Below are 72,089 nucleotides of genomic sequence, written 5' to 3'. Positions count from 1 at the left end.
TCAATGTTCACCATTCTTGTTCAATGAAACAAAAGAAATGTTTTTGTAAACACACTGTAAAATTGGTATCTGGTGTGATATAAGTTCCGGGAAAACAAAAATGAGACTACTCATAATAACTGTAATAAATGCATCAACCCATATGTGACAAAGACTTTAATAAAATTAAATTAAATTAAACACAGGATAAAACTATGGAGTTAAAAGTGATAAAAATAATAATAGATAAAATTAAAATTTATATAAATATTACAAAGTTAAAAGTGATAAAAAAATACAACACCGAAACTTTCAAAGGTAACCGACTCCTTTGTCAATAGCGAAACTTTACAGCCATGGCGTATCCTCCACCATGCATGGAGATGACTGGAAATGGCCCAGGAGCAGGCCAGGTGGAGCTGTTCATCCCGTCCAAGGATCATGGTCTTGAAGAGGGATGGATATGTATTACCCTATCTCTATTAATGCCATTATGTCCCAAACAACAAATTCATAAGCTCTCGAGACATTTCTGGTGCCAATACCTACGCGAATGATTGACAATAATTGCACTATCTGGAGAAATTTGATAATCTTCCTCCTAGAAGCATTTAGCCACAGCAGAACACATCTGGGAGGAAGATTATCAGATTTTCTATAATCAGGACACACTATTGCTTTTATATGGTCCCCTGTGTAATCTTTAAACCTACATTTGGGTACAAATATCATAGCACATAGCGAGTAGTGCAGAGGAATAGTAGTGTTTTAATTGTGACAAATAAGTAGCTCGAAGGTTCTAATCACTTGTGTTTAACTAAGGAATTTTTACTTTTAGCAAGGATATATAACTAATTTAATGTTGCAATTGTTACAGCATAGCATAACATATATCTTGAACTTGACAGCATAAGGGATAACATAAAACTAAATAGCATAATACGTATCACTGCATTTAGGAATCTATTAGCTTAGTGTGATCACCTGCATAACCAAGTGGTCAGGAGCTGGAGTGCAGTAGCACACACTCTTTGAGTAGACCAGGGTTCAAGCCCCCGACTACTAAATACGGCCGATCTGCCAACCCACACTGGACCAGCACAGCAGATTATGGTCCATTTCCCTCAACATGAATCATTGAGGTTTCAATTCTGCATTAGATTGATAATGGCTGCAGTTTATTTATTTATTTATTTTTTATTATTATTATTATTTTTTTATAGCTTAGTGCAGTATTGTAAATTAATCAATTAGACTGTATTTAAATGGAAATCATACCCTAGATTAGAGCAGAAAAGTAGCGGGAGTGCTGTGGCTCAGGGGAGAACCAAAGGGGGTGATTCTCCAGTGCATCACAGCCTAAAAAAATGCACAACTTGTGAGTTGTTTGCAGACCATTCTGAAACAGGACATGATCCAGCCAAGAAGAATGTCTTTGTGTGATAGGTGCAGAGAGTAATCAGCATTCTGATGGGCATTTATGAGAGTCTGAAGAGTAGAACAGATGCCCGCAAAGAAAAGCAACAGGCACAAAGTAGTGGGAGTGGTGTGGCTCAGGGGAGAACCGAAGGGGTGATTCTCCAATGCATCACAGCCTAAAAAAATGTGCAACTTGTAAATTGTTTGCAGACCCTTCTGAAACAGAACATGATCCAGCCAAGAAGGGTTGGATCATGTCCTGCTTCACACACTCTGCACCTATCACACACAAAGACCATGGGTCTTTGTGTGTGATAGGTGCAGAGAGTGTGTGAAGAAATCAGGTGGCAAATCAGCATTCTGATGGGAGAGTCTTAAGAGTAGAGCAGATGCCTGTGAAGCAAAGCAATGGGTACAAAGTAGCGGGACTGCTGTGGCTCAGGGGAGTACTGAAGATGCGATTCTCCAACGCATCACAGCCTAAAAAAATATGCAGCTTGTGAATTGTTTGCAGACCCTTCTGAAACAGAACATGATCCAGCCATGAAATCAGGTGCCAACTCAGCATTTTAATGGGCATTCCTTTGAAGGTATTAAAATGGGGAGGCTCATCAAACTCTCAGCTGCCCAACACAATGCCAGAGCTCACTCTTGTGCATCACACAACACAGCAGCAATCTTCAAGGTGGAATACACTATTCCCAGGAGTTAGCTATTGTCAAGGAAATGGGAAATACGTCGTGCAACAAGGATAGGACAAGGGTATGACGGCCAATGGCAAAAGTAGATGATATTGTAGAGCAGATATAATCTTTTAAGGGCACAAAGGTCATACTGTTGTACACTTTTGCACTAATGATATTAAGAGTAAGAAAACTGCTAATGATATTAAGATCTGGGGACTTAACAAGTACAGGGCAATGTTGGCAAAAACACAGAATTGAATTTGAAAGTGTCTGCAATTGTGCCTACACAATAGGAGGGGGTACATGTTGAGAGCCTTGTCAATCAATTCAGCTCTGGAGACAATGTAAAGGCTTGTGAGGTAGAATATTTTCAGCATGGTCTGTGCTTATTAACAGAGAGATTGTTTTTACAGGGATGGGATAACTGGAATGGAAGGGGTGCAAGAATATTTGCTGTGCTATTGAGGCAGTGATATATGGGTTGGAAAACTGCCAGCTTTGGTGGGGGGGGATATGCAGAATAATAGTTTAACTATAGTCACAGGCAGAGGTGAAAGTGATTCTTGCATTGCTACTATTGGTACATGCCTGGAAAGCAAATGTCTGAGATTTCAGGCCCTACTGTCGGTCATCATAGAACAAATGAATACACAGGCTGTGTTAGGGTAACTAAGAGTAAGAACATGTGCTTGTATGCTTGCACGTACACTAATGCCAGGAGCATTGTAAATAAATTTGATGAATTTGAAGTACTGATTACGTTTTTGAATGCAGACACTGTAGGAACAGCAGGGACATGGTGTCACTCAGACATAAGTGAAGTTGAATTTGAATATGATGAGTACAATTTGTACAGGAACGACAAACAGGAGAGCTGGAGGGGTTATGCTCTTAGTTAAGAAACATTAAACCTAAGGCAATGCATCCAGTTGAATTGGGTGACGAGTGCAATGCGAGTCATTCTAGTGTGATTTAAGCACTGGAAAACAAAACTGAGAGTAGGAGTGTGTTATAGGCCTAATGATTATGATGAGTAAACCAAAGAGCCATACAGGGAAATACAATAGGCCAGCAAATCAGAATGTCTCATAATGGGGGATTTTAACTTTCCAGATGTTGACAGGAATTTGTCGGTTGGTCACTCACACACTAGCAAGACTTTTGTAGATTTTTTGGATGAGTGTTTTCTGCAGCAGCATGTTAGAGGGGGCAACAAGGGGAAGCAACACTTTTGATCTGGTTATCAGCAGTGATTCTTCACGCATTAAGAATCTGCAGGTAAAAGATCCACTGGGTGTCACAATCACAGTATACTAATATGGAATTTAATTAAATACATAACTACTGTAGAGGGTAAAGGAAATGGCACACAATTTAAAAACGGGTCTCAGATAGTTTTTAAATTGTGTGCAGTGGTACCAACTGATGTTACGAACAGCAAATTCTAAATGGGAAGGATTCAGGGAAGTAATCAAAGAAGCGGTGGGCAGGAGCAGCAGTGTGCAGCACACGCTTCTTGATTAGACCGGGGTTCGAGCCCGTGACCACCACATATCCCAGGAGCAATATAGCCTTAGTTGCTAATGCTCCTAAAAACCAAATAACAATAACAATCAAAGAAGCTACTATGCTTTTCATACCAACAAAGAAATACTGTTCAAGCCGTGGACCTAAATAAACGTCAGATGAAGCATTAAGACGTGTGGCAGAGAAGAAAAGTGCATGGGATGCATATAAATTATCACATGGTACAGAAGTCTATGGTAGATATAAATTAGTCTGTAATCAAGTCACACAGTAGGTTAGGCAAGCTAAGGCAGATTATGGGAATTCCCTGGCAAAGAAAAACAAAGACTTATATTAATAGTAGAAGAAAGGGGTTGACTCAAATTGGGCCATGATGTCTATGGCTTAACTGTTGATGACCCTGCTCAGGTTGCAGACAAATTGAATAGGTATTTTGCATCTACTTTCACACACACAAGGAATTCTTTAGGAAAGGAGTTAACAGAAGTTTATCAAACTCTAAGGAGCTAAATGGCTTAGTATTAGTATTAGCAATGACCACACGGTGCAAGGAAGCCTACGGCTTATGCTGCACCAGGCAAAAAAAAATAAAATAAATAAAATAATAAGAATAAAACACTAATAAGAAGAAAATTAAAAAACAATCATAGAAGAAAAGGAAATAGACAACCTATGCGTTTTCCTCCTCCCATAGGTAATTATCCAACTGACCTTTGAATTTCCCCAAACTGTCTCCATACTTGAACATAGTATTCCAAATGTGGTCTAACAATAGTCTCATATAATGGGATTATGACTTCCTTATCTCTACTAGCAATTGTTCAATAAATCACTGATAGGACACCACGGGCCTTCCTTGCAACCAGTCTACAATGCTAAGAGAACTTCATGTCTGACCATATCATAACACTCAAGTCCCTTTCCTCCACTACCAGCTTTAGTTCAACTCCATCAAGTGTATAAATTATTTTGGAGTTACTGGTCCCTAGTGCAATACCTTACACTTTGATGGATTAAAGCATAGCTGCCATTTTTCTGACCATCCCTGAAGTCTATCTAGGTCACTCTGAAGAAGCTTTGCTTGGCAGTCATTAACTACTCTACCAATCTTTACATCTGCGAATTTAGACATCACGCCCTCTATCCCTTCATCAATATCATTTATGAAAATCAAAAACAACAGTGGTCCTAATACTGATCCTTGGAGAATCCCACTTTTTACATCAATACAATCTGAGGAATAATCATTTATCCCAACCCTCTGCCTCCTGCCCTGAAGCCATCCATCTAAGGATTTTCCCTGTAATTCCAACCTGTTCCATCTTATAAAGTAACCGCTCATGTAGGACTGAGTGAAATGCTTTGCTGAAATCCAAATACACAATGTCGAAATCATTCCCTAAGTCCAGCTCTTGAATGACCCTGTCAAAATAGTTAAACATGATTTTCCCTTTACAAAACCATGCTGAGTATCCTTCAAAATTTCATTTCTATCTAAATGATCCTGTATTCCATCCTTGATCACTGTCTCCAAAATTTCCCCTACTACTGAAGTTAGACTAATTGGCCAGTAATTTCTCACTTCACTCTTAGAACCGCCCTTACGTATTGGAGACACATTGGGACTTTTCCAATCCAACGGAATAACTCCCAAGTCTAGTGAAAACTGAAAGGAAAGTGGAGGAGAAATCCAACGGGGTGGATGGAATCTATCCAATTATATTAAGGGAGGCAGAAAAGGAAGTAAGCAAACCCTTGGCCATAACTATGAGAGCATCCTTAAATTGAGGGGAGATCCCTATGGACTGGAGAAGTGCAAATATATCCCCAATTCATATGCATGTTAGCTTAACTTTGGTTCCAGGGAAAATAATGAAATCACTGGTTAGAAAAGTAATGCAGGACTATCTAGAAAGGAATGCAATTATCCTGCAGTCACAGCATGGACTATGATAGACACAAAGGAAGTGGATGCAAAAAAATAATTTTGACTCCATATAATTAGATTTTGGTAAATCTTTTGATACTGTTCCACAAGAAAGACTGCTATACAGACTGGAACAATGGCATTAAGAACAAGTTATGCTGTTGATAAAGGGATGGTTGAGCAGGAGAAGACAAAAACTGATTTTCAATGGGCACTGCTTTTCATGGATTAATGTCATTAGTTAAGTCTCCCAGGATTCAGTGTTGGGCCTATTGTAGTTTTCAATATTTATTAACGATACTGATGAAGGCATATAAGTTTTATGTCTAAGTTTTCTGAGGATACAAAGGTAAGCACAGTAGTTAACAACAAGAATCACCAGCAAGACTTGAATTAGGAAGGTCAGATAAAAAGTGGTAATTAAGGTTTCACATAGATAAAGGAAAAATACTGATACTGGGTAGCAGTAAGCCCGACATCTGTTGAGAGAGGTTTATTTGTAATAAACCTCTCTCATTTCTAGGCTCCATTCAGAAGAGAGAGATTAATGACCCATCTGTTAGTTTTTCCACTCTGTCTCACAGATGTTCAGCTTCTGCTGCATGCTTCTTCTAAAGATATTTCCATAACAAATGCCAATGCAGAACCAATTTTTCCTCTTCCTCATTTATTCTCTGTACTTTTGTTTTTTGGAACAATCTTCCTCCACATATATTTCTTGAAAATTACGATCTACAGAAATTCAAGTCAAAAAATATCAGTCAACAATAACAAAATTCAGTCAACAAGTATCTTCTATCTTCTTAGCCTTTGAGTCATGTGGTATGAAAACTACAGGTTCTAATATCATATTTGGGGATTTTCATAAAAAAAAAATCCCAGAAAAATACCAATTTGGTCATACGACACTCCAAGTAGTGGAGATTGAAAAATAACTGGGGTAACTATACAGTCCGACATGGTCTCCATGCAGTGCAGACATGTATGCTACGACAGCTCATTGGGGGAGTGGGATGTCACTGATACACAGGAATTTTTCCAAAAGGAACAAGAAAGTGATTATACCAGTCTGCAGTATACATTTTAAAAGATGGGAATTTGCTGGAACTACTACAAAGGAGAGCAAACAAGATTGGTCAGAGCCACAAAACTACTCTTACCAAGAGACTTATTTCTATAAACTGTGGCATGTGGAAACCTAAGCACCCTCAGTGAAGTATTTAAATGGATTTTAGTTTTTTGCAATCCATTTAGGCTTTAAATGGATTGAGTTAACTAAAGGCTAATGGCATCCTTACTCTTTTTTGGGCAATGCACATACTGGTACATAAATTTTAATAAAAGGGAATAATTCAGAACAGATGGGTGAAAATTTGCTTTCAACCAGAGAATAACTGATTGTTGGAACAGGTGTTCCAAGAATCCAACTGCCCTCCTCCACTACCAGGTGTAGTGGAGGTTGGCAACTAATTTTTTTTTTTTGGCTGACACTATATAAGCTTGCTTTCTCATCATTTTTCCCTAATATTAACTTAATACTAACTAGTTTAAAACCCTAGTGCAGTCATTCACACATACATACACTTATAAGTTCCATGATCCTCTTAAACTGATGCAACTTCAAGCTCCTTGCTAATAGTGTAATATCTTTAAATAATTTGTTACCAATTCCATGAAACTACTGATATTAATACAGCCACCCCTGGCTTACGTAATAATCGACTTACGGAAATTTGACTTTATGTAAGTTTTTGCCGGCTGGTGAAAACTTAAAAAAATTGTAGAAATGTATTTTGTATTCCACAGGAATAAATAGAGGTATCATGAAAATATCGTAATGTGAACCCAATAACACATTGTTTTTTTTTTTTTTTTTTTTTTTTTAGTAATTCACTCCAAGACCTCAGAAGATGAAATTTTTGCTATATAACTAACCTATTTATCTCCCTAAAAGGTCATTTTTATAATGGAAATTGCACTACACTTTCATTGTTATCATATGTTCCATTATAAGAATCAATTTTGAACGACTTTGTGATATTTTTCTAAAACACATTTTTGAAGGTCACTACCATTAAAACAATAAAAACAATCTGCACTTTCCCATTTATTGGGCTTTTCTGTTAGGGCAATCTATTATAAATGGGTAGTTAACTCAATCTTATTGAATTTGCGATAATCCCGATAACTGGAATTCTGTGGGTTTTTACGTTACAGTATTATGGTGAAATGAGTTACCCTTCACTAAAATCTTCAATCATATAAAAAAATAAATACATTTCCAGAATCTTCTATTCATTCCTATTTACTTATTACAATGATATTACAATCCTGTTCATTATTACAATGAATGAAGGGAAAGGGACCAACAGGAAGTGCAAGTGCTGGCAGTGCTAGGAAACGAAACAAAATTTATTTAGAAATGAAGATGATTAATTAAGAAGTACAAAGCAGGACAAAGTGTGTCATCTACTGCATGGAATTAGGTCTCGCTGCTTCAACAGTGAATATTATTTTAAGGGACACTGTGCATATAAAAGAACATGTTAAAGGATCAATGCATTTAAGATCAACAGTGATCACAAAAAAACATTCAACTGCTATATCGAAGATGGAAAAGCTATTAATAATATAGAAGGAAAATCAGATTCAGAAGCACTTGTCCCTGAGCCCAATGGCCATTCAAGCAAAAGCAAGAAGTATTTATGAAGATATTAAGGATAAGTACAATGAACCCAAAGGCAAGTTCATGGCAAGCAACAGGTAGTTTAATAGGTTCAAGCATTGTGCTGGTTTCCAAAACATTAAAGTATGTGGTGAAGTCGCCAGTGCCGGTTCTGCAGCTGCAGAGAAATTTTGTGATGTGTTGGAAAAAACCCCTTCTAAATCTCCACAACCCTCAACTTCTACAATGGCGTGCTTATCAGCTGGAGAGTTAATTCTGGCAATGATTCTTGAAAGGTAAAACTTGCTGATGTTATGCCTGTCTCCTCTCTTTTTGTAATTTTATAATTTTTCCTGCACATGAGATAAAAAAAATTGAATAAATAATTCTATTTACAAGTTTGTGGAACATTTGTTTTTTGCTTCAACCAAATTCAATCAAATTTGCGAGTTCTGCATAAGCATTTAGGGAAATTCCAACTTATATAGAGTTCTGCGGAACAACCTTTACGTAAGTGGGGGAGTGGCTGTACTTCTAATTTCTTTGAAGTTAATGTATAGATCTTTTTTTACTTCTTGAAAATGGTTGCTGAAATAAGCTGACTTCAATGAATAAAATAAAAAGCAAGCATGAATACATGGCAAATTAGAGGGCAAACACTGACAGATCCCATCCACCCAGGGTGGATATCTATCCAGTTTATTAAAGGAAGCAGCAAAGGAAGTAAGCAAACCCTTGCAATGATTATGAGAGCTTCTTTGGACCCAGGAGAGGTATCCATGAACTGGAGATGTGCAAATGTGACCCCATTTCACAAAGGAGGATCAAAGGCTGACACAAGTAATTACAGACCTGTTAGTTTAACTTCTGTTCCAGGAAAATTAATGGAGGAACTGGTTAAAGAAGCACAGCAGCATCATCTAGACAAGACTTCAGTTATAGCTCGGACACAGCATGGTTTTGTTATGGGAAAGTCTTGCCTGACCAATTTGATTGGATACTATGATGTGGTCATAAAGGAACTGGATGCAGGGAATAACTTTGATATTATATATTTGGATCTTAGAAAGGCTTTTGATACTGTTGCACATGGAAGGCTGCTGAACAAATTGGAGCAGTGTGGCATTGGACGCAAATGGCAAATGGATAAAGGGATGGTTGAGTGGGAGAAGACAGAGTGGTAATCAATGAACACTGCTCATCGTGGACTAATGTTATTAGTGGAGTCCATTAGGTTCAGTGTTGGGTCCATTATTGTTTTCTGTATTTATAAATGATACTGATGATGGTATATCAAGCTTAATGTCCAAGTTTGCAGACGATACGAAGGTTGGCAGGGTTTTTAATGACAGTAATGACAGTACGCTGCTGCAACAGGATCTAGAAAAATTGAGCAGATGGGCTGAGAGGTGGCAAATGAAGTTTAACATTGACAAATGTAAGGTACTACATATGGGAAGCAGTAACCCCAGAGAAACGTACCAACTGTGTGGTACTACACTTAAGGTAGTAGAAAATGAAAAAGACCTGGGAGTAAATTGTGCAGTCAGATATGAAGTTTTCTGAGCAATGCAGACAGGCTGCCGGGGAAAGTCATGGGGTTTTGTCAATGATATATAGGAATTTTGCTAACAGGGAAAAGGAGGTGATTGTCCCTCTGTATAAGGCAATGGTCAGGCCACGCCTTGAGTACTGCATACAGGTCTGGAGGCCACTTTTAGGAAGGATGTAGATTTGCTTGAGCGTGTACAGAGAAGGGCAACAAGATTGGTGAGGGGAATGAAGGGATTCTCTTACCAAGAGAGGCTTAAGTTCTGCAAATTGCAGTGGCTGGAGACTAGGCACCTGCGCGGTGATCTGATTGAGTTTTATAAGGCCTTGAATGTGTTCAGCACGCTGAATTCTGATGGGATCCTTCCATTTGTTCAGATTACGAACCTAAGGGGGCATAAATTCAAATTAAGAAAAGACAGATGTAGAATAGATGTGTGGAAATTTGCCTTTAGCCAGCGGGTGATTAATTGCTGGACCAAACTTCCATCTGTCATTGTGGAAGTTGATATTTTAAATAAATTTAAGGAGGAACTGGACAGGCATTTGGAGGGAATGGTGTGATATATTTTTTTTTATTTTATTTTGGCTGATGCTGCATAAGCTCATACACTTGCTTTCTTGCATCACATGCCACTACTACTACTATTCCCACACATTGATTACCTTCTAGCCTTGAAGCATTTTATTTGTTTTAAGTCTTCCTCCATCATGTCAGCCAAAATTAAGTTGCATTTTGACTAGCACATGCTATTGACACAAACTTGCATTTCTGCTGCCATATGCTTCCCAACTACATGGGTTGTGGATATATCAGGAAGCAATATGGCAGATGTGCAAGTCTGTTTCAAACCAACCCATAAATTCATATTATTTTGTGTATTTTACTTCTGATTTCTTTTAAACTTGTAAGCGAATAGCAGTTAACCTTTATGTTTAATAAATTTGTTTGCCCATACAGAGTAGTGTTTGTACCCTGATATCAGGGTACAAACAGCCTATAAAATATACACATACAGCCACTCCCCAACTTACGTAAGGGTTGCGTTCCACAGAAATCGACGTAAGTCGGAATTTTCCTAAATGCTTATGCATCACTTGCAAATTTGATTGAAGCAAAAAATAAATGTTAAATGAACATGTAAATAGAATTATTTATTCAATTTTTTTTTATCTCCTGTGCAGGAAAAATTACAAAAGTGCACAAAATTACAAAAAATTCAAAATTATAAAATTACAAAAAGAGAGAGGAGATAGGCATAAAGTCAGCAAGGTTTACCTTTCGAGCATCGTTTCCAGAATTAACTCTCCAGCTGATAAACATGCCACTGTGGAATTGAGGGCTGTGGAGATTTAGAAGGGTTTTTTTTCCAAAACATCACAAAATTTCTCTGCAGCTGCAGAATCGGCACTGGCGACTTCACTGCATACTTTAATGTTTTGGAAACCAGTGTGATGCTTGAACCTATTAAACCACCCATTGCTTGCTATGAACTTGCCTTGGAGTTTGCCATACTTATCCTTAATATCTTCATAAATACTTCTTGCTTTTGCTTGAATGGTCAATGGACTCAGGGAAACTTGCTTTTGAATCTGATTTTCCATCCATATTATTAATAACTTTTCCATCTTCGATATAGCACCTGAATGCTGTTTTGTGATCACTTCTGATCTTAAATGCATTGATCCTTTAAATGTTCTTTTATACATGCACTGTCCCTTAAAATAGTATTCACTGTTGAAGCAGCACGACCTAATTCCGTGCAACAGATTACAAACTCTGTCCTGCTTTACTTCTTAATTAATCATCTTCATTTCTAAATCAATTTTGTTTGTTTCCTAGCACTGCCAGCACACTTTCCGTTGATGCCTTTCCCTTCACTATTGTAATAAGTAAATAGGAATGAAGAGAAGATTTGTTTTTTATATGATTGAAGATTTCAGTGAAGTGGAACACATTTCACCATAATACCATAGCATAAAATCCCACAGAATTCAAGTTATCGGCATCATCACAAATGCAATAAGATTGAGTTTACTACCCGTTAGATTGCACTAACAGAAAAGCCCAATAAACCGGAAAGTGCAAATTGTTTTTATGGTAGTGACCTACAGAAATGTGTTTTAGAAAAATATCACAAAGGTGTTCAAAATTGATTCTTATAATGGAACATATGATAACAATGAGAGTGTTGTGCAATTTACATTATAAAAATGACCTTTTAGAGAGTAAATAGCTTAGTTATATAGAGAAAATTTCAACTTCCAAGGTCTTGGAGTGAATTACCAAAAAAAAAAAAAAAAAAAAAAGTGTTATTGGGTTCACATTTCGATATTTTTTTTAATATCTCCATTTATTCCTACGGGATGCAAAATATATTTCCACGATTTTTTTAAAGTTTGCACTTGCTGGCAAAAACTTACGCAAATTCGAATTTCCATATGTCGAGTATTATGTAAGCTGGGGAGTGGCTGTAATATATATGTTATATGACAAGAACAGATTTCTTGATGTATATTTACTGAATTTAAAGAGGGTATATAAAGTTTCTGCAGGAAACTGGAGTAATTGTATTAAAAACAATATTAGCTGACTGTTCTGATTTGGTAGCATATCAACTTCAATAATTGACTAAAACTAAAAAAGGCAATGACATTAATACTTTTAATAACTGTCACAAAACTGATGTTATTACAGTATAATACAGTAATGAAAGTAAAAAATACTGATAATAGCCAACACCTTAGCTATTAACTGTAAAATAAACATAATTTTTATTTTATTTTTTTATTTTTTGAGAATGATATGTGCATTTTTGTAAACAACACACTAAGTAGTCAAATTATACAAGGCACTGAATATGTAAGGTCTTAACTGAAGGTCTGATTAATCAGAGCATAAATTTTATAAATAAACTGCACTTCTGAACTTTTTTTCTTGAAAAAATATATGCATTATACACATATGCAATATGTATATAATATAGCAATACACTACATCTTAGGCATAGCCTGAGAATAGGAAAAACTGAAAATAAATCATACAACACTAATCTGTATATAGTACCTTGGAAAACTTTCAAGAATAGTCCATTTAAAGCCTAACAATTGCTCTTGATTTGTGTTTATACATTTATGTATTCCTAACAGAAAACAATTGGCACCTGATTCGTTATCTACACTAGTGTGCAAATAACAAAATTATAATTTCTACCACTAACAAAAAGCAGATATATTTTTTATGGTCCACAATAGTTTTAAAATAATGGTTGAAATATTTTAAAAATGGAGAAAGATGAATTCAACCAAAAGGACAGTTTATCCGGTTGAAAAGATTATCTGTTATTAGTGCATAAATGCACATTAAAAGCAGCACTGTATCAACTATTTATTTTATTGACTGCTATTAGCACAGAATGTACTTTGGATCACTGTATTCTGGTCAGATAAACAAAGAAAAACACAAGAAAAGAAATTTTCAAATTTTCTTTCATTATTTTAGCACTTATAATCTCTGGTATGCTCATAAGAACTTGAACTCATTTAACATAAAAGTAAATTACTATTAGCACCACTCAGCAAGTTAACAGATATCAAAATGTCACTTTTAACATGAATACCAGGTATAAAATTCAATCTCATTATAACAACATCACTGGAAAAATCATTCAAAGTATTTTCTGACAATTTCAAAATTTTCTGGATATTTTAAATGTTATTATATATTAATTAATTCAGCAAGCTAAGATGTTTGAGTAAATCAACTTTCAAACACAAACTTTATCACTATTAGATATTACCATTATTTATATTGAATAAAAACAAATTTCCATATAGCCAAAACAAAGCATTTGACAAACTTCAGCATATGGCTTAGAGAATATCATAAATGAGTTTTTAAGAACATGTACAACATATTTACCAAATGTTTGATTTCTGCAAGTCAGAGAACCAGACTGTGATAAGAAAATAACTTAAAATTTGCAAAGTACCTTTAGCAAAGGATTATTTTTTTTTTTTATTAAAATCAAATTGTCTTCTACTTTTTTATACACATTAAGAGAAGACAAATCTAGGATAAGTCTTTTGAAAAGGAAGAGCCATGTCAAATTTGCAGACTTTTAAGATTTTAAATTTTCTTCTCAAACTACTAATACAGTAGTATTAAAAAATTAGTATATTTAGACTAAGTCTTTAAGTCTTAGAATGAACTCCAGAAAAAAATCTAAGAATTAAAACTTGCTCCTGTGTAATTTTTTTTAATATTTGTATTGTATTCTTAAAGCTGCCATTAATTAATACCTGACCACTCCACTTCAAATTCACTATTTCATTTCCTACTTTGCTCTTGATACAACTCAGTGCAATAATTCACTCAGTTGGCAGTACAGAATTTTAGCCACAAGAAATCTCACCAAAAAAGTGTCACTGATCTCGACTTTAAAAACTCTATTTGGTGGTAATTGATGTTGTTACAATGAACATTCAATTAAGCTGCTTTTAGGATAACAACATATTTGTAAGGTGTATGATGGCTTTAAAATGTATAAAAATTTAGAATAAATTTGTAGTATATATTTTTAAACAAGAAATGAACTATAAAATATAGATTTAAAACTGAACCTTTCAAATGTAAAATACAAGTTTCTATGACTATTACAAAGTATTCTGTAAATCACTGCTTTGAGAGTTCAGGTTTGATTATCTAATTTCATTTTTTTCGTTTTAAGAATACCTGGAATGTTAAAGGAGATTTATATAAACAAAGTGACCTGACCTTTATCTTGTAATCTTTGCATCAACACTCTACATATGACAAGGACATAACTTTAAGAATCTATATGTAGTTCTTCAAATGATTCTGTACTACCATCAGATCCATTGCTGCCATTTTTTTCTTTCTCAGAAGGCTGATCAGCTGATTGTTCTGGAACCAATTCTTCAACTTTAGATCCACCAGTAGCCACCAGTCCATCTTTGTTGTCCACTGTTTCAGGTTCTTGACAAACCTCTTTAGCCATAGTGCTACTTTGTGTGGATGCATCTCCCTGGCCACTATGATCTGATGCAACTTCCTCCTCACTTTCTTCCAGTGCCTCGCCAACATAAAATTCCTCTTGTTTATCCAAAGGTGCAATAAATAGGATTTCTTGTCCATCATAGATTTCCATAACCGGATGAGCACAAATTTTATGTTCCTGGGGAAAAGGAAAAGAAATTTTATATATAACACACACACACATACCACTGTATACTATGTGCATGTATATATACAGTGCATCTCTAAAGGTGGGAAAAACAGGAATAACTCATGCTAAAGTTAACCAATTTTATAATAAACTTATACAGTACTATATGAAAAGCCTGCTAAAATTAATGATCCTTATCCCCATTTTAGATTTGATAAATACAATAGTTATGAAAAGCTGTAAATATGTATATTCATATTATTTAATAATATTATACATTACTGTTTCATTTTACAGGCTGAGCTAGAAATACAAAATATAAACATGAAACTATTAATCTCTTACATTTTTGAGTTCATAAAACCATTAAGTGTATGAAACTTCAAAATTATGCATATGCACATACTTCTTATATATTATGTATATAAATATAAAAAACCACACACACACACACACACACACACACACACACACACACACACACACACACACACACACACACACACACACACACACACACACACACACACACACTTCTGTCTATTGCAGCAATAATTTAGGATTTTAGGGGAATATTTACCATGCTTCAGCACTAAGCTAAAGCTGAGAGAGAGGGAGAGGGAGATATGTATACAAATATATCTGTAACAAATCATGCTGTAATGAAGAATAAGTGAACTGAAATATAAATTTCTACAAACATTTTAACAGTAATAATAATAGTAATATTAAAAATAATATAAACATAAACCACTGCATATTCTATCTTGTCAAGAGGCCAGAGAATGGAAATGTGGCTTCTATTCACTTGTCTTTTATTACAGCATGATTTGTTATAGGTATACTATTAACTCCCATTATAACACTCCTACTTGTAGTACTCTCTCACTTTTAACACTTTTTCATCTGGCCACATGGTCAGTCCTATCATACATTTTTTAATGTCTATAGCACTCCAGTTTAATTTTGCTGATCGTTTTATTCAGAAGAAATAAATTCAAATATAATTCTCTTTCCTTTTGATTTTAGCTTTGAAAACAGGATGATAAAAACTAATTCTAGGAATTCTTTATGGTGTAGGTTTTTTACTTCACAGGAATTGTTTCTGGTGTAGGTGATATTTATTTCATACAGTATTTAACTCAAAATCCTGAAGGTTGAAATCCTGTACTTTGCAACTCAGTGTTCAGTCATTTTAATAAAACTAAGGAGAGCATGGAAATACCTTCTCTCCTCAGCTTTTAAATTTTTAGCATTATTCATCAGTTTTCCTTGTTGTGGATAGACATCAATTCTCTTTTGCATGTGTGTTGAACATAGCATAAAAAAAAAGGTACAGCGGTCATTTTTAGTGGCAGAAAATTTACTAATTAGCTTCATGATGATAGCATTATTATTATGCTGACACCACATTTATCATGTTTATAATACTCAAGGCATGCTTAGTTCAATTTAATAAAATATTGCTAAAAATTAAATTCTTTTTAATAGCATGCAAAATAGTTTGAGAGTACTAAAAAAGAAAACATATGTAGGTTTCAACTTATAAATAATCTTTATGGCACAAAGATATGATGCAATATGATGCATCACAGTGTATTGCCAGGGGGTTTCACAATTTTTCATTTTTAACAGCAATGGGTAAAAAAAAGATCTTGTTCAAGTAACCTAAATATATCTTGACCATTATAAACATGTAATTTAATAATGATAAGGCAGTCAATTAATGAAAAGTATATACTCCATGACAAGTATAGTGCTTAGGGCTCTTCCAGATCACTAGCATAAATAAATAAAAAAAAAAAAAAAAAGAAAAGAAAACAGATGCTTGTTTTTTTTAATGCAAATATGTGAACCTGTACAATTTTTGAGTTGATTCCAAATCTGCAATTTGTTTTATTATGTCAATATTTTTGCACAAAATGATAAAAAAATATATCCATAAGCAGTTTTAATTATGTAATTCAGTTTATAAATTTGTATACAAGTTCTTGATTATCTTGCTAAATTGATACTGTACTTCATTTAGAGGTTTCACAGTTTTTTTTGCACATGAATGAATTTGCACTTTTTTGAAACTACCTTTCATCGTATGGATCCCTTTTCACAGATCAACAGTAGTCCGTTATCAATACCTCATTCAATTTAATCCTGGTATCATTTTTCCATAGTCTTGTTGTCTTGGTGAACCATTTCTTCCTATTCTTCACTCATTGCACCAGGGTTTTCAAAAGTATTCCAGGTGGCTGTACAAAAAATAAAACTTTACACACCTTGATTTTTGAAACCATAAACATGCTGCCATTCAAAATCTAATCATTTGATTTATATAGGGTGTTTCAAAAGTGATGGTCAATAATTTAAAGGTGAACCGTACAGACTACAATATGCAAATAGCCTAGTAAACATGGGTCCTTAAGTGAATTGTTTTTGAGATATTGCACATTTCTAGTTGGGATCCACCACTGACTTGTTTATTTAGGTTAGGTTAGGTTAGGTTATGTTCATTCTCTCCGTTTCCCCTCTCTCAATGCTCTGAGAGCATATATTCAGGTTCCACTTATGAGTTGGGTACAATTTCTGCAAAGTCCAGCTAATCTGTCACAACCAAATCTTCTATTTGCACCTTCATAATAGTGGGACTCTTAGTACCATGGGTTATCTCCATTTGCATGATACAGAAACACTCTAATATCAGGGCCAAATATACCAGAGTGACTATGATATGAATCAACATGAGAGCAAGAACTGAGGAATAGTATTCACATGATAAAGAGGAATGGCTGATGCCATCTGTGTCACTATTATGAGAGTAATCTATCGCTTAGGCAATACTAGGTGGCAAATTACTCTCATCACTTAATACAATATCATAGTTTTGCTTGCTAGAGGCTTAAAGAAGAAAAATCATGTTTGGTCTCCAAAGCAATGCTCCATCTCACTGTCTTCCATAATGCAGCATTCCTTATGTTGAGGGCAAACCTTTAAAATAGTTTTTCTAGGCTAGCCAGCACACCAACCCATTGGCAACATTCTAGGATGCATCAGCTAGTGTAAATCTGCTGCCTCTACTCTGCCAATTGTGACTAGAGGGAGTCTGAGTAGTGTTTGTACAAAGGGATACTATCAAGACCATATTATGTCAAAGAGCTTGGTATATTTTTGATGTGTGTACCCAATATCCAAAAATTTCATCAATTCATACACTATGTTCACCTACCCTAACTTTTACCTCACTTCCCAACCTTTTCAAATAGGGACCGCTTTTATATTTGAGATGGAAGCCATGGATTGCAAAAAAAATATTAAACTATACAGGAAAAAATAGTAATAATTATTTTTTTAAATAAACAATATGTAGTCATCCTTTAACGTACATAGTATACATTAGTTTGCTATTGGTATACCTATATTTTCCATCAATATTAATGACTGTTGCCTACCAAAAAAAAAAAAAAAAGTTTTAGTCTCAAGTCCTGCAGACTACTTTCATAAATTACATGGACCACATGTTGGGAAACCCTGCTCTGGGGGCGTCTGTGACCAGAGGGAGCATGAGTAGTGCATTGAATGGGTCACTTGAAAGGCTACGTTATGTGAAGGAGCTGCATATATTCTTGCTGTGTGTCTGTCCACATCCAAGCATGGGATATGGCATACATGCAGCAAGTGAAAAAGTATATGGTGTCGTTATTGTTATTATCGAATAATAAATTTTAAAGTTACATCTACAACACCCTGGTATACTAAACCAGGGTGTTGTAAATGCAATTTGAAAAACTTCTGGTATTATTTTCAGAAAAAAATCACATATAAGTAACTTCCTGATTTATAAACTTTTATCTTATAAACAACAGTTTTTTTTTATACCTCAAATTCAATTCACATACTCAAAAGATTGATCACATGAACTTCTTAACCTCAAACAACTGCACATTACATTACCTTTTGTAAGTAAAATGAATAAGAATGAACTAATTTTCATCATTTATATATTTAATGATGTACACAAGTACAGTACAACAGACTTTTGCTTTGTAAAATTAGGGATGCTAGTACAACACCATCTGTTTTTGTGTTGATCTAATATCAGAGCCAGCATGACTGTGAGATAAGGTATGAATTTTTATGATGACACAAATAATAATTAGGCATTTATTCCATATTATTTCAAAATGCATATGTAATAATATTAATGAAATAAGGGATAGATATGGTCTGTTTGTCACAGAATTTTGCTTGCTCTGTCTAGCACATAAAGTAGTTTTCCTGCTTTTTTATCTAGCAGTACATTACATCAATATTATAGCCACAAAGTTAAAGAAAAATTTTTAAATACATTAATAGAGTCCAAACTTTAAATGTGGCAAACTAGGAGCGAGATCATTTCCAGATTTTGAGATGAAACCTTGACACTTATGATGCCTTATCTATCATAGCACAAATAATATATCAGTATACTGTACTTTGTTTTTAATATGGTACTAGGGGGCTTCACCCCCTGCTTGCTGTGCTTGCCATCCCCCGTGCAAGCTTTTCTACATAAAATGTAGAGATATGACGGAGTAAGTCAAATCTTTTCTAAGTAAAAGACACACCCGTCGAAACGCACTGATCAATATCTAATCAGGAAATGACTTACGTAATTATTTACCTGTACATTTGTAGTGACATAATTGCCCCCCCCACTTGTACCACATCCCTCTTCTCCCATTGGCTACTCTCCACCACGTGGCATTCTCAAGGTCGAATAAATATCACTATGTAATTATTTACCTGCATTTACATAGTCACTTAGGAAAAAGCCTTTTGCTTCAGGTTCCATAATGATAATGTATGAGGAATATTATTGCATCCAAAAGAGCAGAACTAAAATATTTGATTAAAATATTTACAAGCTATACAAATATTTATAAAATACTAAACTATTTACAAATAATATTGGGTCCCTTCATCAGGTAACATTACAGTGGGACATCAAATTATTCCGATCATGGTCACATATTAGACCACGAAGCACGTGCACAAGGTTGAACATTATGGAGGTGGTTATGGCTTGAATAAGTGACATAATTTCTCCACCCTCTTCTCCCACTGGCTCGAATAAATATCACTAGGAGGAAAACTTTTTTTTTTAATGTACAGAGAGATAATACTGACTGATACAGCATAAAGAAAATAAAGTACAATATATACACTAAATAAAGAACACATCAACCAATGACTTCCTTGCATCATCTGGCCATTGTATTACTAACCATACTGTAACATTGCCATGGAAAAAAAAAATTATTTTTTTGCATGGATTCTCCCATTATACACTGAGTGATCACTGAATTATGACCACCTACCTAATACTTCGTAGGTCCTCCTTTTGCCCTCAGTACAGCAGCTATCCGGCATGGCATTGATTCAACAAGATGTTGGAAGCGTTTGGGAGGTATGGCCAACCAAGCTGTGTATAATGCATTCAGCAATGCAGGTGATTGGTGTATCCAGACACCTGATATGCCTTTCCATAGTGTCCCACAAGTGCTCTATGGGATTGATATCGGTGGAGTTCGGAGGCCAATCGATATGCTGGAAGTCAGAACTGTGTTCCTCAAACCATTCCTGCACAACAAGTGCCCGATGGTTCGGCACATTGTCATCTTGGAAGACACCATTGCAATTCGGGAAAAAGTGTAACATAGCGGGGTGTACACAGTGAGCAAGTAGTTGAGGATAGCGGAGACCACTGATACATTGTTCCACATGCACCAGGGTTCCAAGTTCCTGCCAGTGAAACATGCCCCACACTATACAACTGCCTCCACCGGCCTGCACTTTTGATACCATGCATGATGGATCAAGAGCCTCATGTTGTTGACGCCAAATGCATACACAACCTAGAGGGAACAGGTATCCTTGTGTTATTAGACACCCAGTCTAAAACACTGATGGATCCAATATCTTTTATTACAGAAGATTTAGGAGAAGTCTGGTTAGAATGCCTCCTTAAAATCCACTCATGCACACCTCGATGGTACGCCCTGTTACATCACTTAGGTGGCAACAAACGTGTAGAGTTGTTCTCTTCAAGACGCCTGGTCAGCGTGAAGAGAAAAAGACCAAACCCTCCAGTGTATGAAAGCACGACAAAACAAATGGCCCTCGGTCCCCAGCGGCTTTCACTCCCCCTCTTACGGCAGTGAGAGGATCAAGTGGAAGCAGAGAGTGCTAAGAATCTCTGGGTACGACCAGGCTGCCATGCACGGAAACTGAACTTGGCCTGTTATAATGTAAGATCACTCATTGGTGAAGACAGGATATTAGAGCTGGAAAAGGAATTAGAAAATGTGAATTGGAATATCATCAGTTTGGCTGAAACAAGAAGAAGAAATGAATCACTTATAAGTTTATCAAGTGGAAATCTGCTGTACACCAATGGAAACAGTGAAAGGAGTGAAGGTGGAGTTGGGTTTCTGGTTCATAAAGATTTAAAAAACAACATTTTGGAATTCAAAAGTACATCGCCAAGGGTGTCAAGACTAATACTCAAGGTTTCTAAGAGGTACAAGCTAAAGGTTATAATGATTTATGCACTAACATTGAGCCATGATGATGAAGAGGTTAAAGAAATGTACACCGAAATTGAGTCTTCTATATGAGCAGAAAACCCACTACACTATTATTATGGGGGACTTCTATGCTAAAGTTGGAAAAAGACAAAACAGCGCAGAAAGGGGAACTATAGGAAATGTTGTAATTGGCGAAAGAAATGAAAGAGGCGAAAGACTTGTGGAATTTGCAGAATCTAAAGGATTGTCAGTAATGAACACTTTTTTCAAGAAAAGAGTGAACAGAAAGTGGACATAGAAGAGTCCAAATGATTAACAACTAATGAAATCGACTAACAGAAGATATATTGTGAATGATGTTACCGTCCTGAATAAGGTAAATGTTGGAAGTGATCACAGAATGGTAAGATGTACACTTGATATAGATGTAGGAAAGGAAAAGACTGACTCGAGTAAATAATACAAAGGTCTTTGAGATAACAGAAGAGGAGAAAAAGCAGTATGTGCTGGAACTTAAGAACAAGTTTGAGCTTCTGCAGACTGCTCAGAACCAAGATATCGACGAGGAATGTTACAACTTTCTGAAAGTGATAAAGCCCAAGAAACCTATAGAGAAAAATAAATCCAAAGAAGAAAAAATTAGTCAAGAAACACTTGTTATGGTCAACCGAAGGCGAAAATGAAGAGCAAGATAAACACTAACAAGGAGAAAATTGAGTATACTGAGTTATGCAAAGCCATTAGAAAGAGACTCAGAGAGGACATAAGATTTAACACAAGAAAAGTAGAACAAGCATTAAGGGAAAACAAAGGATTTAAATCAGCAGCCATGAGCAGTAATACAGAAAGACAAATGATACTGAAACTGAAGAATAGCAATGGTTTTACTTATAAACAGCAGAGAAGGCATAATTCAAATAGCAGAAGACTACTATAGAGAATTATACAAGGAGCGAGGGAATGATGCCAGCAGTGGGGAAGATGGATTGCAAATTAGCAACACATACAACATACCCGATATTCTTCCTGATGAGGTGCATTGAAGAAAATGAAGAATCAGAAAGGCCCCCAGGGGAAGATGAAATTACTGTAGAGTTGTTAAAATTGGGAGGAAGAGACATAACACAAAAACTGGCAAGGCTCTTCACAGAGTGCATTAGAAAAGGTGTGATGCCTAAGTAGTGGAATAATGCAATCATAGTTTTGCTGCATAAGAAAGAAGATAAATCAGAAATTGGAAATTATAGACCAATTAGCTTGTTATCCCACATCTACAAGTTGTTCACAAGGGTCATTACTAACAGATTAGAAAGAATACTTGATGAGAATCAACCAAAAGAGCAAGCTGGCTTTAGGACAGGATTCTCAACTATGGATCACCTTCACGTAATATCACAGCTAATGGAGAAAGCAGATGAATATAAAACACCATTATGCCTGGCATTTGTGGATTATGAAAAGGCATTTGACTCCCTACAGCATAAGGTAATGTTTCCGGCAATGGAAAGAGAAGGCATAGATACAACACATATTATGATTTTGAAGAAAATATATGAGAATGCTACCTCCTTTATTAGACTAGACAAAGACAGTAGGAAATTTAAAATCGAGAAAAGGAGTTCGACAAGGAGACACTATCTCTGAAGCTGTTTACTGCTGCCCTTGAGGAGGCTTTCAGAAGATTAGACTGGTCGCAGAAAGGAGTCAATGTGAACGATTTGCATTTACGATTTGCAGATGACATTGTGGTCGTAAGTCATGATCCCAAAGAATTAGAGGAAAATCTTAATCAGTTATGCAGAGTTAGTAAGGATTTTGGACTAAAGATGAATATGGCTAAAACAAAAGTAATGATGAACAAGTATGCCACAGAAAGGGAAATAATGATTGAAGGAGCAGTAATTGAAAAGGTGGAGTCATATACTTATCTGAGACAAGTTATTAGCTGTAATAATGATCAATGGCTGGAAGTAAAGAGAAGCATAAATTTTGGATGGATAGCATTCAGGAAATATAGTCACATACTGAAGAGCAATATCCCAGTTTGTCTGAAACGTAAAATAATGAACAAATGTATACTCCCCACCATGACCTATGAAGTGAAACTTGGGCATTCACCAAAAGAATGGAAGAGAAGCTGAGAACTACCCAGCAAAGAATGGAACGAATTATATTGGGAATCAGACTGTTAGATAAGAAGAGAAACACATGGATTAGGCAGCAAACTCAAGTAAAGGACATTCTTATCAAAACTAAAGAACTAAAATGGTCCTGGGCAGGACACACAGCTCGAAGACATGATGACAGATGGACTAAGAAAATAACAGAATAGTACCCAAGAGGAGCTAGAAGAAAACCTGGAAGACAAAGGCGGAGATGGATAGATGAAATTCATGAGTTTGTGGACATAGAAGTTTGTGGGTAGTAAACGGATGGCCAGTGCTCAAAACAGAAGGAAATGGAAAGTTGCTGGAGAGGCCTTCATCCTGCAGTGGATTGAAAATGGGTGATGATGCATACATGACCATCCACGGTGTGGAGTAAATAACGTGACTCGTCTGACCAGCACACCTAGTCTTATAACGTCCAACTTGAATGCTCTTTGCACCAGGCGAATCTTTTACGCCGATGAACCTTAGTTAGGAGAGGATGCCGTAGGGGTTGTCTGCTGGTATAGCCATACGTGCAAGCGTGCGACGCATGGTCATGCCAGATATTGTACTGGGTTGGCCCATGTTGTATTGCGTAGTCAACTCTTCAAAAGTGCTGCACCTGTTCGCCTGTAGAAGTCGTCGGACCCGGCACTCACCTCTAACATCCACCTTTAGTTCCACCACCGAGAGAACGAAAAGCTAAAGGCCCTAAACATAGAAATAAATACACGTACCAATCTTTTGGAAAGAGTTATAAATACATTTTCTGGTATAACAACAACAAATATGGCTTGTTTGGCCAAACAATCTGTTAGTGCCAGTTCCTCTACAGACAAACCTACATTAAGACATGATGTGTCCCCTGCCCCGATTGTCACGGATGATTCAACTTTGCAGGAAGACGCTGCTAATGACACCTCTATTGTCAGGACCTTTGCTGATGCTGCCCGTTCCGCTGCTAATGTTCCTAAAGTGAAACCTGACGATGTCTTAATTCTTAGAGCTTCTGAAAACAGTTAGTTATTTAGTTATTTGGTTTTTAGGAGCATTAGCAACTAAGGCCATATTGCTCCGGGATATGCGGTGGTCATTCCCTGACCTTTCTGCATCCTCCGTATTTGGTGGTGACGGGCTCGAACCCCGGTCTAATCAAGAAGCGTGTGCTATGCACTGCTGCTGCTCCTTCCCACCTGGCTACGGAGGCGCCTGTGAAAACAATGATTGTAAGTCAAGTGCTGACGTTAAGACATTGGTGGCTAAAACTCTTAAATCGGTTTAAAAAATATTAAGATCAAGTCTCTTAGGCTAGTGAGGAACAAAGGAGTCTTGCTGGAAACAGCCTCTAAAGCAGATCTGGAGTGTCTGTCCTCCTCGGAGTCTTTTACATCTGCAGGTATCAGCTCAGGTATTCCTTGAAAGGGAAACCCCACTGTACTCATTTATGATGTCCCAAAGGAATTGACACGTGACGAGATACTTGAAAATTTATATAACAAAAATCTTGGCGATTCGGATTTTACAGTTGAGGAGGTTAAGAACGGAACTTTCTTTCGTTTCTCAACTAAAGCAAGGTAAAATTTATCTGTAAACTGGGCTGTTAGTTTTTCTCCCAAGATTTACAAACATATAATTACTCTGGAGCGCATATTTCTTGCCTGGAGTTCCCATAGACAGAGACCTTATACTGTTGTGACGAAATGCTTTCACTGCTTGGGATATGGTCACACCGCTCAGTACTGCACGCACGAGTCCCCGTCTTGCAGTCACTGTGCGCATGGTGGTCATGTGTTTAACAAGTGTCCTAATAAAAACGAAGAGCCATCGTGTATCAATTGTAAGAGAGGAAAACATGACTTTCACCATTCGGTGAGAGATAGCAACTGTCCTGTCTACAAAAAGGCCTTGGAAACAGCACGACTGAGGATTGCTGATGAGTAATACACCCAATTCCAGTATATAGTGTAAATAATTCCCCTGCTGGTGATGTTAATAGTACGAACTTGCCTAGTGTTCAGTTTATTAATCTGAAATTTATGCAGATCAATGGGCATCATTCTCGAGTTGTTTCGGACGAGATTAGATTAACAGCAGAACAAAACTCAATCGACATCATCACTATTCAAGAGCCATATTTTGCTAAAGGGCGAATGGGAGATTGTTCAAAGATCACAGGTTATTCTCTTTCCACCCGAGTAATCCAACCTGCTCACCAGCAACCGAAGACTTGTATTGTTGTATTAAACAACAAAATTGATGTAACTGTCATTAATGGTCTCTGTCACCAAACTGCAACTTGTATTCTTGTCACATATTCTACCATGACCTTTTATATCATCTCAATATACTGCCCTCCATCTGAAGACTTAAATAACTCATTAAATTATTTAGAATTGACATTGAATTTTCTGGGTCCTCATAATGTCCTTATTTCAGCAGATGTAAACGGCAAGTCTAAGTTTTGGTTTAGTGCACGCTCTGATGCTCGAGGGCAATTACTGGAAGAATTTATTATTAATAATAATATGAAGATCTTTAACAGACCTGAACAGTTCACTACGTTCTCCAGCTTCTCCGGAGAATCAAATATTGATATCACTTTTTCAAATTCCTTCTGTAATCTAGCTATCAACGATTGGACAGTACAGCCTAACTGGACAACAAGTGACCATCGGGCAATTTCTTTCTCAGTCTCCATACCTTCTCGTCCCTCAGATTCGAGTATCTGTGTGCCTGAGTATGTTCGCTTCTCAATTAATAACATTAATTGGGACATATTTGAACATTCTGTAAATGCTGATTTCTCCAAACTGACTAACTCTCATTTTGACGACATGTCTGTGTCTGAAGCTGGAACACAGATTCATAAAATTTTGATTAATGCATCATATAAATCATCAAGGAAAAAACGTCTCAATTCCAGAACTTGTTCCTGGTGGTCGTCAGAATTATCTTCGCTTCGGAAACAGGTCCACCACGCTCGACGCACCTATCAGCGCAATCGTCATTTGTCTCAGGCTGATGTTTGCATCTTTCATAATTATTACGTTGATCTCAAGAAACGTTATGTGAAGGCAATTGCTACCAGGAAGAAGGAAACTTGGACAGAATTTGTGTACAACTCTGGTAATGCAGACCCGTGGGGGCTACTTTATAAAATTGTAAGAAATAAATTATTTACACAAGAAGTGTATGAATCGATCATATACAATGGTCTGGAGACCACTAACTGGACGGATTCTGTAAATATTATTCTAGATAATCTTTTTCTACAGGACAATGTGAGCTCCGACTCTGATTTTCAAACTAATATTCGTTCTGCCAATTCTCTGTATGTTTCTTCAATTAAGACTGAGCCTTTTAGTGCCATCAAGGTGGACACAGCAGTCAAACAAGTGAAAGTTAAGAAATGCCCAGGGATGGACATGCTGGAGAGTACCTTTATTATACGGCTTGCCAAGATTAAGCCCAGTATACTTCTACAACTTTTCAATAAATGTTTAGATGCTGGGACTTTCCCAGATCTGTGGAAGACAGCCCTTATCAAGCTGATTAGGAAACCAGACAAGCCCCCCCAGGAACCGAGGTCTCATTGGCCTATAGCCTTATTGGCCAACCTTGGTAAGCTATTAGAACGTTTAAATTGCCCTGCGATTAAACAACTTGTTATTGGAACGGGGACTAATTGCGCCTAATCCATACGGATTCACTCCTGGAAGGTCCTGCGAGGATGTCCTTGTAGACTTCATTTCTTCTGTTGAACACTCCAGTTTCAAGTATACTCTTGCTATCTTTATTGACTTCGAAGGTGCTTTTGATTCCCTTTGGTGGGAAAGTGCCCTCGAACGTTTATCATGCCGAATGTTCCCAGCAACTTTATTTTCTAATTAAGAGCTATTTCTCTAACAGATTTATCACCGCCAGATCTAAGTACAGACAAATTTTGCGTCAGGTCTTTCGAGGGTGTCCTCAAAGCTCCATTTTAGGACCACTTTTCTGGAACTTTGTTCTGCAAGGTTAGATTACCCGAACCTTTGACAACGTGAAGATCATGGCATATGCGGATGATTTGACAGTCCTTGTTGGTGGCAATTCAAGGTCTTCTATTGAAATATCCGCTGAGAAAGTTCTATCTGATCTTCAACAATGGACAGTTGAAAATAAGTTAAAAATTAGTTCTACTAAGACAAAAATTATGATCCTTGGCTCTAAATTGGACGTTCGTCGACCACCAAGAGTTAAAATAAACAATAGACAAATACTCTAATAACGGAAATTAAACTTTTGGGAATAACTATTGACAGCAAGTTAAACTTTCTCCTTCATTTATCCAATCTGCGAATTAAGATCAGAAATTTCACCGGTGCTCTTGTCAGAGTTTCTAGAACTGAGTGGGGTCTTTCTAGAAGATGTTTATGAATCTACTATAACTCTGTGTTTCTCCCTATGGTTGCCTATGCTGCTGGCACTTGGTTCCATAGGGTGCGGACTGTACAATTTCAATCAAAATTGATGTCAATCCAGCGTACAATGTTACTTTGTATTTTGAAGATTTGTCGAACAGTTTCAACATCTGCTTTACAGGTTTTAACCAGGACGTTACCACTCGATCTCTACGTAATTTTCAGAGGCTTATGTTATAGCTTGAAACGTCAGATTCCCACTGAGATCCTTGGTATTTCTATTAACACTCAAGTCGATGTTAAAGCTGAACGACAAAGAATTTGGCAAGAGTTGATCAATTTGTGGCAGAGTAGGTGGGATGGCACAACACTGGGCAGTGTAACGCGTAAGTTTTTTCCTGAAGTTGACTCTCTTACGGATAAAAAATCTACAGTCTGGTTTAGTCTTGACTTGTTTACCTCCTATTTGATATCAGGACACTGATCATTAAATAAGAAATTGTTTAAATTTCACTTGTCTCCTACGGAAGTCTGCCATTGTGGCAGTGTGGAAGATTGGCAGCACGTGTTGTACTCTTGTCCCTCATACAATGAATTTCGAGTAATTTTGCAGAATGCAATTCCCAACTTTTCATCAGGATTGGAACCTAATTTTGTATCAAATTCCACGAGTTACCGCGCTCTTCAGGATTTTGCTAAGGCAACCTTCAATAAAAGGCTCGCAATCCTTTCTACAATGACTACACATGCGAATGTTTCAAATTCAGCTCAAGACTCTTCACCTTCACTGCAATGACGTCCATTTTCTCAACAAGATCTACAATTCTGGACTTGTGCTCTGTGTGTGTTTTTTTTTTTTTTTTTTGAAACTCTACAAGTGTCCAACTACAACTCAATTTGGCGATGAAAATTCCTGTGCTCCTTTGCTCGGATGGCTATTAACTGACTGTGACTTTATTACTAATGACTGCAGGACTTACTGGATTTAACCTCAACTGTTTATAAGGTTTGCGCCTGCTTCTAGGCTTGTGTAAAGTTTTGTCGGTTGAATGGTACTGTTATCCTTAATTTTTTTTTTTTTATGTTAATATGCATAAGATTACTTTCATTGTTTACTTTGACATTTCAAAGTATCATCTGTGTTTACCTCAATCTGTTGAGGTTATCTTTTGTACAGTATTTAATCTTTGTATAGTTCTATAAGTTCCTTTTTTTTTTTTACTATTTATGGCTCGTACTTTGTTGGGCTCTTGGCGTCCCTCTCTTCTGCTGCCGCCGGTTGGTAGCCCCCTGGTCTATCTTCCCGTGGTGGCGGTGGTGGTGTTGGCGCGTCTCTGACCTGCTGACTCCGGGTAGCCAAACAGCCAGTTCACTTCTGGCCATTTCTGCAGAATCCTCTAATTTAAAAGTGAAACGAGGCGGAGATGAACTAACGTTCCAGGTGCCGCCCAAGACAAATACATACATACATACATCCACCTTTTACTGACCTTTGCAGTTTTGCCGTTGGGTCATTATCTGACCATTTTGACGCCAGTCCTGGTACACTTTAACTACGGCAGCTCTCGAACACCCCCACCAGTTCAGCCGTTTGGGAAATCGAGGCACCAGCTCGTCGAGTACCCACAATCTGTCTTTTATCAAAGTCCGACAAATCCTTCCTTTTACCCATCACGCTCGGAATTTTACTACCTACTGAACCACCACTGACACCTAATCTATTCTATGTAGGTCGATTAACTTCACACTCTTGTACCACACGTGGTCAACGGGTTGCATTCAGTTTTCATAGGGGTGGTCATAATTCAGTGATCATTCAGTGTGTGTGTGTGTGTGTGTGTATATATATATATATATAGGAAAATCCTGCCAAACTACATCTCTGGAACATGTGATGTTTCTAAATCAGGGTGTCACTGCACATAACTCCTGCTTAGATTATATTTAAAGTTTTAAGTACTGAAAAAAACTGAACTAAAAGAAAAAGGAATGCTAACTTAAAAATAAAAACAGATGAAGAGAATTACAGAAGACACTTATCTAGGATAAAAAAAAGCCTACTAAAAGAAACAGATCAATATTTTGTTGAAAAATGGAAAGTTGAGAATTTTGCACCCACCACTAGTTGAATGAATGAGTTAAATTTCATAAGTAACTCTACGTTTTTTTTTTATTCCTATGTTTTATTTTGGCCTCCACCACCCCCTATAAACCTTTATGTGCACAGCTTTGAAGGAGAGGGGAGGAAGATATACAAAAATTTCCAAACAAATAAATAAAATATAACTGACAAGTATAAAGTTATAGAATTTTTATAATAGGCTAAATATAAAAATAGCAAAATGCTTAAAGTGCAGTACTCACCTTGAATATAATCTGCAATAGTTTTATGCAAAGACTGATGGCTAAATATAAGGTGGAATGGTTAAGTTAATGCATTAAGGTGGGATGAGATTTAATTTAACGGAATTTTAAAATAAGCGCAAGGAAGCAGAAGTGCACTACTGCATCCCTGGTTGTCGTAAAGTAGAAAATAGTTAATCTGGAACATAAAAGAATTGATACTGCCAATAGTTGTGACGACAGACTTTCGTTAAGTTATAACGTCTTCAGTTGGCGGTGTTAAATGAGAAGTAACGCGTGCTGTATTTTAAGGAATTTTCTATACTTAAGCATTTCGCTATTTTTATATTTAATAAAATATAACCTAAAATAAAATAAAACAGAATATACAAACTGATCTGTGGGCTATTTGAGTATGGAATGCACGATAAAAATTTTACATATTTTGTCTTTTAATTTGGCTCAATACAGGTAATAACTAAAAATGCGAGGAAAACTGTTGACTGCATGTATGTGGAGACAGAATGCTATACCTATACTACATTCTCTCTCTCTCTCTCTCTCAACTGCTCTAAAGTTGGTCACCAGCTGTCACATGCATTGCTTGACCAACTTACATAACTGTACTTGGTAAGAGCAGTTCACGCAACTTAAAGTTCACTGAATTAATAGTGTTAAGAGACAGCTTTTCTGCACGGATTAAGAATATTAAACAGAAAATAATATCCAAAGATATGGATACCCTCTTTTTAGCAGGTACATACAATTATAGATGATAAAGAACATTTATTAAAATAAATAAATATGTTCTTTATCATGTTTTAACATATAGCTCAATAGCTTATATGGGGGAATATCAAAAATATTTTCCTCTGACCATGTTCTAAGTGTCCCAAGAAGTTGAGATTTGGAACATATATTACTTCCTCTCTATGTAGTCACCACCCAAAAAACATTTCTTCCATCTTTTATGGAACCCTAATGTCATTTTCGTAGAAGGACTCACTTTGCTCCTGAAACCATATGCAATGGATTTCACACGAAAATGATTTCAGCTGCGAATAGAGGACGAAGTCAGGGGAATATGGGATGTGGCAAGACAAAGTCCTAATTTCCATGAAAGATCAGTGGTGGCAACAGCAGTGTAGGCTGGGCATTGTCTCTCTGTAGCAATTACATGTGGCAATTAAGGAAAAGCAATGTGGAATACTCAGCAAAGGCATGTTGTTGCATACAGCGACAACATGCCTTTGCTGAGTATTCCACATTGCTTTTCCTTAATTGCTACAGTAATGTCTATACTATAATGTTTCAGCATGTCTTCACTTCCACTAATAAACTACCATATCTTAGCACCAGAATCATTTTTGGAGGGCCAACTGCATTTTTGAGACAATTGTTTTATCAAAAATGGGGGGAGCTTACTCAATAGGTAGTCTGTGAAATAGTTTTAAAAAGAGGGGTCAGTATTATCATACCTTCTTTTTTTTGTCGCTTTGCATGAGATATATTTGGGTTGCCATGCCTGTCTAAGAAATCTGGATCAAGAGATTCACAGGTGAACTGTTTCGTGTTGTCCATCATTGCCCCTTTTAGCCCTGGGAGGGTGGCTTTCTTCTCCTCCCCTTATCGCTTGGTCACTGGTGACAGGAGCAGTGCCACCAGTGACCAGGCGATAAGGGGAGGTTAGTTGTTAATATGTTAATTCTATATACAAGTAAAGTGTCTTTCTTTATGTATAGAACTAATTTTCCTTGTATAAATTAGAAAACAACACTATATTGCAATTAGCTGCTTTATAAGAAAATTGCAATAATCACTTGCTTGTCACTTGGGGTCATATTATATGTATGAATATGGCCCCAAGTGACAAGTGCCCTCTTCTTAACTGGCAAGAGTGAGCTACTTCCCTCCCTTTATCATTTGCAACTGTGCAGATAACTGCAGACTGCCAAAGGTGTGCTAGATATGCGGGGGGAAAAAATATTCCAGTATCTGATTTTAATTTCTAGGATAAATCCGGTATTTTCATATCAATAGATACCCTGTAAACCACATAAATAAGCATGTTACAGCATATGATAATTTTACCAGTTTCACATTACAAGAAGTCTATGATATTGATAGAACAAAGTTAGTTAATTAAATGCATTTTTTGAGGGACTGAAATCAGAGGAAATTCTAAGTAGAAAATGATTGATCATCACATGCATAGTTCTTACACTATAACATCATCAAAAAAAAAGTATGGTCCACAATTTCTGATGTGGTTATGCTCCCAAGTGCAGGGGCATAAACTTAAATAATTTAAGGATGGTTTTAGATAAATGTGTGAAAATTTGCTTTCAGCCAGAGGGTAGTTGTTCATTGGAACAAACTTCCATCCGGTGTTGTGGAAGTGGGCAGATTGAATAAAGTTAAGGAAGAATTAGAAACATTATTAGATGGAATGGACAGGTAATGTGGGATTTTTTTTTTTTTTTCTGATGCTATATAAGCTTGCTTCCTTGCATCATTTGCTGCAACTAATGCTAAATCACTGCATTTTAAGAAACAGCTTCAGAGATACTGAATGGTTTGATTGATTGGTTCAGAGGTACTTTGGTTGACTGATTGGGGATTTTTTGGCAACTTAACTATTTTGATCATAAGGCCAGCACTTATCTTTATCACATTATATCTGTATAATTGTATGTTTGTGGCCTTAAAAACCCCAAAAAAAGTGAGTTTTCACCCATTCTCATATGTCAGCCAGCTAACCCCAACTGATCCTAACTTCTATAAACCTTTATAAAGATTCTATAAAGTAAAAACCCAAAATAAATTATGAGAGCCCCTACTTCTTCCAACCAAACTGGCTAACTATGGGCCTTAAATGAAGAGGCCTTTAAAACATTTTTTCAGTCTCTCACGGAATTTGATTCCTGACATCCCCCAACTAGTGACAACTGGTAAAACTAGAAGTTCCCAGATTGCAGTCATGTTTGATGAGTTTGAAAATAAATGGAAGTGACACCTTCCTACCACAGATGGTGGTGCAGAGATTATCCAGTAGGCTGACAGTTACAAGTAACAACCAGTTTCGTTAGTAGTGCTGAAGTTCTGGGCCATAATTTTGCAACGAAGCAGCAAACAAATGTTAAATTTTGCTTCAAACTGGGAAAATCTGCAACAGAAGCAGATCCAATGTTAAAACCTGTTTATGGTAATGAAATATTAAGTCATACTAGTGTGTTTGAATGGTATAATCAATTCGAAGAGGTTGTGAGGATGTTCGTGATGCCCTCTTCAACCTCTCAAAATGAAAATAGAGTTGCAAAAGTTTGGAAAATTGTGGCAAGCGATCATGTTTTTGATCCTCAGAATGATAGCTGATGAGCTGGATGTGAATAATTAAGGTCTGTGCAAAATTTTTGCTGCACAGACTCACAGATGAGCAGAAGCAAAGAAGAGTGTCATCACGAGAAGACTTCATCCAAACTTGTGAAGACAATCCTGATTTCCTCGACTGTATTGTCACTGGAGATGAGTGTTGGGTGTTTCAACACGACCCAGAGATGAAACGTCAGAATATGCAATGGACTTCAAAATCATTTCCAAGTCAAAAAAGTTTTGTTTACATAGGTCCATGATCAAGACAATGTTGATCTTGTTTTTCAACTAACAGGTGTGATTCACAAAAAATATGAACCTGAAGGGGAGAAAGTCAATGCACATAGAATGTACACGTGCTTCAAATACTACCGAAGTGCATTTCCTAGGTGAAGCCACAAATGAGAGAAAGGCAGCTGGTTCTTTTTGCATGACAGTGTCCCTGCCCATTCCACACTTGTTGTGAAGACATTTATGATGAAATATGCCAGTGTAGAGATCAGCCATCCACCCTATTCTTCTGATATTGCACCGACAGACTTCTTCCCAAAGGTGAAAACTGTTCTCAAAGGAAAGAAATTCAGGATGTTGAGGACATAAAGAAAAACATAACAGCCAAACTGATTGTCATCTCTTTGGATGCATTCACTGACTCTTTTCAGAAACTTTTAGAACAGTGTAATAAGAGCATTTAATCAAGAGGTGATTACTATGAATAAAAATAAAACCATTTTTGAGCTCCTTCACTATGTGTTCTTTTTGTTGCAACCACTCTGGGAACTTGATTGCCAAATCTCATATGTATGTCTAGCTCAAATCATAAATAAAGAAAACATATCATATCAGATTATTATAAAATGCAATCACATACTGAATCAAAACTATTTCTACATACCTTAAGATATTCTTTTAGTTTTGGGTAAACTCTTTCTGTTGCTATCATAACTGAAAGTGTACCCCTATCAGGAAATTTTACCATTACAGCATTCTCTACAGCTGGGAATGTGGTTACATTATAACCCAATGACTTCATCTTCATTACTGTTTTATCCTTATCATCTGTTCCATCATCAAGTACTGCACCAACAGCATAACGCAAGTTCTGTTCTTCTACCTAAATATTAAATTAAGTAAAAAAAAAATGCTAATAATACTCTGTTATATTTTAATCTAAAACATTATAAATGTTTAGTATTATCTCTGTAGTGCGATGTTTTTGAAAAGCACAGATATCTTAAAGTGAGTTTTACTGTAAATTAATAAAAAATCGCCTCTGATATAGAAGGCAAAAAGTCGGATATATCAACCAACTTCCTTGGTATAACAAGTCCTCTGATTATAACACTTTTCCTCATTTTCTATCGTAACTAACTATACAGAACAATATTTTGTAACTGCTAGTTCCACGTGCAATAACCTCAGCAGAACCATGGAAAGCATATATGCTTTTCTAGTGAGTGTAATGAATACAATCAGAAAACTAAAAGTTACATAATGCAACAGCTTTAATAATCTGAACAAAATTATGCAAATAACTTCAATGTTTGAATTAGCAGGATTATATGAAAGCACTTTTTAAGTATCAAAATTATCAGTTTACATATGTATTTATTATTCAAAACATTACACAATGCAGTATTCATCTTTTAAAAAAATTCACCTTTAATTTTAAATCACCTTTACTTAGTCTCTTCTCTAAAGAACTAAATTTGTTTAAGCAAACAAAGCTTTGAGTTGGTATATAATTTTCTACAGCCCGTTCACAATACATGTGCTAAAACAAAATAACATCCTCAGATTTTCTCAAATTCATTTGAATGGCTCCTCCTTGACCATTTTCTTCATCATCTAAGGTGCTATTCATAATTTCCCTATCAGTTGGAAATTTGAAATCATTTTCAATTTGGTCATTAATTCAACTGTAATCTCTGTACCCAACTTACTTCACCTCCTTGGTTCAAACAGTTATAAGATCAACAGCTGATATCAGTTCTTTCCTGTCCTCAACTATTTCCCCACCAGTTTCTGAATCTTTTAGAAAATCATCCAATTTTGACCATAATTTTTTCCATGAAGCCTCAATTATTTTTTTAATGAAAACCCCAAACATGAAAAGTGTTAGAACCTGTAAATAGTTATTAACATGAATGTGTTGAAAGCTCAGAACATATTTTAAAACAGACAAGAATGGGCTACAGAATAAACAAGAATGAAATGTATATACAAGCAAGTATTAAGCTCTGCTATCAATCAGGGCTGCCAAGTTTTGAATGGTTTAACCCAGGCAGTCCAGTTTTTGAGCTCACTCTTTGGTAAACAAATTGAGCAAATAGTGCGTGGAGAAATGTCAGGTGCTTGCTCAATCACTGGCAATTTTGTAACATGTAAATTTTATATCCACTGTTGCTGTTTAGGTTATATTCTATATTAACCTATATTCTACTTAAATCTGTAATCTTTATCTTCTCATATGATAATAAAACATCAAACTGTTTTAATAAATTTGAATTTCTATGGACCGATGAATACAAGTTTCCACATTGCATTTATACAAAGTAATTTTTTTTTTTCAATATACCTTTTATCTGTTAGATAAGAAATGTTTTCTCTATTAAAAAAAAAAAAAAAAAAAAATTATAAAAGCTGCATTATTTTGAATAAAATTTCAATTTAGTTCCATTATATTTTAGATTAGTATTTTTTACTATAATCTGCCTGATATTTTTATGGAACCATCCAGCAAATTCATATACTTTGAAGTGCAAAGCTGAATTGCAAAACTGAAGATTAAGAATACATGAAACTGATGGCTATTCAGTTCTTCTGAGGGTATAATCTTGTGACCCTACTTCCTATATCTAAATAAAATTTGGTAAACCTGTTTTTTATATATATTATTTATTTATTTTTTTATTTTCAATATTCATCTTTTAATACGCTTAATTTTAAAGAGTTTGCAAATGTTGAAAACTGAAAAGCAATTTAAAGGAAGAAAATGAAGCAACACTGAATGAAGCTAAAATCCTCAAAAGTTATGTGCATATTCCTTTGGAGTTAGGTTGTGGTGAGAGAAATGATATCAGTGAGACAATTTTGGAGATGGCAAGTGCAAACACTTTTTCCAGCAATTAACAGGAACATTTGATAATCCATTCAGGAGTGGAATAAATTGACCTCAGATTACTTTATGTTGTGAAGAGGAGACTTGGGACGATTGTAATATCAGCTACAACTATAAGGTTATTCCAGGGAGAGCTTAACAACACAGCAAATTCTAGGCATATTCAACATAGAAGGAATCAGAAATCTCAGAACACTAGTTTGGTTTTGTGTTAGGACTACTGAGGCAATTTTTAAATTAAAACAATTAATAACAAAGTTCAGAGAGGAGAGGATAGAAATGCACATCATCTTTATTCAATTAGAGGCCTATGGAAGGAAAGTAGTATGGTGGTCACTGGAAGTAATATACAAGGTGTCTCAAAAATATTGGTACAAATGTTTAGGGGAGGTAAGTAACATCTAAAGGAATGTGAAACGCATAGGAATCCATAACTGGAAACGTCACCGTAAGTCAGTACACAGCGCTGTTCATCAGTTCGGGAGAGGGAAAATTTCTGGTTTACTCATTCAAGCAGTAGTCACTGCACGAAGAGCATGCATCGATATACAAACTGTGAGCTGGCAGACATGCACCTAGTGTATGGATTAGCAGAGGGCAATGGACGAGCTGCTCAACGAATTTATGGAGAATGCTTTCCAGACAGACATGTACCGGACCACCATTTGTCACACGTGCCATTGCCTCTGCCTTAGGAGTGTCTCATTGCAGTGTCTGGCGCGACGATTCCTTACATCCCTTTCATCTCCAAAGGGTTCAGTTACTGCTCCCCCAAGATCATCCTGCATGTGTGGCTTTTGCACAGTGGTTTCTCCAAGAAAGTGTTCAAGACTTGAATTTTCCAGCCTATGTTTTGTTCACGGATGAGGCTTATTTCACTCTGGAAGGCTTATTCAATGCACAATGCTCATGTGGGGGCTCACGACAACCCACACGGTGTGCGCCCCCATGCGGCACAAAATCGCTTCGCAATAAATGTGGGGCAGGTATGACTGGTGACTGCTTAGTCGGCTCATACCTGTTACCATCCCGCATGAACTCCGCTAAATATCGGATCTTTCTTGAAAAAGTTCTACCAGGGTTACTTGACGATGTTCCAGCAAATGTGAGATGCAACATTTGGTTTCAACATGACGGGGCGCCTGCCCATTATGGAAGGTGTGTTCGTGACCATTTGAACAGGCGTTTTGGGCGTCGATGGATTGCCCGTGGTGAACCCGTTGCCTGGCCCCCACACTCACCTGATTTATCGAGCCTTGGTTTCTTTCTGTGGGGGGCCCTCAAATCTATCGTGTATGAACCACCTGTGGAGACGGAAATGGATCTCGTGGCGAGACTCGTCTGCACTGATGCTGCTAATGTCAAAGAAACTCCAGATGTGTTCGACCGTGTTGGCCAATCCATGCTGCGTCGGTGTCACACATACATTGCATCTCATGGTGGAGCCTTTGAGCATCTGTTGTAACATCATGAAATGCATCCATCTCGTAATCCATTGTTAATATTATGTCAAATAAATGTTTGCCACTAATTACTGTCTTGTGTCATTTCTACTTCTTGTGCCTTTGCTACTACTTTTCCGTGACGTTTCCAGTTATGGGTTCCTATGCGATTCACATTCCTTTAGATGTTACCTACCTCCCCTAAACGTTTGTACCAATATTTTTGAGACAACCTGTATATGGTGGGCTAAAGGAAGTAATATGGTGGGGTGTGAGTGGAAAGAAAAGGGATCCCATATGGGTATATTAGAGATCTCCAGGATATGTATAAAAGGGCCATTACAAATGTGTCTGTAGGGAAAAGGGAACATTTAAGAGTTGGTCTGCACCATGGGTCTGCATTAAACCCACACCTATTTATCATGATTTTGGCTGAATTAACAGAGAGGATTAAAGGGAAAGTCCCATGGTGACAGCTATCTGCTAATGATATTATACTAATCAATAGGAGCAGGGGGATATAAAGTTTAAAGGCTGGAGAAGAGTCCTGATATCTAATGGTGTTGATTTTACTAAAAATCAGTAAAATCAAGACAGAGGTATATGGCATTATTATTATAAACTTTTTCTCTTTTATGGGATTTTCTTCTGTCCCATGACAGGTACTGGAACCAAGTGCACGGGGTGGTTGGTTGTGACCAGTTACTATTATTATTATTACTGTCTATCAAGTAATAATAATACAATCTTACAATCCTACAGGTGTTCAGGATCGCAACTTTCTGGAGTTCCATGTAAGTGTTCTCTGGGAGGCCTAATGCTACTAGGTTCTTATGGAGTTTCTTTGGCACCATGCCAAAGGCCTCCATAAGAACATGGTGATTGGGATGGTCATTACTTGTTTCATATGCCGCATTTCTTTGACTCCCTGTCTTAGGTCTGAGTACTTCCTGACCTTTTCCTCATATTTTTCTGGAATTTGCTGATATTGAGCACCATATATTTCAATCAGGTAGGTAACCATTTCCTTCTTGTCAATGAGGGTTATGTCTGGTCTGTTGTGCAGGATCATCTTGTCTGTTATTACAGCATAGCCCCATTACAGCCTGTTAGTAGAGGTCTCTAGTATGGCCTGAGGCTCATAGTTGTAATATGGTAAGCTTTCTTTGTTCAGCTGGTATTTTTGTGCTAAATTCTGATATATTATCCTGGTCATGTCTGTGGGTGTTCTCCATCTGGGTGATCACCCTGCAGCCTGTGGTGATGTACTAGATCCTTTCTGGGGCCAGATGACATCGACGAAATGTGTCATCTGTAACTCCGTTGTCCTTGGCAATGTATTTCCTGTAGTTCCTGGTGTTGATTACCTGAACTTGGATGGCGAGCATGAATTCTTCAGTGTCTGGGAAGAGCTTTCCTTTCATTAGCCAAGTGTAGAAGCCATCTTATTTATGTAGTCTGGATGGAGGTCATTGTAATGTCTGCCAATGAGTGCCTTCTTCACCCATCTTTGTTTCTCTGTCAGTGTGAGTGTGGTCCCCTTGTTGAGGCTGAGTGTTGTGTGCCATTTGTCTGCCTTTCTTATGGATTTGTAGATTGGTGTTGTGTTGTGTTTTCCTGGAAGTAATATTTTAGGTTCTTAATCACCTTCTCTTGTTCAATGAGGCCAGTCAATCCTCTCTCCTTCTTTATGGGCTATAGTCAGTCTCTCAGTGCCCAATTTCAGGTGGTGTTGGCAGCCCTTGGTCATCATTACTCTGGCCTATCTCATTATCTCCTGCAGTTTGGTGTTCGTCCAACATATGATCTCGAAGGGGTATGTTGGTACTGGGACTGCATAAGTGTTTATGTCTGTGACCATGTTCCTGACATTCAGCTTTGATTTTAACTGGCTTCTCAGTCTCTGATAATATTTCTCAATGAGGCGGTCCTTGATCACCTTGTGTTCTAACTGGTGGGCCAGCATCATCCTCAGATATCTGTATGTCTCTCCCTCTATCATGGCTTCAATCTCTTTACCACTCTTCAGCTAGTAGTTTCATCCAACTAGACGTCCTTGATACAATCAATGGGTCCTGCATTTGTCTTGGCCAAATTGTATCCTGTTGTCGGTGCTGAACCCTTCAGTGGACCGGAGTAGCTGTTGGAGTTGATTCTCAGTTGCGGTGCAGAGTTTGTTGTCATCCATGTACATCAGGTGAGAGAGAACAGGTTCTTCCTCCCTTCTTTTAGGGTATATCAATACTTGCTGTTATCAAGCATGGTTGACAGTGGGTTGAGTGCCAGACAGAACCAAATTGGCTCAAGGCATCTCCCTGGAAGATTCCTCTTCTTACGAGTATCAGTCTGGCCATAATGTTCTTGACCATGATGGTGGTCTCACATTTTGCCATGGTTGTTTCTATGAAGTGTGTCAGTATTGGGTTGACGTAGATCTTCAGTGTTTCTACAAGCTGGCTATGGGGCACAGAGTGGAAGGCCTTGCAATAGTTAATTTAGGTCATGTATAGGTTGCAGTGCTTCTTGTAGGCTTGCTCCATAACTGCAGCATCAATGGTCAATTGCTCTTCGAATCCTTTGCTCATCTGCTTACATTCCTTTTGTTGCTCGGCAATGATGTTCTGACTCTCCAAGTGGTCTGATATCTTCTTAGTTATGCAGCTGGTCAGGATCTTGTACACTGCTGAAAGAGAGGCGATTGGTCTGTATTTTGCGGGGTTTGCGGTGTCTTTGTCCAGTCTTCAGGTAAGTGATTCCTTGAATCAAACTCGGGGATTGTGTCAGGATGCATTATTATCTGGGTGAACTGTGTCTGTAGCTGAACTTCTTGTACCAGTAGTTGTGGATACTATCTATAACTGGGGTTCTCCAGTTGTGGGATTTCTTGAGTGACTGTTGTACCTCTTCCACCCAAATCTCCCATTCTGTCATCTCTTGTACTTTCTTGGGTTTCTTCCTTTTCTTGCTAGATCTATCCAGGGGTATGGCCATTATGGCTAACTTTGCTACTCCACAGGTTGCCCCAGAACTCCTCGAGTGCCTTCTGGTTGGGGTTTCCATTACCTTCCTTCCTTCTCCTCTTGTCCAATTTTCCTGTAGAAGGCTCTCTGGTTTTCATCACATATCCTGTTGTCTGTTTTTCTCTGAGCACTCTCCCTGTAATGGCAAAGTCACTTGTTGAGTGCCATGAGTTTCTGCTTAGGGGTGTCAAGGTATTCTTCAATCCTCTGATTTTAGGTCTTGTGGATGCTGTCTTTCTTGAGGATGGTCTTCACTTTTCTGATTAGCTTCTTACTTCTGTTACCCCACTGATACCGGGGCAATTGACCTATCTTTCCCAGGATGGTAGTTCCTTGTCTTTGCATTTTGTGTTATGTTGTTCTATGGTTTCCCTTCCATTCATCCTGGTGGTGCTACAGTGGCACAGTAAATAACTGTGCAGATGGTGTCTAGTGTGACTTTGTTGTTGTTAAGATAACTTGGTATTATTCACTTATTGAGGTGTCTGTGACTTACCACAGGATTCTGTTGGGTTTCTGCTTCAGTATGATGTAGGTGTTTGTGAGGTCCATTTCCTTGAATTCTGCTGGGGTTTTCTTCCTCTCTTCACAATATTGCGATCTTGTCTGTTTCCATTTCGGCTGCTCCAGGTTGCAGTTCTCGTACTAGCTGCTCCTCCTCCTCCTCCAGATCTGGTTCCATTGTGATTGCATTCGTTGTTGTTTGTAGTTGGTTGCTCACATCTTGCTGATTGTTTTTTTAAATTGCAGGAGCTATCAGATTATTGTTGGCAATAGTCTGTTTCTGGTCTGCTATTCGCTGTTTGGTGATCTGAACAGTCATGAAACATTCAAACCACTTGTTGTGTAGCTTTGTCCTGTACATTGCCATGTCTATCTCCAGTTTCGTTACTTTGTAGCATGCTTTTATGATGAATGTATTCATTTCGATGTTCCACTTCGTGAATTGGCTTCTTACTTCCTGGGTGATCACTAGCGCAACTGTGCAGGAAGCACTTCCAGATGGTTGGGCTGGGTGATTTTGACCTTCAGCTGTGGTAGCCATATGGAAAACAGTGCCGCTTACTCCACTATCGTCCATGGGACACAGTCTCTGACTTTTTAAATAGATCCCTCTGCCTAAGGCCTGAATGCATGTGCATTTATCCTGTGCCACACTAATAATAATAATTATTATTATAATTAGTACTAGTAGTATTAACAATGGCCACATGGTGCAAGGAAGCCTATGGCTTATGCACCAGGCAAAAATAAAATAATAAGAATAAAATTTTAAAACATAATAATAAGAGAAAAGGAAATAGACAACCTACGTGTTTCCCTCTTCCCATAGGTAATTATCCAGCTGACCTTTGAATTTCAAACTGTCAGCTTCTACCACCCATGTAGTTAACTTATTCCAGTAATTTAAACTCACTGGCTAAAATAAAACTTCCTGCAATCCAGGCTAAACATTTCCTCTCCCCCGTAACTTGAAATGATGGCCCCTTGTTCTAGAATTATTTATAACCTTGAAAATTCCGTCCTTATTCATTTTGCTTATGTCTCTCAGAGCCTTAAACACCTCAATCAAGTCTCCTCAAAGGTACCTAGTTTTCAAGCTCTGCAACCCACATATTCGAAGACTTTCCTCATATGGACGCCCTTTCACGGATCTCACCATGCGAGTTAGCATTAGCATTAGTAGAGGCATATGATGCAAGAAAGCAAGCTTATTCAGCATCAGCCAAAAAAAAAAAAACCCCACTCCCATTTCACCCCTCTGTTCGTTCAAAATACCTGTCCAGTTGAGCTTTAAATTTGTTTAGGCTATCAACTTCAACAACAAGTGATGGAAGTCGGTTCCACCAACCAACCACCCGCTGGCCAAAGGCAAATTTCCGCACATCTATCCGACATCCGTCCTTCCTCAATTTGAATTTATGCCCTCTGAGGTGATTATTCTGAGCAAGATGAAGAATCCCATTGGCATTGAGCATGCTCAAACCATTCAAAGCCTTATACACCTCTATCAGATCACCTCGCCGGTGCCTAGTCTCCAGACTCTGTAATTTGCAAAACTTAAGCCTTTCTTCGTAAGAGCAACCCTTTGTTCCATTCACTAATCTTGTTGCCCTTCTCTGTACCCGTTCCAGCAGTTCTACATCCTTCTTGAAATGAGGCCTCCAGACCTGTATACAGTACTCAAGATGTGGCCTAACCATTGCCTTATACAAGGGAATAATCACCTCCTTATCCCTGATAGAAAAATTCCTGTATATCATTGACAAGACACCATGAGCTACTCTTGCAGATCGTCTTCACTGCTCAGAGAACTTCATATCTGCCTGCACAATTACCCCCAGGTCCTTTTCATTCTCCACCACTGTCAGTGTAGTACCGCAGAGTTGATATGTTGCTCTGGGGTTACTGTTTCCCATATGTAGTACTTTACATTTGTCAATGTTAAACTTCATTTGCCACCTCTCAGCCCATCTGTTCAACCTTTCCAGATCCTGTTGCAGCAGCATAGCGTCAGTAGTGTCCTTAACGACCCTGCCAACCTTTGTATCATCTGCAAACTTGGACATTAAACTTGATATCCCATCATCAATATCATTCATAAACACCGAAAACAACAACGGACCCAACACTGAACCTTGAGGAACTCCACTAATAACATTAGTCCACGTTGAGCAGTGTCCATTGATTACCACTCTCTGTCTTCTGCCACTCAACCAACCCCTTATCCATAGCAGCAATTTGCCTCCAATGCCACACAGCTCCAATTTATGCAGCAGTCTTCCATGTGCAACAGTATCAAAAGCCTTTCTAAGATCCAAATATATAATATCAAAGTTATTCCCTGCATCCAGTTCTTTTGTGACTACATCACAGTATCCAATCAAATTGGTCAGGCAAGACCTGCCCTTAACAAAACCATGCTGCGTCTAAGCTATAACTGAATTCTTGTCTAGATGATCCTGCAGTGCTTCTTTAACCAGTGCCTCCATTAATTTACCTGGAACAGAAGTTAAACTAACAGGTCTATAATTACTTGTGTCAGCCTTTGATCCTCCTTTGTGAATTGGGGTTACTTTTGCACATCTCCAGTCTATGGGTACCTCCCCTGAGTCCAAAGAAGCTCTCATAATTATGGCTAGGGGTTTGCATACTTCCTTTGCTGCCTCCTTTAATATAACTGGATAGATCCCATCCACCCCAGGTGCCTTTTTTATGTTTATCCTCAACAATCTCTCCTCCACTTTCCTCTCAGTTATTACAAAATCATCCAGCTCACTGCCAATGTTTACTTTACCTACATCATTCTCCTTCCTGAATAACTCCTCATGCGTGAATGTAGATGCAAAATACTCGTTTAGATTGTTAGCCACCTGAGCAGGATCCTCAACTGTTGAACCATCAATATCCAGTGGACCAATCTGATTCATCCCTTTCCTTCTCGAGTTCAAATATGTAAAGAACTCTTTTCTGATTTTCTTTGCATCCTTTGCCAAGGATTTTTCGTAGTCTGCCTTTGCCTGCCTAATCTCCTTTGTGACTTGGTTACAGACCAACTTATATCTATCATAGGCTTCCATGTCACCCATTAATTTGTATGTATCCCATGCATTTTTCTTCTCTGCCACATGTCTCATTAATTCATCTGACAACCATTTAGGCCTAATCCTTGTACAATATTTCTTAGTTGGTATGTAAAGCCTGGTAGCCTCCAAGATTAGTTCCTTGAATGCTTCCCATTTTGAGTTTGCTGTTGGTAACATCATCAGTTGGTCCCACTATATAGAATTTAAATACTGTCTCAGACCATCATAGTCGCCTTTACGAAAACAAAAACCCTTCCCTTTACCTCTGATGGTAGTTATCTCCTTGAGTAAATCCCACTTCAACACACTGTGATCACTGCCACCTAGTGGTTCATTTATCTGCAGATTCTTAATGCATGAAGAATCACTACTGATAATCAGATCAAGAGTATTGCTCCCTCTTGTTGCCTCACGAACATGCTGATGTAGAAAACAATCATCCAATAAATCCACAAAAGCCTTGCTAGTGTGCGAGTGACCAACCCACAAATTCCAGTCAATATCTGGGAAATTAAAATCCCCCATTATAAGACTCTCTGATTTACTGGCCCACTCTATTTCCCTGTACAATATCTTATTATATTCATCAGAGTCATTAGGCCTATAGCACACTCCTACTCTCAATTTTGATTTCCCTATCCTTTGGGTTAGTTACCCATCTTTGGATCCTTTCAAGAAGCACAGTCTTTCTTTAGGTGTGGTGCAAGGAAGTCATTGGCATATGCTTCTCCAGCCAAAAAAAATTTTTTAAAAATAATAAGAGAAAAGGAAATAGACAACCTATGCGTTTCCCTCCTTCTGTAGGTAATTATCCAGCTTACCTTTGAATTTCCCCAAACTGTCAGCCTCTACCACCTATGTAGGTAACTTATTCCAGTAATTTTTAACTCGCTGGCTAAAATAAAACTTCTTGCAATCCAGTCTAAACATCTCCCCCTCCCCATAACTTGAAATTATGGCCCCTCATTCTAGAATCATTTATAACCATGAAAATTTCATCCTTATTCATTTTGCTTATGCTTCTCGGAGCCTTAAACACCTCAATCAAGTTTCCTCTAAGGTGCTTAGTTTCCAAGCTCTGCAACCCTTATGTTACACAAGAAATAAAGATGTTGGTTTCCCAACAAAGGAGAGTAAATAAATATGGAAAATAGTGAAAATCTAAGTCTTTAATGTCTAAAAGTGATAATTTTCAGAGGTTTTATGGTACTTCCTGTACCACTTATTTTGCAAATTAATTGCTGTCCTTATTACACTTCATACTCACTATAATAAGGACAGCAATTCAGTCACAAAAGTGGCACTGCGAAATATCTGAGAATTATCTGTATTCCTTCTAGAAATATCATTATATGTGTGAAACCCTGGCCATGATTATTTGACTGTAATAGATAATACTGCTATTCTTTCTTCTGCATAGTTTTTGCATAAAGATAGAAATGCAATGAAGGATTTAATAATAAAATAAAATTAAACACAGATTTCACTCTTTCAGGCTGAAGTGCTTAGATTTTTTAATAATCTCAAATAATAAGTGCATTGCATTTTATTACAGTAAAAATGAAGAAACAGTATTTGTAAGTCATACAAAAAATTTGGGAAGGTGTTAATTTTAATTCAAGTACCACATAATAAAATACTGTTACTACTAAGGTACTTGTCTATTATCCTCTGGGCAGTGGAAATTAAAGTGTAAACAATGTAAATTAATATACAGTTACTTATATTTATAGGTTATACTTCCACCGGTGGGAGGACAGACTGGTACCATTATTACAGGCCATGTTTGGAGAATTAGAGATTTACAAAACATTTAACCACTAAAGGGTGTAGGATCTTTTAAATGAATTTTATTTCTAGTTGAGGATGTAATGATTCTAATAGAGTTGTGACTGTTGAAACAATTTACATTCACACCATTAGCGTGAATGGGAAAAATTCACTTGAAAACTTTTCCAATGTTGTCTAGTTGTACAGGATCTTGGTCACTACATCGAATACTGTCAGCTTTGTTTTTTTCTCAAATTTAGTTTTAGGGAGTGTGAAAAGCCAGCATGGATCCCAGAACAAGCAGCCTCACTAAGACTGTCTTTTCCCTCTTTTCTGTAGTTCATGGTAGTAGTACAGACTACCTACTTAATGTTCAGGACCAAGGTAGATGGCTAACCTGTCTTCTCCCCACCCTCCAAGTGCCATTATTTACTTTATTAGTGGTGGGCTCATTATTGTTTTCTATATTTATGAGGGAAATTTGAAAAGTTTGTGGCGTGGGTATGAAAGGGTAGTGGTACAGTGCTAAAAATTTCTATACTCAATGTATAACACTTCAAACTGTAACTGGCCAAGTTCCATGCAGTTTCAATAACATCTTTTTTTTAATTACAGGTCGTGAAGTCAACAAAGCTGTGTGAATGAGGAAAGATGGACACAAGTCAACATGCAGTCATCCATCCAATATTTGGGAAAAAAGAGTAATACCAAAGGCAATTCATGAGGATATGGTTACAACATTGGGTGGATGTTCATTCCTATTACATGGTTAAGAAGTGGACAACAGAATTTAAATGAGGGAGGGGGGGGAGTCCATGCTGTGAAAGACCTGCAAGATCCATCACTCCAGAAGCTGTTGACAATGTGCATGATCTGGTAATGATCATGTGATCATTACCAGATCATGCAGAGTGATCGGTGAGTGACAGTTCAGTACATTTACAGTATCTTGGGTATTTCAAATGAACATGTGTACCACATAACAGTTTCTTGTTATTGAAAAAAGGTGTCAATGTATTGAGTCCCAAAGTTGTTCAAAAACACACAAAAGTTGTCAAGTGAACATTTGCATTGTTTTCACACAGATCCAACAAATTTCCATGCAAGGTTGGTGAGCATAAATGAGATGTGGGTCTATCACTTTCAGCCATAGACAAAGGAGCAGTCCAACAGTGAAAATACTGCTCATCTCCCTCTCCAAAGAAAGCTAAGTTGATTCCTTCTGTTGGAAAAGTAATGGCATCGGTTTTTTTGGGTGCTAATGGAGTGTTGCCAGTGGATTACCTTCAGAAATGTCAGACAGTCACAGGAGCATATTATGCAAACATTGTCAGACATTTGTGTGAACACATCAAGGACAAATATCGAGGAAAACTCAACAAAGGAGGGAGTCTTGTTCCACCAGGAAAACACACTTGCCCACAAGTCTATCACTGCCATAGATGCAGCTGTGAATTCTTGGATAATCCTCCATATTCCCAGATCTAGAACCGTCTAACTTGTAACTATTTCCTAATTTGAAAATATATCTGGCTAGCATCCATTTCCCACCGACAGTGACATCACTGCTGCAGTAGATACATTCCTGTAGGCATAAGATAAAACTTTCTTCGCAGCTGGAATCAACACATTGCGGAATCGGTAGCAAATGTGTATTTATTCCAAAGGTGACTAAGTTGAAAAGTAACATGTTATCAGACTCATCAAATAAAACCTTCACCTGAATTTTTCAAATGCCCCTCATAGTAATGATACTGATGAAGGCATATCAGGTTAATGGCCACACTTGCAGATGATATAAAGGTAGGCAGGCTGTTCAATGACAGTAATCAGGGTATCCTTTTGCAACAAGATTTAGAAAAATTAGACAGATGGGCTGTGAAGTGACAACTGAAGTTTAACACTGATAATATAAGGTACTGCACAACAGGTAGCAGTAACCCCCCAGTGGTATTAACCTATCAACTGTGTGGTGCTACATTCGGGTAATTGAGGATGAAGAAGACCTGGGAGTAATTGCACAGTCAGACATGAAGATGGTATTCCAAGACAGCTCGTGGTTTTTATCAATAAATTTTGCCTTATTACAACAGGTTAATCACTTCCTTATCCTAGCAGGGATAAGGAAGTGATTAACCTGTTGTAATAAGGCAAAGGTTATGCCACTTTTTGAGTACTCCATAGAGGTCTAAATGCCCATTTTAGGAAGGATGCGGATCTGTCGGATGGGTGCAGAGAACAGCAACAAGATTAGCAATGGGAATAAAAGGGTGCTCTTGCCAAGAAAGGCCTCAGTTCTAAAAACTGCAAGGAGATCTCACTGAAGTGTTTAAGGCTTTGAATGGATTGAGTAAGCTCAATGCTGATGGAATCCTTCCTCTTACTCAGTCTATACATGAGAAGTCATAAATTCAAGTTGAGAAATGATTGCTGGATAGATGAGCAGTTTAAGTTTTCCTTTAGCCAGATGGTAGTTGGTTTTTGGAACCAAGTTCCATTTAGTGTTGTAAAAATGGTAGTTTGAATAAATTCAAGGAAAAACTAGACAAACTATTAGAAAGAATGGATAAATGATATAGGAAGGGTTTTTTTTTCCCTTTTTTTGGCAGATGCTGTATAAGCTTGCTTTCTTGCTTTGTTTGCTAAGACTAATACTAATAATCTGTACATTCAGTAGTAAACTACGAGTTGGTTCACTCTCAACACAAAATTCACCAACATTCTTTTACAATGCCACAGTGACATGTTGCTTTGTAAAAGAATTTCTATAGGTGATTATATACATATAAAATAATTGCATAATTTTTTATTAGTGGTAGCAAGTGATTCAAACAAGTAAGCATATACAGAATTAGCCAAAAAAAAACAAAAAAAACATCACCTGTCTAACTCTCCCCCCCCTCTAGGAGTCTGTCCAGTTCCTCCTTAAATTTATTCAAACTACTGACACTTTCATACTAGGTGGAAGTGCTTTTCCAAGAATTTTTACATGTGTATGTGCTGGATGAAAGCAAATTTTGTACATTATCTTGCAACCATCCTTCCTCAGTTTAAATTTAAGCTCCTCATGAGTGTATTGTCTGAGGAAAGATACCATGAGCACTTAGCTTACTTAATCCATTTATAGATTTAAACACATCAATCAGAGCTCTTCAAAGGTTCCTAGTTTCCAGATGCTCAATTTGCAGAACTGAAGCCTTTCTTAGTAAAGCTTCAGTTCTTCATTATACTTTTGTTCTCCTCACTGATCTCATTTCCCTTCTCTCCGCCCATTCCAGCAGATCAACCTCCTTCCTAAAATGAGACTTCCAGACCTCTATGCAGTACTCAAGATGTAGCCTAACCACTCCCTTATAAAATAGCATAATCACCTCCTTATCCCTACTATAAAAATTCATGTATATCACTGATAAAACTCCACAAGCAGTACTGGCAGCCTATCTACACTGTTCAGAGAACTTCATATCTGTCAGTACAATAAACCCCAAGATCTTTTTTCATTCACCACCAACCTTCAGTGTTGTACCACACAGTTGGTATGTTATTCTGCATTTATTGTTTCCATCCTGTTCATTACACAATGAACACAAATGCTAGACACTAGAATCAAAACTGATATCAAAATAATAAAGAGATCAGAGTAGAACAATTGCATGATTACCCAATCAAGTGAACAAGAATGTTGCACTCTGAAATAGAAACTGGAACAAGAGTGGAGAGGGTTTCTATTATTCTTGAGGTAGAGGGTTTCTATTATTCTTGAGATCAAATTGGGCCAAAACTGCTTTGAGTACTGACTCACAACACATCTCAAATCAACCTAAAATATAAATCAAGGTAATTTAGGAAGTGCTGAGAGCTCCAGCACTGCAGATGCAAGTACCAATCACAGGCAACAATTTTAAATCCTTATTTATTTACATTGGGTTAAGGGCTTCACTTGCCAGAAGTCTTGGCTATACTGGGAAGATAAATTAACAGCATCTTCTAAAAATTATAAATAAAAAAAGTTATAAGTACATAACCACACATATGAATCCATAAAAAAAAAAAAAAAAAAAAACAGTATGCATATATTTAACATTTTTAACATTTCTAATTTTGGAAAAAATGTTCCTTCTGAGTAGTGATGCCAAAACCTAAAATAAATCTATCATTTTATAAATACTAAAATGGCTCTCGTAATCCTTCTGCTTATATACCAATTACTTGGTTGATAAAGAGGATCGGCGGGGCCTGTTCATTAATCTCAGAGGAGCAGAAAATTCGCAATTTCACTGCTGCTATTTAGTACAATTAGTAAACTAAATAACATTAGCATTAGTAGAGGCATATGATGCAAGAAAGCAAGCTTATACAGCATCAGCAAAAAAAACAAAAAAAAAAAAAAAAACACATTTCACCCATCCATTCGCTCCAAAAGTTTGTCCACTTCCTCCTTGAATTGAAAGAGATTCAGCTTCCCAGTTCGGACACAGTTGAGAAACTGCTAGGGTATAAAAGGTTTTGCCTCCACACCTTAAATTTAATTTTTCATAATCAGATTAAACCCACTCCTCGAATATCCTTATTTGAATGGGTTTCCTAAATTAAAATCTTTCAAAAGTGGAGAATGAAAGGGGCGCGTGAATGCGTTCTTATTTAATTAAACTGACTCATCACTCCGGCACGCAAGGAATACTGTTTGTTTATAGAATTTCAAATATGATTAAAATGGTCCATATTACTAGCTAAATGTGGGAGGGGGAAATAAAAATAACAACAAACCTCTTCAGGGTCGTCGTAATACACTCCAATGCAGCGATGGTGAGGTGCAAGATCATTCGTTTCGGCAAAAATATCACCAGAATTTTTATAAGAACCACGGCTAAATTTATATATAATTTTAAGGTCTTGCACTGGAGGTTTTCCCGCTCTAATATCAATAGTGCGAAGTAATCCTGAATAAACTAAATATCCGAAAACTGTCAAGAAAAGTAATAATAATAACAAAACAATCGTTATAACCAATGACAGATCAGTCTCCATGTTGATCTCCACTACTATGATTACGCAGTGTCAGGAAAAATGAACTCGCAAGATGGCGCATTGTATTTCAAATGATAATGTCTGTAAATAAAATAACAATTATTGTTTTTATTATTTATAGTATTGTTTTTTTGTTTTGTAATGTTTTTGTGTGAAAGCAATGATGACTATAAGGTCGTTATATTGTGTCTGTAAACTGCATGTATTCCGTAGCCAATCTTGAGACTGGTGTGGGGAGAAAGAAAAAAAAAAAAATATATATATGTACACTGCTCAACAAAATTTAGAGAACACGTAGAAAACGTGGTGTATCTCTGCAGCTTGCGATGAAGCGGGACAAATTTTGGTATGGTGGTGTACCAGAGAATAACCATGAAATTAGAAGACAGCGAGAAACTTCAGACAGGTATAAGGGACATTTATAGGGATTGTATAAGAATTATCAAAGAGGTCGCATTATTATTTATTATTATTATTAGCAATATGGTGCAAGGAAGCCTGAGGCTTATGCTGCATCGGCCAAAAAAAAAATCCCACATTACCATGAGAGAGAGAGAGAGAGAGAGAGAGAGAGAGAGAGAGAGAGAGATAGAAGGGAATCACAAAGAAAGAGAAGAATGATGATATCCAGCTCAGTACCCTGGGTTTGCCAACCCCATACTCACCAGATGTAAGCGCCTCGTGGATTAGATACCGATGCTGGAAAATATGGTCACATGATATCAGTACGGCGCATGATCCCTCCAACGGCTAAACAGGTCTGACAGCGGTGAACCATGCTTGATATAATGATCTTTATAGTATTCTGTGGCAACAAATCCCATTCTTCCACCAGCGCAGATCTCAGCTCACCAGGCCACTGAGGAGTTGGCTGTCAGCGTGCAGTGCGACGCCCAAGGGTTCGACGCCCAACATCCCACATGTTCAATCGGATTGAAGTCTGATGATCGTGCTGGCGACGGCAGTCGTTGGATATCTTTAGCATCATGATGTTTCTCCATCATTTGAGCTCCATCATGTGTCGTCGTGTTGAGCGTCGGTGCGGACGCAAACTTTATGTGCTCTGTGTGTGCGTTTAATAGTGAATGAAATTCTCTATGAACAGTTGCATGTGTAGTATCTACGTGATCCTAAGGATACCAGTTACATGGTGATACTCTTCTTTGACCTGTGTCTTAATCAGGTAATTATTTATTAATATTTTTATATTAATAGTAATTGAACTATGGACGTTGACCATAAAACCGCCTGACTTTGTTTCAAGGTTATCGTTGATCCTGCATGAATAGAGTTATTTGACTAGTTAGCCTCAGGAGTCGAAAACGATCGTTACCCTTTCTCAGGCAGTCTTAATTCTTTTAATCTTTTAATTCAGCAATAACAGGGAGCTGCTTGCTAACAGCAATAATGACTCAGACTAAGAACACAACACTCGCAGTAACCTCTGGGACATGTGACTTCTGTCATACTGCTGCAGATGAAACCTTAATCTGCAGCAAATCAAAGCACAGAATATTCCTGTTATGCTCGGGGTATTCAAGCCTCTCTCGCTTGTCACTGGGCAAAAGGAAAGGGTTTCTGGGAAAATGTTGTGTAAAGAGTAAACAAATAGGAACCACAGCAATGGCCAATAGGAAGGATGATACTCCCTTCCTCAAAGAGAAGATAATGCACCGGTAGAAATATTTAATACTTTGGACGAGAGCAATTCCGTAACCCCTCACCGTTTCACTGACATGCAAAACAATGACTTGGAGAATAAAGAAAGTAATTTGGATCAGGAAGTTAGACTTCATTTGGGAACATGAGCGAGACCGGACAAATGACCTACCCAACGATGGTAAGGGAAAAGTTGTGAGTTCACAAACGCAGCCCGACACCACTATTATAAACAAATGGTGTTGTTGTTGTATCTGTCCTAACAACTGCCAAAATTCCGGTCGCAGCTGCTCCGTAAACTCAGATCCCGTGATGCAGTGAGTGAACAGACATCTCACATCTCAGCAACCTGAATAGCCTTAGCAGCGTAATAGCGGAAGCATTTACGCAATTTTTTTACCCTGTTGCTATGCAGGCTGAAGATTATATGCACAATTTAGAGGAGAAATTTCCAAAAATTTATGAATGTTTATCTGCTCTACTCAGTATAAACCAAGAACTTCGTGCACAGAACGAGGAAATTAGAAAGGAAATGAGCTTGTTGAAAAACGAGATGATAGACATGAAGAGCAATGTTATGCTATCAGAGAGAGATCCGCATTACGATCATTTCTGCAGGTTCCTCAGACCTCAAAACTAGCTAGCAGAGATGTTGACACTATATCTCCTCAATTGGGAAAAGATTGTATTGAACGAGTATCCTTCTACACGACTAGCTCTAGCGTTGAAGCGGAAAACCGACAAAAAGGGGCAGTCGTGAACACGCCGCCTATTACTATCTATGAGCGTAATAGAGAAACGAGAGATTGCATTGAACACCCCTCTGAGAGAGCTAAACCATATTTAAATGTGTTCAAGCTAAATCTGCCCAAGGAAACAAACTAGTGTTCATGTGCCACCCGACGAAGTAAGCCCTGATCAGTATAGAAACAAAAATGCCACATCATACGCCCTTGAACTGCACTCTGGAATTCACTCGTCAGTTAGCCCTGAACAAACCCAGGCCACCACCACGCCTGCCCACAACTGGGTGCTGGGTGCCAAACCGTTAAATGTCCAGACTACCAAGTGCAAGACAGCTAGTCAAAACAGTTCGAATAGGAAGAAAAACATTTGGACGGGCACCGCACTAGTTTCGAAGCTTCAGCCTTTCAAACTGGCTGGTTCATCACCCCGACTTTCCTCCAGCAGTTTGTTTGTATCGCGTTTGGCTCCGGACACGTCTGCAAAACTCGTCACTGATGTATTGTTAGAGGAACTCCAGTTGGATTTAAAGATTCAGGACTGAACACTCGTAGCACATCTTATGCTTCTTTTCACTTCTGTTGTGACAGAAGCCAGTTTGAAAGGATTGGAACGTGTGCCAAATGGCCCCTCAGCACCACCATCATCAGGCCATTTTGTGAAACACGAAGCAGAAAAGAAGCGATACCCTCAAATACCCCTGAGAGGTGTCCACAACAGTCCAGACTCTGACTAGACGATGTATCTCTATTCCCAACTAACAATCGAACTGCTCTACATGGGAATGGCCGTAGCAAAAAGGTAATTCCACATTTCGCCCTTAACATACCTATGGAAAGATGGCTCTCAATGGTGATTGAAAATAATAAGATTGAAAACTATTCAAAATCTCCGTCATCTCTATCTCTTAATTTTACGATCTCTGTCATGGTTTCAACATATCGAAAACCAGCAACGCATCACAGACGGATCAGGTAGTGTACATCCCTCGTCAAGGTCAATAGAACAGCTTCATTTCAACTTCTATTTCAAAATGTGCGATCTATGAGGAACAAATTGAATGAAGTTGAGGCGCTCTTGCTGTCCAGTTCAATGGATGTGGTTTGCTTCGCAGAAATATGGCTTGATCGCAGTGAAGAAACATTTTCTTCTACTTGGCCTTCAAGATATCAAATGGTGTGCACGTCTAGAGAAAACCGCAGGAAAGAGGAGTTGCAATTTTGTTCAATGAGCAGGTATTTTCTATCTTCCACTCAGTATCGAGTGGAAGATAGAACTAAAAACTAAAAACAACGACAGCCAGAAAGTTTCTCTCGACATTGTCGCAGTGTATATCCCACCGGTTCCAGATGCACAAGTAGTTGATGAATTCCTGAATTGGCTGCTTAACCATCTCCAGTCATCACTGAAGCACGTCGTGTGTGGGGATTTCAATCTCCCATATACCCTGGGGAGCCTCATGAGAAAACTGAGTCAGCGTCTAGACATATTAGGTCTTAAACTGGTGAGTACACCACCCACGAGGGATGAAAGAAAATTGGACCTCGCGTTCGCGTCGGCAAACTGTGTAGTAATCAAAACCCGACAAGCAACATACAGTCTGATCATAACCCCATCATTCTCTCTGTGCAAATAGAAATGCCCATCAATTCTGGCAGGAGGAAAGTCACAACCAAAACAATTACAGCGCCCAAATACCTCAATCCTGAAAGGTGTGTTTATGCGGACCAGACAATCCCATGGACTGTCCTTGAGGAATGCGACCCTGAACTCCGAATTGACCTAATGACAAGATGGATAGCCACTATCTCTCTCTCTCTCTATGCTGCAATGAAGAAACTAACCATTACAGAGCATTCAAGGGCCTAGTGAAGTCCAACAGTCTCTGAAAGCTTCCACGTCCAACAAAACATGCACAAGCGGTGGAAAAACTCCGGCTCACCCTCGGATAGATCCGCCTTCTCCCTATCTAGAGAGAAGCGGTTCTATCCGAGGTTCTACCGTTCTTCCTAATTTTTTATTAGGAACAAGAGGCGGGCAATAAAACTTCACTTAGAGGCTACCATAAATAAGGGAAAGCCCTTCCTTAGAAGCAAATCAGAGGACGCCATTGACTCACTCAATCTGAGCAGTTGGCTCTACCATATAACTAGGTTCGTGGCTCAGCCAGAATCCACTGCACCATATCTTCAAAAAGCCCTCTGAGGTTGGGTAAGTTCATATTCACAATATTACATTAATACACCAACCGTTGAGTTAAAATAATAATTTAATACTTTAATAGTTATTTTAATAGTTTTAACGCTTTTAACCTTATACATTTTATTACATTTTTAAATTTTGGTATTTTATATTGTTTTCTGGCTTTATTCATAATCAGTTATTGTAAATAGATTATGTTACAGTATCCTCTGTATTGTTGGTATACAGGGTGTTTCAGTTAAACGTTTCAGAACTTCTAAGAGGGGTAGGGTACATCCTGACAACTCGAAATCATATAGCAATGTGGGGTCGGAAATGCTTTCCTGAAGCGGTGTTGTACACAGAAGCACCATAAAGAAAAGAGACCGTAAGTGAAAAATCGTTTAATAATACATGAAAAGAAGCAAAAGGTACATGGATTAAAGTAAGTGTTCGAAGTTTCTTCCACGGGCTACAATGCACGCCTCACATCTCCGACGCATGGACATCCGAACATTCTGGAATACTCCAGGCGAATTTCGAATTTCTTCGGCAGCTACTGCGATTCTTGCAACCAGCTCCTCAGCATTGTCAACAGGGGTGTCATAAACTAGCGATTTCATATGACCCCAGTTTTTTACAGCAGCTGTAAAGGCGTGCGCATAGCGAGATCAGGTCAGTGAGTTACTGAATTATGTGCTCCTAAAAATACTCAAATACCTAAGTTAATCTGAAAGAATCATAAATGAACTGCATATTGACAGAGAGCTTATGAGAAGTGGAATCTGGATATAGTGTCTACTAATGGAATCCTGAACAGGTAATATGTCTAATCTTGATTTTAAGCATTCATACTTCGTGTAATAGTTGAAAGGAACGGTTGGTTTATAGCGATTCAGTGCAGCGGAACATAGCAATATTCTGCTTAAGGCAATACGGCACTTAAGCTCTGGACAAGGTCAAACGGTGACAAAGTTAGGGATTAAAACCTCCCCCATTTCCACCTGCATATTTCATAGGCTAGTCATCGAACGATAGAAGTGCCCTATCTTGTTGTACTAAAGACTACCTGCCTCGAAATTACTGAAATTCCGGCTCCATTTGCATTTCAGAATGACAGATTTCAGCGCATCAGCCGTGCCGCTTACTTGCTGCATATGTCTGACCAATGATGACTTCATAATTAAATGCGTTACTTGTCACAAAAACTATTGCAATAAGCCTGATTGTACTTCTGTAGATATTAAGAGATTAAACAAAACTAGAAAACGCAAGTTTGAATGTGACGCTTGTAGGCAACAAACAGGGAAAAATAATGAAGAATTGCCTAATGAAGTCATTTGTGAAGATTCATGCACAGAACAGATTAATGACCTTGAACAAGCAACAAGAGAAATCCTCTCTCAGACTGACCTTGGAAATGGCATCTTGGGCCATCCTGAAGGATCAATTTTTGAAACCTTGGGATGCGATATTTGCCCGGAAGACTGCGAGCACTCTGAAGGGGCTTTCGCTAGACAGAGGAGCAATCATAGCCCGGATGAAAGGCAGGAGGAGAACCGTAAAGAATATGTCTCGCGTACGGAATTAAAGGATATCCTTGCAGACTGCATCAGCCCCTTTTCGATGCAGGCTGTGGAATACGCTGAAAACCTCGCGAGCAATTTCATCCCTGTACATAAAATGCTACAGGAACTGCAGGAAGAGAATTTTCTTCTCAAAGAACAAAACAGTAAAATATTGCACACCCTTAAACGACTGGAGGAAAAGCTAGGATGCTTTGAATCAGTCCTCGTTGCACAAGGTGGCTCAGCGGCCCCCGTAACCGACGAAACTTGCTATGCGAGGCAGAGCTACCCAAAGAAAAGTAGAAGTGGTATGCATGGATTGTACAGGATGACAGAAAGCATACAAAATCAGAAACAGAAGACAAGAAAAGAATTGAATTCGGGGGAAAACATATCAGAACGAATTGCAAAACTACAAGACAGCCAAATAATATGTGAATTTCAAGCCCAGCCGGGAACTGTCTGTTTGCAGCAGGACCTCGCAAGCAATAGCACCAAATCCAGTGAAACTTTAGGGGCAGCACAAGGAAATGGCTCCACACATTCCACTAGGAAAAGTCGAAACCAAAATAAAGAAGTCTCAGAAATATTAGGACAACAGGAATCAACTGAAATGAGTGGGGCATCCATGTATTCCAAGAGTACGATCGCGAGAGTTACATCTTCCCCCTCAAATCATGTTCCTGCAAACCCACTCACTTATGCGCACATCACTATGCTACCTAAAAAGCATAACACTTTTGAGGGTAGAAAAACCCGCCCATCCCAAAATTTCATGCCTAGTCTTGCCGATGACAGCCGACGACATAATCCAGTTCACAGAGAAAGTATTAATGTGTCTTCCTGTAACACACCAGAAACAAACAAACGGTTTTCTGAAATGTACAACATTACTTCCGTTGCAACCAGAGAGCAAATTTTTGTATCAAGGCTGGGACCCACAACACAGCCCAAAAATATTAAAGCCATGTGTGAGGGCGAACATGGGATAACTGTGGAAGTAAAGCAAGTGAAAACACGACACCCAGCTTACTCCTCCTTTATAATCTCTTGTCCACCAGATAAGGCAACTCGCCTACAAGACGTAAGCGCCTGGCCAGTAGGTACCTTAGTCAAGCCCTACAGAGACAGATGGGCCAGACCACTGGTTAAAAATGATGCAAGGAATCGGGCTCAATAGCAATCAAGAAAACTACCCCCAGCTGGGGATGCAGAACATCACATCCACCTGTTTGCACAAAACGTGAGGAGCATCTCAAATAAGCTCCACACCCTACAAACGATGATGATGTACGGGGACCTGGATTTCATTTGCCTAATCGAAACCTGGTTGGGAAATGGAAAACAGTTAGATCGGCTAACTGCGGCAGCAAACTGCAAATGTGTGGGAACCGGAAGAACAGATAGGCGAGGGGGGGGAGTTATAATTTGCTATCAAAATAAATACCAGTCTATAAGAGAACGAAAAACCAATTCAAATAATTTTGAAGGGATTTGCGTTACCTTTTCAAAAGAGCACGTGAAAATACAGATATGCATCATATACCTCCCACCTGAGCACACAAAGGAGACAAGAAACGAACTCTATGCTTGGCTTGCTGCAAATCTAAAGCCATCAGTCGACACAATAATAGCGGGAGATTTTAATTTGCCTCTTCCGAAACACAGGGAGGCCAAGAAAGAGCTGGATGCTACATTGGGTGCATTGCACTTGACGCAGCTTCCGACACCAGTAACAAGGGGAATGCAGCAACTTGACCTGTTGTACCATAGTTCCTTAGACATAAGGCTAACGCAAAACTGCATAAAATTTAAGTCGGACCACAATCCCATTGAAATAGAAGCAGCACTGAAGATACACAAATACATGCAGGGTAACCACACGAACTGGGAAAAGCAAAGGAAGTATCTTTTCTCCGTGAAGTATATTAATGCAGAGGTCATTCTCAGTCACCTGACTAGTTACAACTGGAATGACCTGCAAGAAAAGCCAGTAGACGAAGCTTTAGAAATGATCACTAAAAAGCTATACCAAACAGCATTGGAAGGAGCAGCAAAAGAAATCAAAATATCTGAGAGAACAAAAGAATGGTTTAACCCACAACTGAAAGCAAGTTTCCTCAGGAAGCAAAAACTGTATAGAAAATGGCAAAGAACGGGTCATCCTGCCGATCACATTCGTTATAAGAAAGAAAGAGCACATTTCATCAAAGCAAAACGACAGGCACACTGCAGTGTTATTCATAACAAACTAAAACGAGCAAAAAGAATTACTAGCAATAGAAATAGCACAGAGAATATGACAGAATGCATTTTCAAGGAATGGGCTAATAACACTTTTAGTAACCTGCATGGACTGAATCAAATTGAGAACACTGATAATGGTAACAAAATTTTGGAATTCCTGAAAGATTTAAACAAGCGAAACTATTCGGCAAGAGAGGAACCAACAAGACCTCCATTGAGTGAAATACTAATCACCAAAGAGAGCGTAATGAAAGCAATCAACGATCTGCCCAATAAGGCCACTGTTGGACCAGACAAATTTCCAATGTTCATCCTTAAAATAAGTAGCCCATTTATAATAGATCTATTACTGCACATCTATCAGAAAATCATCAGGTCAGGAGCTTTCCCGCAAGCTTGGAAAAATTACATTGTAACCCCAATACCAAAGATTAAACACCCAAAATTGGCTAAGGATTACAGACCAATTTCTGTTAGTTGCACCCTACAGAAGGTATTCGAAAAAGCGCTTCTTCCCACCATCAATCAACACTGCTTCAGCCATAGACCACCACATTTGCACTCAGTTATTTCGGGTAGATCAACAATAACAAACTTACTGGAAACCCTTTTTCGCGTGCAGAAAGCACTAAATGAGAAAAAGCAAATTGATATTATTTTTTTGGATATCTCCGCAGCCTACGACAACGTCTCAACTCCAGCGCTCATTGCGATTTTAAAGAATTATTTTAATGTAAGAGGAAATCTGTTAACTATAATAACCAGCCTGCTAGAACATAGGAAACTTATTGTTAAGCACCAAAAGCTACAATCTTGCTTTACCATCTCGCAAGGAGTGCCTCAAGGGGGAGTTCTTTCGGCTACTCTCTTCGCGGCCGTCCTGGAGCCGTTTCTTGCACGGTACTACAATTTTATAACATATGCTGACGATGTAAAATTCTTCATCACTTCCAAAGACCATGAATCAGCAGAAAGTATTTGCCAGATGGCAAATAGCACAATCCGAGAATTTGAGAGCTACCTGGATTGCATCGGGCTCCGTATTAATGCACAGAAGTCTGCCCAAATGACCATAAGTTACAAGCAGAATAAAAATGACATCTCAATCTCTGTGAACGGGTCTAGTGTGGAAAAAGTGCACTCTCACCTGGACCTGGGTCTTAAGTGGGATGACAGACTCACCTTTGCTCAACACTTCGCCCATATGAAGACAAAAATATTCGCCGCTTTATGGGCTACTAGGCAGGAACTGGTAGGAATTAGGGATCCTCAGCTAGCGACCAAGTACATTTTAATGTGTGTCCTGCCAATTGCAATGTATGCCTCGCAAATCTGGTCTTCAGCTCCAGATTCACATTATAAGTCCGTCCTTGGGATCGAGTACTGGTTCTTGCGATGGCTTAACAGAGTTGCTGGCCACCCTTTTACTATCTCAAGGGCCATTCTCTACTCAAACCTTAACATCACACCCTGGATGCAGCGGACAATTAACAGGAACATACACACTCTCGCACAAATGCTCACAGGCAGAGTGGATGCTCCAGTCCTGGATAATATTCTAGTTAAACCGCGTGCCACTGCTAGACGTTGCGGAGAACTAAATAATCCACTGCGTTCAGTCCTGAACAATCTTAGTAGCCTGCAAAGATTCTTCCCATCAAATGCAGCGAGAATATTTAACTCACTACAGATAGATGCCGAAAAACTGTGTGAGGATGCAACATACCGGAAAGAGATCTTCCAGGATTCGTACAGATTGACCGAAATATGAATCGGCTGCAAAGTACTAAAGAATTGTGAATAAAAGTGAAGCTTTCTGCTTTAAGAACAATAATAATCTGTTGACTGTAAAAATATACCTTCTGTAACAGTTGTGTTAATATGTAAGTTATATGTGGAATTATTAATGAATTGTAAATATATGAGCTGTATAATGTTTGTACACAATCATAAATGTGTAAATACTGTATGTATGTATTAAACATAAAATGTGTATATAATATTTCGGGACGAGACTACGTGTTCAGTATATGTAACCCACTGCACGTAGTATCTCGTACCCTGATATGTACTTAGCACCCTCCTGGCACTTTGCCGTCCCGGGGTGGTTTCCTTATGGAAATAAACAGATAATAATAATAATAATAAAAAATAAAAATCAAGACATGATAGGTCGGGTGACCGAGTAGGCCAACGCACGGGACCACCACGTCCGATCCACTGTTGACCAAATGTGACATCCAGGTAGTTACGAACATCTCCGCTATAATGGGCAGGGGCTCCATCGTGTTGGAACCACATTGTCTGTTGCGTCGATGCAGAAATCTGTTCATCTCTCAAAAGTTGTGGCAATACTTGCTGCAGAAAGATCAAGTAGATAGGTCCGGTTAGACGACACGGTAACAGGTAAGGTCCGATGAGGTGATCTCCCATAATACCGGCCCATACATTGACCGAAAATCGAATCTGTGCTGCACGACGTCGTATTGCATGCGGGTTCTCGACCGCCCAGATATGGTCGTTATGCGTGTTGAAAATTCCTTCCCTTGTGAAGGATGCCTCATCGGAAAACAACACTTCAGCAGGAAAAAGGGGATTTGTAGCACATTTTCCAAGGTACCACTGTGCGAAAGCAATAGCGAGGTTGAAGGAACTTCGAACACTTACTTTAATCCATGTACCTTTTGCTTCTTTTCATGTATTATTAAAACTATTTCTCACTTACGGTCTCTTTTCTTTTTATGGTGCTTCTGTGTACAACACCGCTTCAGGAAAGCATTTCCGACCCCACATTGCTATATGATTTCGAGTTGTCAGGATGTACCCTACCCCTCTTAGAAGTTCTGAAACGTTTAACTGAAACACCCTGTATAACAAGGTGATTCACTACCAGTACAACAAACTTGAAGGAGGTGTAGGGGGCACAAAGACGAATCGGAATCACATAGCATTGCGGGGTCCGAAATGCCTTCGTCATGCGGTAGAGGACGTTGAACGGGAGGTCGCGTGAACAGCGATCCCGCTGGAAGTCAGCATTTGCGAACCGGTTCCCGAGGCAGTAGGATGGACGAGTATTCAAACGTTGAACTGGCCGACATGCACCTCGCGTATGGAGCTGCGGACTGTAAAGGGCGCGCCGCTCTGCGCTTGTACCAGACACGTTTCCCGCACAGGAGTGCTCCTCATCATACGATTTTCGCACGTGTGCATAGAAGATTACGTGAGACTGGTTGTTTCACGAGAGGTACCATGAATCGAGAGCGAACGACGAGGACGCCAGACAATGAGGAGAATGTCCTACGTCTTGCAGAAGGCAATCCGAGTACGAGTACTCGAGCGATAGGCCAACGATTGGGTATTTCCCAATCCACTGTATGGAGGATACTGTCAACAAACCAAAAGAGTTCATACCATCTGCAACGCGTCCAATCATTGGAGCCTGCGGATTATCCACTCCGGAGGACTTTTGCTACTTGGTTTCTTCAACAGAGTGCGGCAGACAGCGCATTTGCTGCGTCCGTATTGTTCACGGATGAGGCAAGTTTCACAAGAGAGGGAACTTTCAATCAACATATCGCCCATTTGTGGGCTTTGGAGCACTCCCATGGTACGCGAACACGTGCAACTCAACGCCGTTTCTCTGTCAATGTTTTAGCCGGCATTGTTGGAGACCACCTCATTGGACAGTACCTTCTGCCCCCTCGTCTGGACGGTAGGGCATACTTGATCTTTCTACAGCAAGTCCTGCCCAAACTTATTGAAGAAGCACATGTTCCTCAGTCGTTGCGCCGCTCAATGTGGTTCCAGCATAATGGGGCTCCCCTACATTACACCAATGACGTCCGCCAACACCTAAACGTAACATTTGGACAGCATTGGATAGGTTGTGGTGGTCTGGTTCATTGGCCTGCTACTGTAGATCGCCGGACCTATCATGCCTGGACTTCTTCTGCTGGGGTCAAATGAAGACATTGGTGTACGAGATCCCCGTTGATTCAGTTGAAGACCTCGTCGCTCGCATCTCTGTAGCTGCCGGGGAGATTCGAGACACGCCAGGAATCTTCCAGAACGTTAGGGATTCCATGCGGTGGCGCTGTGAAGCCTGTGTGACTGCTTCTGGTCGAACTTTCGAACACCTTCTGTAGCATGGCTTTTTGCCGATGTAAAACTTGTCATTAAAATGATTTCTGTTACACTAACGAGTTGCTGTTTTTGTTCTTTTTCCTTGCTTCTTTGTTCACGCGATATCCCGCATGACGAAGGCATTTCGGACCCTGCGATGCTAGCTGATTCCGATTCGTCTTTGTGCCCCCTACACCTCCTGCAAGTTTGTCGCACTGGTAGTGAATCACCCTGTATACAGTATTAAATTATTATTTTAACTCAACGGTTGGTTTATTAAAGTAATATTGTGAATATCCACTACACCAATGGAATTTCCTATCAATCCGAATTCAACAGACCCCTTAAATTCAGTTCAAATCACCAAATAACAGCTGATTGATGCAATAAATAGTTTCGCACCTACTGCCACACCTGGCGCCGACGAGATTCCTCAGTTTATAAAAAATAAAAAAAAATAAATAAATTTTCTGTTCATACTCCGGGACGACAAAATTGTCAGAGGAGTTTACAAGATAGACAGATTACAAGAAACAGCACCGTATTCAGTAGTGACCGGTTTGAACTCCGGTCACTGAAGGCATGTGTACTTGTGCACCTGCACGCCTGACCAATAGGCTACGGGTGCCTCTGTTTATGCTGAAATGCCTGAGTACATTTAAGGTGTAAGGTGTAAGGTATATTGTTGTCATGCGGCACCAGGGGTTTCCCCCATCTCCGCGTTGCTTTCTTTGTGGGTGTACCAGTTTCCTGGGAATGCTAGAGGTTTAAAAGTGTGTGGGTATTGTACCTGTGTAATGTCGTGTACCGCAAAGTCCTGGAACAACTTCTTAGACGAGGCTTGAAGTACATTACACCGCAGCAAATTTAACAACAGACAAACAATTAGGATTCAAAACGGGGAAATCCACTTTGGATGCACTAGAATATATCATGAATGCCGCGTCAAACTGCCAACGAAAGTACCTTCTTCTCATCTCTGTGGACTTTGAAGGGGCGTTCGACGCCCTCTGGTGGCAGAGCATCCTCGCAAGACTAAGAGCTGCCAACCTGCCATCAAACCTATATGGATGCATTTAGAGCTACCTGAACAATAGGAAGGTCCTAGTGCAGGCTCCCTACTGCAAGGTTGAACGTCAGGTACGCAGGGGCTGCCCTCAGGGCTCTGTACTGGGTCCCCTCCTTTGGAACTACGTGCTGGATGAGTTCCTCTCCCTGGAACTGGGGGGTGTGCAAGCGCTCGCATACGCAGATGACCTCTCCCTAATCCTCTCTGCTGATTCAAGAGCACAACTGGAAACGCTTGCCAACTCAGCACTTTCTACACTAAGAGAGTGGACCGAAACTCATCACCTTAATATCTCTGCCACCAAAACCCAATCTATCCTACTAAAGGGATATCTAACTCCTACCAGACCACCGCAGATAAAAATCTACAACAGAACGATCAAGTTGGCCACAGAACTCAAGTACCTAGGAGTGATCCTGGACCGAAATTTATCATTTACACCCCACTTAAAATACATCCAGAAGAAAATGAAAAACTATGCTGCCATGCTTGCCAGGATTGCCCGCCGCGACTGGGGGCTGAAAAGAAGAACCCTTGCAATACTTTACAAAGCAGCCATCATCCCTGCGATTTCATATGCTTCTGGTGTCTGGCACCATAAGGCCTCTACGGCGGTAAATCGTCGGCTACTCAACATCATTCACCGACCTATTTTATTAACCCTCACCAGAGCGTGCCGCACTGTATCTACTCATGCGCTGCAAGTACTCACTGGGACCCTCCCTCCCTCCCTCTTGATCTTGAAGTGATTCGCCTAGGCATGTTACAGCAGCTTAGACGCGGAAATCCAACTACCTTCCAGGATCACACCACAGACCCAACTGCAAATCGGACAGTGGAGAAGAAAAGATTCCAGATCTATTTGCGATCGATATGGCAGCAGTGCTGGACGACCTCCACAAAAGGGGAAGTCACGCGGAGGTTCCTCCCCGATCTACAACAAATATACCCACGGTATCCGGTATGGTTTGCCCTGGATTGTACAGCACGTATCTCCTAACAGGACAGGGAGCGATCCGCCACAAATTACACCTTCTCGGACTCGAAAACAACCCAATGTGTGCATGTGGCTCTGTGGAGACCTGGGGACACCAGATGTATGGCTGCGAATTTTATGAAGATCTTCGTGTTGAATTAATCATCCAAGTGCGCCTTAATCCCAAAAACCGGGAACACTACTTGCTGGAAGATGAAGCCTCATATATAGCGTTCACCAAGTTTGCCTAGAACCTGTATGCTAGACGCTTGACCATTCCTCTGCCTGCAAACTTCGAATAGATGTGTCAAACAAAGCTTCTCAGATACCCCCAACCACATGTCAGGTTTGACTGCTTGATCCTTCATGCAAGACAAAACTGGAACTCTTATGAGAAGTGAGAAAACTCCACTTTCCAGAACATTGACTACCGGACGGGACAACAGTCCCATGAATGACTCCGAACTGTGACATTTTGCACAACCTGTTCAGCCAAACCAACATTGGATCGCCTCTGCTGGGCCTCAAGTTTTTCTGGATGGTGCGGACCTGACCCTGCGGTCTGGTTTGCTCCCACCCATGCACACAGACCACATTGGCAACCTGAGCCAGCTCTCTTGTCTGGCTCACTGTCTCACCTCTTCCTGGCAGGTGGGGAGGGGACAGTAATCTGTTCCCTCCCCACCCTGCCACCCTAATTCTTCCCTCTGGTGGGGCATGCCCCACTGTAAATGGAGTTGCCTTCCCTTTCGGCTCCATATTTCTGTCTATTTGCCCCCCAGTCTTCAGCCTTCACCCCACTCTATCTGATAGCAACGTGAACACGCCCCACACAATCTAAAATCACCAATCTAAATTAATTTTGCCCAACATTTTGGACTTCTAGCGCTCCCCGCGACGCGTACGCGATTTTTTTTTTTTTTTTTTTTTTAAGGTCCTAGCCACTGAAATCTTAGGAAATTAGGTGGCAGGACCTGCCAGAGTGAACTATATACTAGTGAGTACCTGGTCTGCCTCCACGGGGCTAAAGTGGGACAACGTCGGGCCTCAGTAGGGGTCTGGCGGCTAAATGACCAGATGAACAACGGTACAAGGCATCAAATATATACAAAGTCCATACACTTTTAAATCTCTGGCTTTTCCAGTCAACTGGTTCACCCACAATGTAAACTACGCGGAGATGGGGGGAAACCCCTGGTGCCGCTTGACCCTAAACACACTTTACACTTTACCGTTGTTCCTCTGGTCATTTAGCCACTGGACCCCTGCTGGAGCCCAGCGTTGCCCCACCTTCGCCCCGTGGAGGCAGACCAGGAAACACCAGTAGACTAAAATTTACTCTGGCAGGTCCTGCCGCTTAATTTCCTGAGATTTCGGCGGCTAGAACCCCCCCCAAAAAAAAAAAAAACCTTACGTACACATACAAGCACATACACATATATGCACATATACACAACAGTGATACATAATATATACGCATGCAATCGTAATTACTTTGGATGTTTGCATACAGCACGTGTGCATGCATTCATATGGCAGGAGTAGGGCAGTGCGTAGGATAATTAGGCCGAGACTGGGCGAAGATTATTTTTGGGCTAGATTAAATTTAGTGTGTAGGGTGCTCGCATTGTGTATAGATAGAGTGGGGGAGGGGAGGCAGAAGGTTGGGGGAAAAGGCAGAAGTATGGGGACACAGAAGATATTCCCCCAGGCGGTCAGTGAGGCATGCCCATGCCTCACCAGAAGGAAAGGTGGGGTAGCAGGGGAACAAGGCGACTGGTGGTCTCGTCCTCCTGCCAGGAAGGGATATTAAAGGAGAGCCAGGCTAGTGCTTGGCTCAGGCCGCCAGAACAGCTGCTATTCATCCTTCATTCAGATTTTTTGTCTATCTTCATGGTTGCTTGGTAGGTCATCTTTGGTGTTATGCACATTTTGGCTTCTAGCCATTATGTGGCTAGTGTGCATTCAGGTCCCGTCTTGTTCTGTAAAAGGTTTCAGTGAACTTTGAGAAGGCAATATATTCCTGCCTCCCGTCCAGGAGGTGTTGTTCTCTATCTCTGGGCAAAAAAGGTGATCCGGCTGATGAGCTGGCAGCGGAGGTCATCATAAAGCTGGCATTCATGCATAAGGTGGTGCCAGCTCTCCACCTCTCCACAGCAGCAAGTAGGGTCATCTGTAATGCCCAGGGCTGTAAGTTTAACCTTAAAGGCACCATGTCCTGTTAGCAGGAAGGTCGTGTGGAGTCCCGGCGTGAACTATGCTGGAGCCATTGGATAGAGTTTGCCAACGTTGGGGAAGACTCGTTTGGTGACTTCTCCCTTTGGGGAATTCTCCCATCTGGTTTGCCAGGTTTGCATGAGATGATTTGTAAGTCTCTTTTTCTCAGTCAAACGGTTTGTGGTAGGATCTGCGTCGAAGCCGGCGAAGGTGCAGGCTCTTCCCTTGGAGAGTTCATATAATACTCCACATTTAGCTACTTCGAGGTCTAAAGGTAGGGTTCCCGCCAGCACCTGCAGCGCTTGGGTGCTAACTGTTCTGCAGGCCCGGGTTATAGCAAGCAGCATGGCTCTATGGATAGAGTCGAGGATTCTGCGATGTACAGCCATGGTGACTTTGGGGTACCATGCTCCGGAAGCATAGGTAGCTATCGGCAGGAAGGCAGCTTTGTAAAACAGCTCGAGGGTCTTCTTTTTCAATCCCCAGTCCCTTTTTGCTACTCTGGTAACAAGGGCTGTATAGTCCCGTATCTTCTTACGGATGTATTTCAAGTGTGCCTGGAAGGAGTGAGTGGGGTCCAGTATTACTCCCAGGTATCTAAGTTCCTTGGACAGTCGTAGTGTAATACCATCAATCTAAATCTGTGGGGGTCTCCTGTAATCTAGGGCACCCTTGAGGAGAATGGAGTCCGTTTTGGCTCCGTTTAACCCCTGGCCTTATGGCCGTGAAGGGCTTATTGCAATGTATCCATTGTATTACCATTATTATTATTATTGCAATAAAGATTTCTAAGTTTTGGTTGCAGAAATCTTAAGGAAGTGGATATGGTCCAGTCTTGTAGGATTTTAAGGGCATGATTTGCCTTTCTTTCCAGCTGCATTCTGCTGTTTGCCTCTATCATCAGGATGAGGTCGTCTGCAAAGGCTTGTGAAGACGCCTCTCCAATATCGGTATTTAGGAATTCATCCAAGACATTAGGTTTGCCTGTAGGTAGTGAGCCTGTATTCTGGTTAACAGGAGTCGTTCCAAGAGTTTACTGCAGACTGTTAGTAGGGCTATTGGTCTGTAGGAAGTCGGTTGGTCTGGTGGTTTTGTCGGGTTTTTAATTATGAGTTTAATATTTACTTTTTTCCAGTCCTTCGGATAGGTCCCAGTTTGAAGACATAGATTGAACAGGTTCAGTAGCATATCGGGAGCTATGTCCACCACCTTCCTGATGATTTCCGGCTCCAAGTGGTCCGGACCTGGACATTTCTTACTTTTAATAAGGTGCGCAGCCGCTTGTAATTCCTTTATTGTGAAATCCGGTTCCCTGTCTTCTGTTCGGTACTCATCATTCTCTGTGCACATTTTGATTTGTTGGGGTGTCTGTGGGTCTACATGAGGGTGGAAGGTTGCATCCGAAATATTGTTAACAGATGCCTCCCAAGAATTGGTAGCATCTCCCTGTGGTGTTATGGTGGTTGAAATTACCTCTCCCCTGGGAAGTTTATTAGTGGTTACTTTGTAGACCACCCCCCCAGGGGTCAGTGTTGCCAGTGGTTGCGACCAGATTTTCCCACGAGAGTCGTTTACTTCTGCGTATGAGCGAGGTGTACTGGTTTCTGGCCTCCTTGTAGATTTCCCGCAGTGCAATTTAAACAGGCAGTAAGTAATATAACACAACTGACACAGCAGAAATGAAGAACCCAAGACTTATCTTGAATACTCACTTGACACCCTAAATGAAGCTTGTAAGCTTTTTTAACTAGAGCAGCAAAGTTTCGTCTCTGTGATTTAAGAGCTAGCTCACCACATATATAAAAAAAAATTATTAGGATGATTGATACATTTACGAGATATCTTCAGTAGTAAATGCACAGATACATTTAAAAAGTATACACAATGCTTAAGGAAAGGGATTACAAACAATATTGACTTATTGACTTTAACCAAGTGACGTGCGACACGCAAACAAGAAAACAATCTACTTTGGGGAAGTAAGCCAGTATCACGTTAGGTCTGAATTTGTTTGAACAGACGTCTGATACAAATATAGAGATTCACGGAATGTTTGAACATATTTGAACGTGGTTCAGCCTGTCAGTCCACAGAGCACGCAGAACAACCCTATCCACACGTTCATTTTGTAAACTATACTCTATTTCATTTCTGTATTATTTATATCAAAATTTGTGTGTCATATAAAAATTATTGTGCATGATAATCTGTTTGCGTTTTTGAATTCAGCAAAAAAAAAAAAAAAAAAAAAACATAAAAATTAGCAAGAACTGTTCATGTGACAAAATGTATCTTGACTAGAAGGTTTCTCTAGGAAAGTCGGGTTATTTGTAAAGCAATCAGGCTGTTGTTATTATTGTTGTTGGCTTTTAGGAGCATCGGCAACTAAGGCCATGTTCTCTGTGTATATTGTCTGTAAATTGCGTGTGTTCCGAGGTCGATTTTCTGTTTTCTGTACGAAAAACCAGAGTTTCCAGGAGATAAAACCATGCTACCCACGCCTGAGATCACTAACTCAGTCACGTTGTGAAAAAGATCCATAAAAATTCCTCTCATCATCGACGGGAATCGAACTCAGGCCTTTTCCACCTGGTGTGGGGAAGACGGCGATCCTACCAACTGTTCTACCCACGAGTACAGCAATCAGTCAGGCACCTCCACCACAGAACGCATGCAATTTATGGACATAATAAACACGGAGCTATACGATCTAAGTCGCTGATGTGCGTAAAACTCTACAACAACCAATCAGTCAATCAGGTGAACAAGGAAAGGTTTAAACTGTTTTTCTAGTAATGTTAGAAATGTCACTAAAATCTATCCATCTCAAATAACGATTAAGTACAGAGATGCAGATATAATAGGTTTAACTGAGACTTGGTGTTGAATCGTGGTATAGAGAATGATGACTTTCAATTTCGAAGCATTGTGTTTAGTAAGGGCAAGGTTGTTTGGTTGGTGTAGGATTTTAGCCGCATCAGCAAATTAGGCCATATTGCGGCCAATCTGGTCATGCTATTTGCATCAGATGAAAGAAGTGGTTATGCGAGCGAGTTAGAAAACATTTTTAAGAACACTACATTATCCGAAACTTGAAGCACAGTGGCAATTAACAGCAGCCTTACACAATTAGGAAACTAACTCAAATTTTTGGGCTGAAGATTAATGCCAAACAAGTCGTCTTTTCATTGAAGCCGATCCGACCGTCATTCACCCTACACATGACCATGGACCCATGTGGGAGGAGCGTACCAGTAGGTCCCAAATATTGCTGCTGGAAACTCATCAAAAGTGTAGTAAACATCGTGACCTCGGGGTGAGCTTCGACGCAATGCTATGCTTCGACTACCAACTTGAACATCTGCAACTTCAAATGAGCCGAAATCGCTGGGAAACTTTGCGAAACAGCACCTTCTGTACATCATAAACACAGCCACAAGAGGTACATACAGACCGTCATCTTTCAACGCATCCTCTACGGAGCAGAAATTTGGGGTTCTGTGACTTTAGTTCTACGCTAAAGCTGCTATATGCAGCCGAGTTTTGGTTACTTAAATGGGCCACATG

The 72,089-nt window shown here is 39.1% G+C and overlaps 1 protein-coding gene across 1 annotated transcript; it reads right to left on the bottom strand.

Annotated features, from left to right (window-relative positions):
• Positions 1-13,814: 13,814 nt before the first annotated feature.
• Positions 13,815-51,751, bottom strand: LOC150076236 (testis-expressed protein 264-like). Its single transcript, XM_090387426.1, has 3 exons — positions 51,479-51,751; positions 34,667-34,885; positions 13,815-14,952 (listed from the first exon to the last, which is right to left on the bottom strand). The coding sequence occupies exons 1-3, from the start codon at positions 51,737-51,739 to the stop codon at positions 14,584-14,586; spliced, it is 849 nt and encodes a 282-aa protein (XP_090243552.1). The 5' UTR covers positions 51,740-51,751; the 3' UTR covers positions 13,815-14,583.
• Between the last annotated feature and the right edge of the window lie 20,338 nt (positions 51,752-72,089).

Source organism: Mastigoproctus giganteus, chromosome 13 (genome assembly GCF_048544385.1).
Source record: "Mastigoproctus giganteus isolate SK-2022 chromosome 13, ASM4854438v1, whole genome shotgun sequence".
Lineage (NCBI taxonomy): Eukaryota > Metazoa > Arthropoda > Arachnida > Uropygi > Thelyphonidae > Mastigoproctus > Mastigoproctus giganteus.
Note: the sequence above shows the minus strand (reverse complement) of the source record. Positions and strands in the feature narration are given on the sequence as shown.

Coding starts and splice junctions, on each gene's coding strand:
- LOC150076236 (XM_090387426.1), bottom strand. CDS start 51,739: ATGGAGACTGATCTGTCATTGGTTATAACGATTGTTTTGTTATTATTA. Junction 34,886..51,478: donor ATTACGACGACCCTGAAGAG/GTTTGTTGTTAT, acceptor TTTAATATTTAG/GTAGAAGAACAGAACTTGCG. Junction 14,953..34,666: donor AACTAAAAGAATATCTTAAG/GTATGTAGAAAT, acceptor CCTTTTCCCCAG/GAACATAAAATTTGTGCTCA.